The sequence below is a fragment of the Thalassophryne amazonica genome, unplaced genomic scaffold (genome assembly GCF_902500255.1).
Source record: "Thalassophryne amazonica unplaced genomic scaffold, fThaAma1.1, whole genome shotgun sequence".
NCBI classification, from domain to species: Eukaryota; Metazoa; Chordata; class Actinopteri; order Batrachoidiformes; family Batrachoididae; genus Thalassophryne; species Thalassophryne amazonica.
This window is the reverse complement of record NW_022986244.1, coordinates 629,497-701,585: the sequence shown is the minus strand read 5'-3', so window position 1 is coordinate 701,585 and position 72,089 is coordinate 629,497. Positions and strand designations below refer to the sequence as shown.

The 72,089-nt window shown below is 41.4% G+C and overlaps 1 protein-coding gene across 1 annotated transcript; it reads right to left on the bottom strand.

The window, feature by feature from the left end:
* Positions 1-28,916: 28,916 nt before the first annotated feature.
* On the bottom strand, positions 28,917-38,341 carry rpl35a (ribosomal protein L35a). The gene is made up of 5 exons (XM_034165313.1): positions 38,249-38,341; positions 37,743-37,781; positions 30,236-30,388; positions 29,776-29,920; positions 28,917-29,003 (listed from the first exon to the last, which is right to left on the bottom strand). The coding sequence occupies exons 2-5, from the start codon at positions 37,751-37,753 to the stop codon at positions 28,980-28,982; spliced, it is 333 nt and encodes a 110-aa protein (XP_034021204.1). The 5' UTR covers positions 37,754-37,781; positions 38,249-38,341; the 3' UTR covers positions 28,917-28,979.
* Between the last annotated feature and the right edge of the window lie 33,748 nt (positions 38,342-72,089).

Genomic DNA, 72,089 nt, shown 5'->3' with positions numbered 1-72,089 from the left:
CTTGGCCACCCCTGCTCTAAAATATCAAAATAAGGGTAAGGGTCCCCTCTGTAGTCAGAATCCATCATGGATCCAGAAGATGTGCTTTCAGGCTTTCTGCGAGAGTTTTGGTTACTTGGAGTGAAGCAGAACCTGTTCACATCTGGTAGTGTGGTCTCCATCAAGACTTCAGGGAACACCACGGTGTGGTCTCCATCAAGACTTCTGATTCTGTGATTCTGACTTCAGGGAACACCAACATGCAGACTGAACATCAGCTAGTGCCCACAGCTTCACAAAGTAGGTGACCAGAACCCCTGAGGACCTGGTGATGGTGACTAGAACCTGTGAGGACCTAGTGAAGGTGACCAGAACCCGTGAGAACCTGGTGATGGTGAACAGAAGCCCTGAGGACCTGGTGAAGTTGAACAGAAGCCCTGAGGACCTGGTGGAGTTGAACATAATCTGAGAGGACCTGGAGAAGGTGAAGAGAACCCGTGAGGACCTGGTGAAGTTGAACAGAACCCGTGAGGACCTGGTGATGGTGAACAGAAGCCCTGAGGACCTGGTGGAGTTGAACATAATCTGTGAGGATCTGGAGAAGGTGAAGAGAACCCGTGAGGACCTGGTGAAGTTGAACAGAACACGAGGACCTCCAGGGATGAGCAGGACTGACAGAATCCTCCTTCAGTCCACTGCAGCTGACCTCAGATCACACAGACCAGGATCCCCTCAGATTTTTATTTTTTATTTTTTTAAACCACATCCTGCTCGAACCCTAACCCAGAACACAGCCAGGTTCTTAATCTTCAGTGAAACAATTTTCATATTTGTTTGTTTCTATCGTGATATTTTTTCCTTCTTCTTTATAAAATGACTCATTTGATCGTTTCTAACATTTTAAAACATTTCGTTCTTTCTGCTTAACGTTCAGAATTAAACCGTTTAAACATTTTCACACATAAACTGGTCAAAAGTCGTTTGTCTAACCCGGATCCCGTCAGACCAGAACCAGAACCGGATCTTCTGAGTGACAATAATAACAATAAATAATAATAATAATAATAATAATAATAATGAGATGAATAAAGCAAACGGAGCGTGTGCGAGTTTGAAAACGGTTCACTCACCTCATGACGGAGAAAAACAAAAACCACCAGAACCGCCGATCCGCTGACACCGGACCCGAGTCCGAGGCTGATCCCGCAGGGCGCCCCCTGCTGCCCACAGGCGCAAAATACACAAATGAACGATCAAAGAAATAAATACACAAATAAATAAACAAACTAATGAACACTCAACCAAATAAATACACAAATAAATAAACAAGCCAATGAACACTCAACCAAATAAATACACAAATAAATAAACAAGCCAATGAACACTCAACCAAATAAATACACAAATAAATAAACAAGCCAATGAACACTCAACCAAATAAATACACAAATAAATAAACAAACTAATGAAAACTCAACCAAATAAATACACAAATAAATAAACAAGCCAATGAACACTCAACCAAATAAATACACAAATAAATAAACAAACTAATGAAAACTCAACCAAATAAATACACAAATAAATAAACAAACTAATGAAAACTCAACCAAATAAATACACAAATAAATAAACAAACTAATGAAAACTCAACCAAATAAATACACAAATAAATAAACAAGCCAATGAACACTCAACCAAATAAATACACAAATAAATAAACAAGCCAATGAACACTCAACCAAATAAATACACAAATAAATAAACAAGCCAATGAACACTCAACCAAATAAATACACAAATAAATAAACAAGCCAATGAACACTCAACCAAATAAATACACAAATAAATAAACAAACTAATGAAAACTCAACCAAATAAATACACAAATAAATAAACAAGCCAATGAACACTCAACCAAATAAATACACAAATAAATAAACAAGCCAATGAACACTCAACCAAATAAATACACAAATAAATAAACAAACTAATGAAAACTCAACCAAATAAATACACAAATAAATAAACAAACTAATGAAAACTCAACCAAATAAATACACAAATAAATAAACAAACTAATGAAAACTCAACCAAATAAATACACAAATAAATAAACAAGCCAATGAACACTCAACCAAATAAATACACAAATAAATAAACAAACTAATGAAAACTCAACCAAATAAATACACAAATAAATAAACTAATGAACACTCAACCAAATAAATACACAAATAAATAAACAAACTAATGAAAACTCAACCAAATAAATACACAAATAAATAAACAAGCCAATGAACACTCAACCAAATAAATACACAAATAAATAAACAAGCCAATGAACACTCAACCAAATACATACACAAATAAATAAACTAATGAAAACTCAACCAAATAAATACACAAATAAAAACAAACTAATGAACACTCAACCAAATAAATACACAAATAAATAAACAAGCCAATGAACACTCAACCAAATAAATACACAAATAAATCAACAAGCCAATGAACACTCAACCAAATAAATACACAAATAAATCAACAAGCCAATGAACACTCAACCAAATAAATACACAAATAATAAACAAGCCAATGAACACTCAACCAAATAAATACACAAATAAATAAACAAGCCAATGAACACTCAACCAAATAAATACACAAATAAATAAACAAACTAATGAAAACTCAACCAAATAAATACACAAATAAATAAACAAGCCAATGAACACTCAACCAAATAAATACACAAATAAATAAACAAGCCAATGAACACTCAACCAAATAAATACACAAATAAATAAACAAGCCAATGAACACTCAACCAAATAAATACACAAATAAATAAACAAGCCAATGAACACTCAACCAAATAAATACACAAATAAATAAACAAACTAATGAAAACTCAACCAAATAAATACACAAATAAATAAACAAGCCAATGAACACTCAACCAAATAAATACACAAATAAATAAACAAGCCAATGAACACTCAACCAAATAAATACACAAATAAATAAACAAACTAATGAAAACTCAACCAAATAAATACACAAATAAATAAACAAACTAATGAAAACTCAACCAAATAAATACACAAATAAATAAACAAACTAATGAAAACTCAACCAAATAAATACACAAATAAATAAACAAGCCAATGAACACTCAACCAAATAAATACACAAATAAATAAACAAACTAATGAAAACTCAACCAAATAAATACACAAATAAATAAACTAATGAACACTCAACCAAATAAATACACAAATAAATAAACAAACTAATGAAAACTCAACCAAATAAATACACAAATAAATAAACAAGCCAATGAACACTCAACCAAATAAATACACAAATAAATAAACAAGCCAATGAACACTCAACCAAATACATACACAAATAAATAAACTAATGAAAACTCAACCAAATAAATACACAAATAAAAACAAACTAATGAACACTCAACCAAATAAATACACAAATAAATAAACAAGCCAATGAACACTCAACCAAATAAATACACAAATAAATCAACAAGCCAATGAACACTCAACCAAATAAATACACAAATAAATCAACAAGCCAATGAACACTCAACCAAATAAATACACAAATAAATAAACAAGCCAATGAACACTCAACCAAATAAATACACAAATAAATAAACAAACTAATGAACACTCAACCAAATAAATACACAAATAAACAAGCCAATGAACACTCAACCAAATAAATACCCAAATAAATAAACAAACTAATGAACACTCAACCAAATAAATACACAAATAAATAAACAAGCCAATGAACACTCAACCAAATAAATACACAAATAAATCAACAAACTAATGAACACTCAACCAAATAAATACACAAATAAATAAACAAACCAATGAAAACTCAACCAAATAAATACACAAATAAATAAACAAGCCAATGAACACTCAACCAAATAAATACACAAATAAATAAACAAGCCAATGAACACTCAACCAAATAAATACACAAATAAATAAACAAACTAATGAAAACTCAACCAAATAAATACACAAATAAATAAACAAGCCAATGAACACTCAACCAAATAAATACACAAATAAATAAACAAGCAAATGAACACTCAACCAAATAAATACACAAATAAATAAACAAACCAATGAACAATCAACCAAATAAATAAACAAATCAATAAACAAGCCAATGAACACTCAACCAAATAAATACACAAATAAATAAACAAACTAATGAACACTCAACCAAATAAATACACAAATAAACAAACAAACTAATGAACACTCAACCAAATAAATACACAAATAAATAAACAAGCTAATGAACACTCAACCAAATAAATACACAAATAAACAAGCCAATGAACACTCAACCAAATAAATACACAAATAAATAAACAAAATAATGAACACTCAACCAAATAAATACACAAATAAATAAACAAGCTAATGCACAATCAACCAAATAAATACACAAATAAATAAACAAGCTAATGAACACTCAACCAAATAAATACACAAATAAATAAACAAACTAATGAACACTCAACCAAATAAATACACAAATAAATAAACAAACTAATGAAAACTCAACCAAATAAATACACAAATAAATAAACAAACTAATGAACACTCAACCAAATAAATACGCAAATAAATAAACAAGCTAATGAACAACCAAAGAAATAAATACACAAATAAATAAACAAACTAATGAACAATCAAAGAAATAAATACAAAAATAAACAAACTAATGAACAATCAAATAAATAATACAAAAATAAATAAACAAGCTAATGAACAATAAAACAAATAAATACACAAATAAATAAACAAGCTAATGAACAATCAAATAAATAAATACACAAATCAAAAAACAAGCTAATGAACAATCAAAGAAATAAATACACAAATCAATAAACAAGCTAATGAACAATCAAACAAATAAATAAACAAGCTAATGAACAATCAAACAAATAAATACACAAATAAATAAACAAGCTAATGAACAATCAAACAAATAAATACACAAATTAAAAAAACAAGCTAATGAACAATCAAACAAATAAATACACAAATAAATAAACAAGCTAATGAACAATCAAACAAATAAATACACAAATAAATAAACAAGCTAATGAACAATCAAATAAATACACAAATAAATAAACAAGCTAATGAACAATCAAATAAATAAATACACAAATAAATAAACAAGCTAAATAATCAAATAAATACACAAATAAATAAACAAGCTAAATAACAATCAAATAAATACACAAATAAATAAACAAGCTAATGAACAATCAAACAAATAAATACACAAATAAACAAGCTAATGAACAATCAAATAAATAAATACACAAATACATAAACAAGCTAATGAACAATCAAATAAATAAATACACAAATAAATAAACAAGCTAATGAACAATCAAACAAATACACAAATAAATAAACAAACTAATGAACAAACAAATAAATACACAAATAAATAAACAAGCTAATGAACAATCAAACAAATAAATACACAAATGAATAAACAAGCAAATGATCAAAGAAATAAATACAAAAATAAATAAACAAACTAATACAAAATAAACAAATATACAAACAATCAAATAAATACACAAATAAATAAACAAGCTAATGAACAACCAAAGAAGTAAATACACAAATAAATAAACAAACTAATACATAAATAAACAAATATACGAACAATCAAACAAATAAATACTCAAATAAACAAGCTAATGAATGACCAAACAAATTACACAAATAAATAAACAAGCTAATGAACAATCAAACAAATACACAAATAAATAAACAAGTTAATGAACAACCAAAGACATAAATAGACACATAAATAAACTAATACATAAATAAACAAATATACGAACAATCAAACAAATAAATACACAAAAAAATAAACAATCAATCAATTTTTTTTTTTATATAGCGCCAAATCACAACAAACAGTTGCCCCAAGGCACTTTATATTGTAAGGCAAGGCCATACAATAATTATGTAAAACCCCAACGGTCAAAACGACCCCCTGTGAGCAAGCACTTGGCGACAGTGGGAAGGAAAAACTCCCTTTTAACAGGAAGAAACCTCCAGCAGAACCAGGCTGAGGGAGGGGGAGTCTTCTGCTGGGACTGGTTGGGGCTGAGGGAGAGAACCAGGAAAAAGACATGCTGTGGAGGGGAGCAGAGATCAATCACTAATGATTAAATGCAGAGTGGTGCATACAGAGCAAAAAGAGAAAGAAACACTCAGTGCATCATGGGAACCCCCCAGCAGTCTACGTCTATAGCAGCATAACTAAGGGATGGTTCAGGGTCACCTGATCCAGCCCTAACTATAAGCTTTAGCAAAAAGGAAAGTTTTAAGCCTAATCTTAAAAGTAGAGAGGGTGTCTGTCTCCCTGATCTGAATTGGGAGCTGGTTCCACAGGAGAGGAGCCTGAAAGCTGAAGGCTCTGCCTCCCATTCTACTCTTACAAACCCTAGGAACTACAAGTAAGCCTGCAGTCTGAGAGCGAAGTGCTCTATTGGGGTGATATGGTACTATGAGGTCCCTAAGATAAGATGGGACCTGATTATTCAAAACCTTATAAGTAAGAAGAAGAATTTTAAATTCTATTCTAGAATTAACAGGAAGCCAATGAAGAGAGGCCAATATGGGTGAAATATGCTCTCTCCTTCTAGTCCCCGTCAGTACTCTAGCTGCAGCATTTTGAATTAACTGAAGGCTTTTCAGGGAACTTTTAGGACAACCTGATAATAATGAATTACAATAGTCCAGCCTAGAGGAAATAAATGCATGAATTAGTTTTTCAGCATCACTCTGAGACAAGACCTTTCTAATTTTAGAGATATTGCGCAAATGCAAAAAAGCAGTCCTACATATTTGTTTAATATGCACTTTGAATGACATATCCTGATCAAAAATGACTCCAAGATTTCTCACAGTATTACTAGAGGTCAGGGTAATGCCATCCAGAGTAAGGATCTGGTTAGACACCATGTTTCTAAGATTTGTGGGGCCAAGTACAATAACTTCAGTTTTATCTGAGTTTAAAAGCAGGAAATTAGACAAGCTAATGAACGACCAAAGAAATAAATACACAAATAAATAAACAAGCTAATGAATGATCAAAGAAATAATACACAAATAAATAAACAATCTAATACATAAATAAACAAATATACGAACAATCAAACAAATAAATACACAAATAAATAAACAAGCTAATGAACGACCAAAGAAATAAATACACAAATAAATAAACAAACTAATGTACGATCAAAGAAATAAATACACAAATAAAGAAACAAACAATACATAAATAAACAAATAAACACATAAACAAATACATTTATAAATAAACTAAACTAGAATCAGAACTGAATTTATTGCCAAGTAAGTTCTCACATACAAGAAAACAACAATAAAAGAAAAGGAAAAATTACTTCTGTAATACTTCTGTAATAACTAAACAAAAAAATAAATACACAAATAAATAAACAAGCTAATGAACAAACAAAAATACACACCTAAACAATTTAACTAATAAACAAACAAATGAATAAACACACAAATAAACAAACTAATAATACATAAACAAATATCTAAATAAATAAAAATTATACAAATAAATACATAAATAAATACAGTAATAAAAATAATACACAAACTAATAAATAACTAAACAAACAAATACGAGTACACAAATAAATAAACAAGCAAATAAATAAATAATGGATGTACTGCAAAATAAATGTCTGAAAAACAGAATAAGGTTGAAGGTGCTTTTGTATCATAACTCACAAAAGGTACTCTGGAGGTATATTTGGATTTTAAAATACTGCACAAAATTAAGGAGGGGGGAGGGGCACATCATTATGCTGAAATAAAAAAATAAATGACTCTGGGACAGGTAACCATGTGCTGCTGTCCCAAACACACATTAGTGAAAACACCAATAAACTGTGCAAGTCTGCTGGGGCCCAAAAAAACCACGCAAAGACCCCACAGTCACACCCCCATGGTCACAGTCACGTAACCATGGTCACACCCCACAGTCAGTCTACGGTCACAACCCACAGTCAGTCTACGGTCACAGTCCACAGTCACACCCCACGGTCACAGACCATGGTCACAGTCCACAGTCAGTCTACGGTCACAGTCCACAGTCACACCCCACGGTCACAGACCATGGTCACAGTCCACAGTGTCAGATCCCGCCTCATATAAGACCAGCTCTCCGTCTCTGGGGTCCGACCTTCGTGTCTCCGCGGGTATTACCCGGCAGGACTGCACAAAGGCTGTTTAAGCTGGTGGCGAGGAGATTCGTCTAGCCGCTCACTGCCTCCTTTTCGACATTCCATGTCCCAGGACAGCCTTGGCACAGCCAACGTTGGGTGGAAAAGCTCTTATCCATTCGCCCGCACGGTTCTTCTCCCAAACTGTTTGATGGCCATAAGTGTCGTACTCGCCGTCATAGTAAGCATCACAATATCCCTCCCAGCCAGGAACATTTCTACAATTCTGACGGGCAAGACTTATTGTGCATGTAGTGTTAAGCTCATTACAAATCATTTTCCATGGCCGTGGCGTAACATAAGGATCTGGTCTCCAGAGTAAACCAGACCAAGTATCTCTATCTCTGGAGTAGACCGTGGCGATGTATTGATATCTAACCCAATAATTATCACTTTGATCTAAACAGGGGAACACCCAATCTTCAATCTCAGATTTCTCCATTCCCCACCACTCACTACGCTTAAGTCCTTCCTTCCAGGCTTGAAGGGTCCCCTTAATGGTTGGAATCTGTAATAACTTCGTACAGTTATATACCCATCTTAGCCAATTGTCTATCTTAATTTGGTCTATGGGACATCGGGGGGATTTACCAGAACTTGCAGCCAAACTACTATGGTATTCTGTCTCATGTAAGCTTACATAAATTTTATGCGCCACGCATTGATCAATTTTGTCAAAATCATCCTGAGGTACTGACCTTAGCTCATCAGGTTTTGGTAGTTTTTGCACATAAAAATTTGCTTTATATGGACCTTTCAAACTATGCCCAGTCCACATGTATCCTTTTGGAAAATTCCCCTCGAAGTGTCTCAGCGAAACGCTCCAGACCCACGGAAAGGTGTCGTTAAGCCATTCATCATGTTTTGCTTCTTGTATTTGTCTCCAAACAATCCTGTCTATCAAATCAGTAACTGGTGTAAGCACCATGTAATTTTGAGATTTACATCCAATAGGTCGATTCCAATAACATCTATCTAATTTTGCTATTTTTTCTTTTACACAATAATCATTAAGCTCCTTAGCTCTCTTTCTAATCTCATTATCAACACTTTTAACTTTTGGTTCTAATACTCGCTGTGTATCTTGTGTTGGAGATGCAGGGAGTAATTTAGTTCCTCTCTGGGTTGGTGATATCTTTGTGGATCCCACCGATCCTTCTGGTGAGATGACGGTAGGTTTGGAGTATGATATTCCTGCTTCTATGTCGGTAAACTTGTTCAACGGAGGGATTATTGTAGATGTAGTATCCACTTTCGGCACTCTGCTGCGGGTGTTGTCACAGGTGAGGTTATAATTTCTCCAATGTTTCCAGGTAGGCATTATCATTCTGCAAACATCATGTCTTGGTAATGCTGGAAAAACAGCTTCTTTTTCCCAATATCCTGCTCGATAGCCCAGTAGTACTCTACATCCCCATGAGCAATACCAGGCTGGCTCACCAGGTTCAGGTCTTATCCAAGTGCAGCCTACTTCTCTTCGCTCTTTTTGTTTTAACCGTAAGATGGTTGCCACGATGATCTCTTTATCCCTCACTTGTAGATCTTGAAGGATTTCTGCTCCGGTGGTCAGGTTGTGATTGGTAGTGACGGTTGGAAATTCTCCACTGTTGTTCAAGTATTGCAGCCACTTGTTCTTCTGCATGTGCTGAGTTAGGTTCTTCATCTTTGCCCATTTTTCTGTAGAATTCTGGTCCCATATCATGTAGGTGTTTCTTGATTCAACTCCCCAACATGTCTGTTGAAAAGTTTTAGTTGTTGCGTACTGGACCCTGATATGGGTTAAGGTCCAGGGCGTACTACCATAATGGTACAGGATAGCCAGAAGTACAGCAATGCCGACTAATAATGCTGTAAGTCGGGCCATCCAACTCCAACATTGGAGGCACTTTTTCTTCCACGGCCAGCTTTGTTGCTGCTGTTGCTGCTGCCTTATTCCAAAATTTTCATAGTAGAATTCACTTGGTACTGGTGGCAGCGGCTCCTGCCCTCGAGGTTGTTGCAGTAGTGGCATTTCTATGCCAGATTCTCTTTCTCTTGGTCTGTCGTTAATCCTTCGGGGTTGCGTGGTGATCACGTTGTCTTCCTGTGGTTCTCCCATCTCGGAGATAGATGATCTTAGGTGTTGTTGTTTGTCTCGTGCTCTCACCAGGGACACTTGATGCTCGTTGCAGAAGAAGAGTGTTTAACAAGGGAGATGGCCACGGGAGTCTAATATCCAGTCCTCGCCATGCCCATTGCCAAGTGACAACTGTCACTTCCTTCATTTCAGGCGGTGGTCCCTGGGGTGTGAAGAAACATTGTGAAGATGCAGGATTCAATTCTCTGCGTAGGTGCAAGATGTCCTCAGAGGCATTCCAATATGCCGCTCCATTGTAGAGATACTGTGCTATCACAGAGTACAGAGGAGTTGATCTTCGAAATAATCCTCTTCCCGACTTTATGCCAAGTCGTATCAGTACAGCCTTTGGGGGTTGCCAAAGCCCCACTAGTGCTCTGGTTCGCCATCCACTTCTAATAGGCGGAATACTTCCACCTTTTTCGATGTCAACGTACTGTACTGTCGTACATATTGGCAAAGTTTGGTTCTCAATCAAATAAAAAGCTGATTGTGCTTCTTTTTTCTGAAGTCTTTTAAACATGTAGGGACTACTGGTCCAAATCTGGAAAGATCCGAGCCAAATATCCACAAACATTCCTTGTAATGGATCGACATAATTAGGTCCCCATCTTATTTTAAATCTGTAGCCCCTTTTCTGTATATATACCACGTTCAAGATACAGGGGTACATGTTTGGACACCGGGGAATTGGGTAAAACTTCCATCCGACCCCGGGGCAATTCCAGTGTTGTCCAACTTTTTCCACGATAGGTTCTAGAGGAGTATATATTCCAGGCGCTTTAAGATCAGCAGTTCTTGTATATGAGTCATTATCTACAAAGTATCCTCCTGTTCCCAGCAACCATCCTTTTTCTTTGTAATCCTTTTGCGGCCAGTTTAAACATATTTTCTTGTAGGGTAATTCCAAATATGGTGTAAGTCCTTTCGGCCCGGAGCGTAGACTATTTACATTATTTTCATCCAATTTGAAAGTCCGCAGCATGATTCAGAGTGAATCGTTACTCTGCCATCGGTCTCCTTCTTTTCTTGCCAAGATACACCACCATAGGAGCCAGTCGTTGTCTCTTAATAATATGAGTGTAGATGGGAGATGGGTGTTCAAGTTCTGAATCCATTCCTCTCCACACCCATTTCCACATCGTAACAATCACTCTGTCAGGTTTAGGGAGGGGTCCCTCAGGGACTCTCTGTGTTCGAGGGGCACATAGCTCCATAAATCTTGCCAAGACTGCCAAACCTTATATCCAGAATATCTGGATTGGGTTAGGGCCACATAAAGGGGAACTGTAGGCTTGTCCTCTTGATCCGTAGGCTCAATTTGAAGCTGAATCTTCATTGCCTGATTACAGTTCCAGATCCCTCTTTTGTAGAGGAAGATGAAGTGTTGGTTTTCAAAAATTGGTGGTACGGTTGGGGGCATGAAGCCCTCACAGTCCAGAGTTTTTTCAACAATTCTCAAATTTAATGTCTGGTTATCTAATACGGGATATCTGGGGTCTTGCTGTCGTCTGTCCAATTGACGTTTCATGCTGGGGCTTGTCGTCCAGATCAAGTACTGGTTAAGGTATATTTCAACGTAGACTCCTTGGAGTGGCTCCACGTAATTAATCCCCCATCTCACTGTGACTCTTAGGCCCTTGATTTGTAGGTAAACCACATTAAATATCCATGGGTATGTATCTGGACAACTTGGAATCGGGTGGGACATCTTTCGGCATCCGTATATATACCAATATCGCAGACTTTGATCGCTCAGCACTCGGTCAGAAAGTATTTTCTGTCCTGTTGTGTCTGTGAATACGGCATCTCTTTTATATTCATAGTGTGAGACAAAATATCCTTTAGATGCTAGTTTCCAGTTTTCTTCTTCAAAATCTTTTTCTGGCCAATGTAGGTATAATTTTTCAGCACCGAGGACATGTTGTATGTAGGGTCCAAATCTTCCTCGATTATTAATAACGGGTGCTCTATTTACACTTGGTCCTTGCGACATTTTGCAACCAGCCGCTTCTTCTTACTTCTTCCTTGTCCCGCGGAAGATGGAGGGAAACATCCAGCGATTCCGAGACTTTCTTGATTTTTCCTCACCTTGAGTCATTTGGTCTGACTGCTGCTGTTCCTCCAGGAGTTCAACGTGTGCTCCGACAGAATAAACCCCCACGTAGGGAACCAACACCATCAGCACTGTGAGCCGCACCTTAATAGTTTGGTCCGGCCTACTAGGAGTGTCCGCTCTGCTAGCCACTCCCCCTCTAGATTGTATCCTCCTCTTCCTCACCCATTCCTCGGGTGTCACGTGGTACACTGCTGACTTCTTCTTTGGTTTTGCTGCTTTATTTCCCCAGGCGTCTAATCCAGTGGTAAAATAAAACATGAGGGTTTCTCTCTCCCCTTTTTCTTGTGGCACCTCTTCTGCATCTTCCAGTAGAATTTCTGGGTTTTTTAGAACTTCCTCTATCAATTTCTGCTTTTACCACATGCAGTAGTCTTCCCATATGAGTTCTTGCTTTACACATCAGGCAATACTCGATCTCACGTCCATTCCAATAGCATGAACACACCTGCATATCCACAGTGTCTCCACGTAAGTCCCACTGGGTGTAAAAGACCATTCTTGGCAAGTGGGTTAGTCGGCTTAACCCACATACCAGTGCATCCAAAACCTTCACCGGCTTGTGAAGTAATTGCTTGAATTCATATTTTGCCCCATTTGGAATTGGGGGTTTTCTAAGTCCAGGTCCCGACCATTGGACCGTCAGCTGTACGTCTCCACGACAAATCACACAGTGATTCTCAACTCTTTTCCATTGTAATAACTCCTTTTCATCAGATAAAAATCCTTTCTTTGCATGAGATAGAATCCTCAGGGCTCTGCCTGCCCAGAGGCCTTCTCTTGTTCTTCTTAAGGCAACCACCCCATTGACAGTGGCCATTCTGACAAAGGGTGGAAGTTCTTGGGTGTTTGTGGCCATATTTAGCTCCTGGTTTCGTCTAGTTAGGAATTGGCTTCAGCTGCTCCACTCCTTAGATTCCTTTCCTCTTCAATTCTACTGTGTTACTATCCAGTATCTTCACTACCGTATCTGTGGTCTCATACTTTGGTTTAACAGCAGTGTTGGTTGGGTGATCTCGTGCTCTCACCCACACCTTCTGTCCAACCTTGAATGGGATCTTTGGTTCTGGTTCTCTGTCCCTTTCAATCTGACTCCTCCCCACTTCCGGTGTCGAAAATGGGCGTTGGTTCAGTTCTTGCGAAGGGGTGGGCCTGCCGGCACGTTGGCGGTCATTCAGGGCCTGTCCAATTTCCAGGGCCTTAGTACTCCACTCCTTCGTGTTAGCATTTTTTCCGATCCAGTTTTTCACCAGTCCAATAGCCCTTTCTACAACTTAATTTGCTTGTGGGGTGTATGGGGGCGAGTAAATTCTCATTACTCCATTTTTCTGGCACCACTGGTCGACCTGAGCATTACGGAAATGTGTTCCATTATCCGTTCTCAGCTCCTTAGGTATCCCCAGATTTGAACACACTTGATCCAACATGCTGATCACACTGCTGCCGTTGGCTTTTCTCACAGGCTTAACAGTCACATAGCCTGACATAGAGTCCACAAGCACCAACAGATACTTTTCTCCTTTCTTACCGGTCACCCCCATGGGCCCGGCAACATCCATGCATACTGATCCCCATGGAACAGTACTCTTTATGGTGAAACCATCCACCCTTTGTCCTCGTCGTCCTGCATTGTATCGACCACATACTTCACAGTCTTTGAGAACTCGGTAGACTTGGTTTCTCGGAATCCAAAGTTGCAGCTTCTCCAGCTCCTTCCGTGTGGGAATGGTGCCTGCATGGCCAAGCGCTTCATGTACGGCCAGCACCACTTCTTTCACGGACTCTTTTGGAACTACCCTTCCCTTGGGTGTCTGTTCCCACTTCTCGATCCCGACAACAACGACTTTTCTCAGCTGCACATAGCGGTCCACTTCTTCGTTCCCGCTCCAATGTGCTCCTTCCTTTACATGGGCTTTCTGATGTACCACATCTAAGTCCATTGTTAGCCTCAACTCGGCTATTTTCTTCCATAAATCCATATGAGCTACAGGCTTCCCCTTAGCCCCCTCGAATCCATTTTCTTCCCAAATGGATAAGTCCTCTTTCAGGGCTTGTGCGCAGTAATGACTGTCTGTAACCACTTTAGCCTTTTTTACTTTCCTCTTGTTTAACTCCAAGAGTCCTTCCAGTATTGCTGTAACTTCTCCAGCTTGGGCACTCCCTGGCATTTGACCTTTCCGACAATATTTCTCCTTATCTTGATACTTCAGAATATAGCCCCAATGAGCTACATTGTCTGTACCTTTCTTTGATCCATCAGTGTACATAGTCCAGTCGTATGGCTCCACAGGGAGTTGCGTCTCCTTCGGTAACTTTTTTGTCGCCGACTGGTTTGGCCCGATTTCCAGCTCAGGGTCTAGCAGGATGTCCTCCCACCTTCCCCATCTGGCATTTGTGGCTTTAGTGCTCTCAATTGTTCCTTTTCTTAGGAACCGGTGGACTTGGCTTTGAGTGATGACTTTTATCCCCTGTCCTTGTGCAAGTTCTTTTAATGCACTCCAATATCTAGCCAGGACTGCTAGTTCTTTTTCTTCCGGTGGATATTTTCTCTCAATCGAAGACAGAGTATAGCTCCACAATGTTACCATACCCCCTCCTTCATTGCTTACTTTTACCACCGAATCCTCTTCTTCACAGCTTATTTCGGCTAGCAGACGAGTAGTCAGACTACGCGGCTCCAGCCTAACTGCGTCTTGAATGGCTTTCTTTAGCTTTTCCAAGCAATCCTGATCTGTAGCTGTCCAAATCCATTGCTTTTGCTCTTGTCCATCAGGTTTCTTCTTGAGACGAGCATAAAGGGGCTTTGCGTATTTCTGATAATGTGGAACGTGATCTCTCACATAGTTACACAGTCCCAATATTTTCTGTAGGTCATTCTCAGATTGAGGTGGTTTAATCTGACTCAATTTTTCTCGGTATCCTTCTGAGAGTCCCAAGTCTGATGATACCTGGAATCCCAAATAGTTAACCTTGAATTGTCCAAACTGACATTTCTTCAGGTTGAGTTTTAATCCAGCTTCTGTGAGCTTCTGTATCACCTTTTGCAGCCGCATTAGGTGTTCATTTTCATCATCATCTGCGATAAACACATCATCGATGTAGACTGTTACTCCCAGATCTTTCAATATTTCCATTACTGCTGCTTGGAACACATTTGGTGAATTTCTGTATCCCTGCGGGAGTCGTTGCCACACATAGCTTTTCCCCTTATGTGTGAATGCGGTTTTCCCTTGTGACTGTTTTGCTAATCGCAGGGAAAAGAATCCATTTGCCAGATCAATGCATGATTTATATTTCTTAATTTGGAGCATTTTCAGTGCTCCTTGGGGATTTATCAAACTCGCTCTATTGGCTATTGTTCGTCGATTGAGAGCCTTGAAGTTGATTACAGGTCTCCAGCCTCCTCCTGCCGACTCTGGCTTCTTAACTGCTTGGATGGGGCTGTTAGTGATCGGATTTAATTCCACTCGAATGATCCCCAAAGCTTCCAATTCTTTTACTATTTTATCCATTTCCTCAACTGCTCCAGGGTTCAAGGGATATTGTCGCACCGGTGGATGTACTCCTCCTTCGATGACATGAATGTGTTTAGTCCCCAAATCTCCACAATCATTTTTAAATCGTGCTACTTCAGCTTCGGAGATAATTTCCCTCAATTTTTCTTTCCCTGCTTCAGAGAAATCACTTTCTTCAATTTTTTCTTCTGTGACAGCCGGTACATCCACTTCTTTGTACCAGCTTACTGGACTTTTTCCAGTTGGAGTTATTCCCATTCGTACAACTCTTGCTTGTAATTTTTTCACTCATCTTCTTATTAGAGTTCGAAGTCTTTTGGGCCGATGCAATTCTTTCAAATCTCTGACTGATATCAAATTAAAGGGGCCTTTTAACCAAACTATCCCCTTCATATTTCAAATGGTGTTCTCTCCGTTGCCCCATTTGCATACTGGATCAATAGGTATCCTATGGTAACGAGGTTTCTGCGGGTCATAGACACCTCTGCTCCCGTGTCCACCAGGTACGGTTCTCCATCCACATCAGTGTAGATATCGTCCCCTTCCCAGTAGGCATGGTCTAGCATGACCCGCTCCTCCGAAGCCATTACTTCTGTTGCCCTCCAGCCGCCGCTGTAGCTTGGCGGACTTCCTGGAGGGCTTTCCTTTGCTCCGAAGTTAATTTGTCGTACTCCTCTTTAGGGAGATAGCCACCACCACGAGGTGCAGGTGTAGGTCGCGATTATGGTGGTGGAGGTGGTGGACCTCTCGGCCGAGAGCTCCATTGTCCGGCTGGAGGTCTTTGATTATTCCTCTGTGGTGTTTGATGTGACTGAGGAGGTGGTGGTTTAGACACTGAATTTCTTTTCTCCACTCCCCCCGGTTTTTGTCCTGATTTCGGGGTGCTCTCCTTCTTCCTCTTTTCTTCATAGAACTGCTGCTCCAAATCCCAGCTCTTTACCACCGCATCCATTTGTGGGACTATAGTGCCGTATATGGGCATTTATACAAAAGTTATCTCCCCTCTTCTTCCTTTAGTGACCTCTCTCAGAGCCCTAACATAGCGTTGTGGCAAAATCGTCTCTTTCAGCCCATGCCAAACTTGAAACAATGTTTGACCTTTGTCTAATCCAGCTTTAGCTCGAGCAATATGGGAATCTTCATCGTTAGGATCTTCCAACACTAACCTGGCATAATGGTTTCGTGCTGGTTCACCCCGACTGATGGGTTGACTGGTAACTTGGGCTAGCCACATAGATTTACCCTCTTCACTGTTCAAAGCTCTGTCAATAAGGGGCCACACTTCTTTCAAATAGTCCTTTAGGTCTTCATTTGGTTCTTTCTCTCTCACCAGCATCTTTAATTTCTTGAATTCACAGAATTCCCTGCCGTCTGCTTGAATTTCAGCTTGAATTGCTGGCAGTCTTTGCCCTCTAGATCCAGCAGGAAAGTTCTGATTTGGGAGGCTCGGTTGTAATCCTGACGATGGTGGAATTGTTTCTTCCTCATCATCCAGATTTTCTTCATTGATTTCTCTCAACACTTGCCGTGACCAGCGTAAAGCTGCTGTTTTTAGTTTTCTCAACATCACATCATGGGCAACGCCTAAATAGGCGACTCTGAAGTTATTTGTTAACTCTTTACAGGCAGTTAGTGTAGGATAGAAAGGCCACATTAGTATATTAGCCCACTCTCCAACAGTAGCTGTTACCTCGAGAGTTTTCTTTTCATCTTGTCGCTCTATCCACTCTTCTGGGATGTCATAACCAGTTTGTCCAACTTCTGGAGCATAGGTTTGTCGCTTATCTCGGGTCTCCACTGGGTTGACTCTGACATCTCTTGCAATTCTCTCAGAGGCTACGTGCACATTATACACCCCAACTTCTTTCTTTCGTCCTCTGTAGCGTCCAGTTCGTAGTTCTGGGTGTGAGACTTCTCTTTCTCCTACCACATATAGCGGTTCATCCTCTTCTGAGTCTTGTGGATTGAACTCCTCTTCAGACTCTCTTTCCTGGTCCTCATCCATATCAGATTCATGGGGAGGACATGGGTCTTGTTGTTGTGGGTCCCCGTTTTGTTCTGACTTTCGGGGTGTCCCAGTTGCTTCAGTAATTCCGACTGGTAAAGGAATGAATATAGGATCCTCTTCTCCATTATCTGGTGGAGGAGCCTGGAAAGGCTCTTTCATCCGAGATTGGGAGCCTGTCGGGTGTATGATGGTCTGGAGCCCACTTGCAACTTGTTTGAATGTTGGTCATGGGGTTTTAATCCTTAATTGCTGCACTCCCACAGCATGGGTTGATCTTTTCTCACTTGTCGCCATGGGAATGGGCTGCATCACTAACGGGGGACTAGTTGACACTCCACTTACTCCAACTGCACCCTTTTTTGGACCTGCTCTATTTGGTCCTAAATTCACCGCTTCAAGTGCCCTTCTCACTCGATCTTGCTCATGCTCATTGCTAGTGACCACCACAATCTCTCTCATTGATCCCCATACTCCTGGGGTACGCATGTGTAGGTTCACGGCTGCCATGGCAACCTTTTCTGCCTCTTCCCATGTCATTTGTCCAGATCGTAATCCATCCACACATATCACCACTCGCCGATGCTGGCGTTCTTTGGCCATGTCAATAGCTATTCCCAGAGTTTTCAACATTTTCTCTGTGTATTCGATTGAATTTTCTTTCCCTGGGTAGCTTTCAAAAGGCACATGTATGAGTGCATGATAATTCATTCGTGGTGCACTTGTTATCACCATCGATTTTCCCTCCAGATTTCTCCTCTTTATGTCTTTAAGCTCCTCTTGGTACTCTTTGCCTGCCTTCTCCTTGAGGCTTGCTCTGAATTTTCGGTTAGCAATTTTCAGTTTGGGATTTGTGAAGACAATGAGACTATCTCCATCTATATCCCAAGGACTGCCAAAATAATGATATGCTCGTCCTCCATCTTGGGTCACCATCTTTTTGGTTCCTTCGGGCATAGGGTTCAAGTCCTCCATGTAATCAGATTCAACATATACATGGTGGGTTTTTGCTTTAGATTTTCTAAAGATTTCCTGTGAGCGCCCTTCCTCTTTACTATGGTAACTCGGTCCGGGAGCACATTCTTCAGATTTAAGCTGCCCCAAGCTTCTGGGCCCACATTCCGGCGACCGACGGAATATCTGTCCAGATACTCCCTGAAGGCTTCTTCGTCTTTTCTCCTGCTCAATCAGGCGTTCTGTATGTTTTTTAACTGTTGAGGTCGTTCCTCTCACACTTCCTAAGGGCAATTTTTGCCACACCGGGTCAAAGCTTGTGTGGAGCTGGTCCGGGCTTTATTCTTGACCATTTACTCCAGAATTAGGACCTCCCTGGGATGTTAATTCATCTTCACTTTCCTCTGGCTTGTTTTCCTCATCACTTTGTTCGGGTTCGGTCTGGGAATCTATCTTGCTCTCATCTCCAGTGTTGAGGATCTGACTTCCATTCTCACCTTCTATTGTAGGATATCGTTCCTTAAGCATTCTTCCTACCCCTTTTAGTCGTTCTGCCACGGACTTAAATTCGGCATACACGGACGCTGATTTTGCCTTAACATCAACCAGGACCGTCTCTACTCCCAACAACCCAGCTGTCATTTTTACTACGGGGTCATAACTTTTCTCAGGACTTATTAAGGTGGTGATTTGTCCTCTTGTCCACCTTTCTTTGAGAAGTTTGCACCACCACTCAAGCCACTCTCTGGTCCCCATCTTGTCCTTCGGGACTGGTGGGCTCTCCAAAACGGCCAGGATCTGCCCCTCTTTATGCTGACCTGGATAATATATCCCTAATGTGCGTATTGTTTCTGCCATAGCTTCTTTGAAACTTTCTTCATCAGTTTCTACACTTTGATCTCTGACATATTTTTGAACTGTTTCTGCCCAAAAATCATATCCTCGTCCATACAATACCACTCTGTGTGGCTGAATATTCACTCCTTTTTCCTCGTCTGGTTCGGATTCAGGCGTTGCTACAGGTCCTGACTCTTCTTCAGCCATATTTTTAATGCTTGTTTTTAACACTAACCTTACTGTTTTGTAATGATTATCCTCTCTTTATTCTCTCGGTTGCTGAGATTGTCGATTCCACCACTGTCGTCTTCTTGACTTCAGCTATGGTCCTTGTCATCTCGAGTCATCCGCCTCTCAAAGCCTCTCTTGGCGCCTTGAGTCAGGGATGAGTGACAGACTACTTGGCTATTCAGCGCTAATTCCAGAGGTTAACTCCGAATCAGCTGCTCCTTTTCCCACTTCTCCCCTCAGGAACCTCACGGGTTGATGATCCTATTCTCTCTTGTAGATCACCATTTTGCACGGTATACTCTCATACCTGCTCTTCTTTTTGACGATCCGATCCAGCAGGCTCCCTCGTCTGCTTCCCTTCCTCGTCGTTTCGTGACGATCCAGCAGGCTATCTCCGTCTGCTTCTCGTCCCAGTCCAGACGATCCAGCAGTGACACATCTGCTTCTCGTCCTTGATCCCAGCTCCCTGGGATGCTTACCCCTGTTGTCTTTACCTCGTCCTCCTGGTAGTCGCCTCCAAATTTTCCACCCCTCTGGAAAACATATGTGTTTCAAGCCGTTACTGGACCTATACAGGCCATCAGCTGACACTCTCCACAACACTGTCTCCCTTGGTAATCCACTCAGGGGTTTTCCACCTATCCAATGGCAAAAGATTCTCCTTTGGCCAGGATTCTTCCTCGGACCCGACTACACTTCGTCAGGTCCCTGTTCGGGCGCCACGAACAGGGAGATGGGTGTTCAGAACTTGAACACCCATCTCCCATCTACACTCATATTATTAAGAGACAACGACTGGCTCCTATGCTGGTGTATCTTGGCAAGAAAAGAAGGAGACCGATGGCAGAGTAACGATTCACTCTGAATCATGCTGCGGACTTTCAAATTGGATGAAAATAATGTAAATAGTCTACGCTCCGGGCCGAAAGGACTTACACCATATTTGGAATTACCCTACAAGAAAATATGTTTAAACTGGCCGCAAAAGGATTACAAAGAAAAAGGATGGTTGCTGGGAACAGGAGGATACTTTGTAGATAATGACTCATATACAAGAACTGCTGATCTTAAAGCGCCTGGAATATATACTCCTCTAGAACCTATCGTGGAAAAAGTTGGACAACACTGGAATTGCCCCGGGGTCGGATGGAAGTTTTACCCAATTCCCCGGTGTCCAAACATATACCCCTGTATCTTGAATGTGGTATATATACAGAAAAGGGGCTACAGATTTAAAATAAGATGGGGACCTAATTATGTCGATCCATTACAAGGAATGTATGTGGATATTTGGCTCGGATCTTTCCAGATTTGGACCAGTAGTCCCTACATGCTTAAAAGACTTCAGAAAAAAGAAGCACAATCAGCTTTTTATTTGATTGAGAACCAAACTTTGCCAATATGTACGACAGTACAGTACGTTGACATCGAAAAAGGTGGAAGTATTCCGCCTATTAGAAGTGGATGGCGAACCAGAGCACTAGTGGGGCTTTGGCAACCCCCAAAGGCTGTACTGATACGACTTGGCATAAAGTCGGGAAGAGGATTATTTCGAAGATCAACTCCTCTGTACTCTGTGATAGCACAGTATCTCTACAATGGAGCGGCATATTGGAATGCCTATGAGGACATCTTGCACCTACGTAGAGAATTGAATCCTGCATCTTCACAATGTTTCTTCACACCCCAGGGACCACCGCCTGAAATGAAGGAAGTGACAGTTGTCACTTGGCAATGGGCGTGGCGAGGACTGGATATTAGACTCCCGTGGCCATCTCCCTTGTTAAACACTCTTCTTCAGCAATGAGCATCAAGTGTCTCTGGTGAGAGCACGAGACAAACAACAACACCTAAGATCATCTATCTCCGAGATGGGAGAACCACAGGAAGACAACGTGATCACCACGCAACCCCGAAGGATCAACGACAGACCAAGAGAAAGAGAATCTGGCATAGAAATGCCACTACTGCAACAACCTCGAGGGCAGGAGCCGCTGCCACCAGTACCAAGTGAATTCTACTACGAAAATGTTGCAACAAAGCTGGCCGTGGAAGAAAAAGTGCCTCCAATGTTGGAGTTGGATGGCCCGACTTACAGCATTATTAGTTGGCATTGCTGTACTTCTGGCTATCCTGTACCATTATGGTAGTACGCCCTGGACCGTAACCCATATCAGGGTCCAGTACGCAACAACTAAAACTTTTCAACAGACATGCTGGGGAGTTGAATCAAGAAACACCTACATGATATGGGACCAGAATTCTACAGAAAAATGGGCAAAGATGAAGAACCTAACTCAGCACATGCAGAAGAACAAGTGGCTGCAATACTTGAACAACAGTGGAGAATTTCCAACCGTCACTACCAATCACAACCTGACCACCGGAGCAGAAATCCTTCAAGATCTACAAGTGAGGGATAAAGAGATCATCGTGGCAACCATCTTACGGTTAAAACAAAAAGAGCGAAGAGAAGTAGGCTGCACTTGGATAAGACCTGAACCTGGTGAGCCAGCCTGGTATTGCTCATGGGGATGTAGAGTACTACTGGGCTATCGAGCAGGATATTGGGAAAAAGAAGCTGTTTTTCCAGCATTACCAAGACATGATGTTTGCAGAATGATAATGCCTACCTGGAAACATTGGAGAAATTATAACCTCACCTGTGACAACACCCGCAGCAGAGTGCCGAAAGTGGATACTACATCTACAATAATCCCTCCGTTGAACAAGTTTACCGACATAGAAGCAGGAATATCATACTCCAAACCTACCGTCATCTCACCAGAAGGATCGGTGGGATCCACAAAGATATCACCAACCCAGAGAGGAACTAAATTACTCCCTGCATCGCCAACACAAGATACACAGCGAGTATTAGAACCAAAAGTTAAAAGTATTGATAATGAGATTAGAAAGAGAGCTAAGGAGCTTAATGATTATTGTGTAAAAGAAAAAATAGCAAAATTAGATAGATGTTATTGGAATCGACCTATTGGATGTAAATCTCAAAATTACATGGTGCTTACACCAGTTACTGATTTGATAGACAGGATTGTTTGGAGACAAATACAAGAAGCAAAACATGATGAATGGCTTAACGACACCTTTCCGTGGGTCTGGAGCGTTTCACTGAGACACTTCGAGGGGAATTTTCCAAAAGGATACATGTGGACTGGGCATAGTTTGAAAGGTCCATATAAAGCAAATTTTTATGTGCAAAAACTACCAAAACCTGATGAGCTAAGGTCAGTACCTCAGGATGATTTTGACAAAATTGATCAATGCGTGGCGCATAAAATTTATGTAAGCTTACATGAGACAGAATACCATAGTAGTTTGGCTGCAAGTTCTGGTAAATCCCCCCGATGTCCCATAGACCAAATTAAGATAGACAATTGGCTAAGATGGGTATATAACTGTACGAAGTTATTACAGATTCCAACCATTAAGGGGACCCTTCAAGCCTGGAAGGAAGGACTTAAGCGTAGTGAGGACCTTACCTGGTGGGGAATGGAGAAATCTGAGATTGAAGATTGGGTGTTCCCCTGTTTAGATCAAAGTGATAATTATTGGGTTAGATATCAATACATCGCCACGGTCTACTCCAGAGATAGAGATACATGGTCTGGTTTACTCTGGAGACCAGATCCTTATGTTACGCCACGGCCATGGAAAATGATTTGTAATGAGCTTAACACTACATGCACAATAAGTCTTGCCCGTCAAAATTGTAGAAATGTTCCTGGCTGGGAGGGATATTGTGATGCTTACTATGACGGCGAGTACGACACTTATGGCCATCAAACAGTTTGGGAGAAGAACCGTGCGAACGAATGGATAAGAGCATTTCCACCCAACGTTGGCTGTGCCAAGGCTGTCCTGGGACATGGAATGTCGAAAAGGAGGCAGTGAGCGGCTAGACGAATCTCCTCGCCACCAGCTTAAACAGCCTTTGTGCAGCCCCGCCGGGAAATACCCGCGGAGACACGAAGGTCGGACCCCAGAGACGGAGAGCTGGTCTTATATGAAGCAGGATCTGACAACAGTCAGTCTACGGTCACAGTCCACAGTCACACCCCACGGTCACAGACCACGGTCACAGTCACGTAACCATGGTCACAGTCCACAGTCCATGGTCACAGCCCACAGTCAGTCTACGGTCACAGTCCATGGTCACAGCCCACAGTCACACCCCACGGTCACAGTCCATGGTCACACCACACGGTCACAGTCCACAGTCACACCCTCATGGTTACAGTCCACGGTCATGCCCCATGGTCACAGTCCACAGTCACACCCCCATCGTCACAGTCACGTACCATGGTCACAGTCTACAGTGAAACCCCACGGTCACACCGTCATGGTTACAGTCCACGGTCACACCCCAGGGTCACAGTCCATAGTCACACCCCACGGTCACACCCTCATGGTTACAATCCATGGTCACAGTCCACAGTCACAGTCCACGGTCATGCCCCATGGTCACAGTCCATGGTCACACCCTCATGATTACAGTCCACGGTCACGCCCCATGGTCACACCCCACGGTCATGCCCCATGGTCACACCCCACGGCTACAGTCCATGGTCACAGTCCACAGTCACACCCCACGGTCACACCCTCATGGTTACAATCCATGGTCACAGTCCACGGTCATGCCCCATGGTCACAGTCCACGGTCATGCCCCATGGTCACAGTCCACAGTCACACCGTCATGGTTACAGTCACGTACCATGGTCACAGTCCACAGTCAGTCTATGGTCACCGTCCACAGTCAAACCCCACGGTCACAGCGTCATGGTTACAGTCCATGGTCACAGTCCACAGTCACCCCCATGGTCACAGTCACGTACCATGGTCACAGTCCACAGTCACACCCCCATGGTCACAGTCACGTACCATGGTCACAGTCCACAGTCAAACCCCATGGTCACAGCATCATGGTCACAGTCCACGGTCAGTCCAGTCACACCCCACGGTCACAGTCCACGTTCACACCCTCATGGTCACAGTCCACGGTCACACCCTCGTGGTCACAGTCCACAGTCACCCCCATGGTCACAGTCACGTACCATGGTCACAGTCCACAGTCACACCCCCATGCTCACAGTCACGTACCATGGTCACAGTCCACAGTCAAACCCCATGGTCACAGCATCATGGTCACAGTCCACGTTCACACCCTCATGGTCACAGTCCACGGTCACACCCTCGTGGTCACAGTCCGCAGTCATGTCCCACTGTCACAGTCCACGGTCACACCCTCGTGGTCACAGTCCGCAGTCATGTCCCACTGTCACAGTCCACGGTCATACCCTCGTGGACACAGTCCACGGTCATAATCCACAGTCACAACCTCGTGGTCACAATCCACAGTGACGTACCACGGTTACAGAAGAAGGGCTTTGTGGGGCCATGCGACGGTTTGTCTTCATCTTACGAACACAAAGTGTCTCCTGTAAATCACAAGAACTATATGCAAAAGACTTATGCTTCTTAAAAAGTTTCCTGTCTCATGGTCTCGTTTGTATGTTGGCTGTATGTGGTCTCAACACAAAGTGTTCTCTGAACACACACACAGATTTTTCTCCACAGACCTGTATAAATGGTCTGTACATCTGTAAATAAAGTTCTCCCACACTTCCACTCATCACTCTGGTGTGTTGACTCGTTTCTTCCTCTCCTCTGCACGAACGCACAGCCGAAGGTATGTAGAGGCCACGTGCTTCAGCGTCTCCAGGCAACGCCAGATTTCCACATCGCAGCTCCCAACATCAGCCTCCACAAGGGTAATGTTTGTTTTTGACCTCATCCCTTTTACCGCCCAGCTTAATAATGCTGAGATGAAGGTCATCACAACACTGTGATACTTGGCTACAGGAAGAAGGTACATTCCATGTTAACTCTATAACATTCATAGTTATTCACAGAGGTGGAAAACTCCGGCTTCAGAAAGTAAAAGTCCATCCAAATATTTGTTCCATCTTCCTAATAAACCAACTGATGGTACAACCCCAATTCCAATGAAGTTGGGACGTTGTGTAAAATGTAAATAAAAACAGAATACAATGATTTTCAAATCCTCTTCAACCTATATTCAATTGAATACACCACAAAGACAAGATATTTAATGTTCAAACTGATAAACTTTATTGTTTTTGTGTAAATATTTGCTCATTTTAAAATGGATGCCTGTAACAGGTTTCTAAAAAGCTGGGACAGTGGTATGTTTCCCACTGTGTTACATCACCTTTCCTTCTAACAACACTCAATAAGCGTTTGGGAACTGAGGACATTCATGATTAGATAGAAACAACAAAAGAGTGGGAAAGTTGATAAATTCTCAAAAAACACCTGATTGGAAACAGGCAAGGTTACGTTATTACATGTATGTATGTACATACATTTGGATTACTTGTAATCTGATTACTTTTGGATTACATTTCAAAGTAATCCTACCCAACCTTGTAAACAGGTGAGTGTCATGATTGGGTATAAAAGGAGCATCCCCAAAAGTCTCAGCCGTTCACAAAATACGACAATGGAGACCCCGGAACAACTGAAGTCGGACCTCAAGCAAGAATGGGAAGGAATTCCACCTACAGTCTGTCTGCAGACAAACTGTGCACTCTGATATCTCTGTGCAGAGAACCTGCAGGCCGCGTCTTCACCTCCTCGCTGCGCGCACCCGACGCAGACATTCCTGCATCATCATGACGCCACAGAAAGCAACTCAAAGCAGGTTCGGTGTGAAAGTGGCTTCAGAGATTGTGCTCATGAAGTATTTTGGACCTGTTGGTGCAGTATGACAGTAATAATAAAGAGCTGAAACTTGATTGATTTTTCAGTTTTAGTGTGTTTGACAAACTGCCAGTTTTCTTGTTTACCATATAATAAAACAGTTATAGTCTTTTGATTTTGGATGGGGTTCATCTCGGCCAAGACCTTGGTGAACCCCATCCTGACCAGGTCCACATAAACACGGGTACACCCAAATCAAAAGACTATTATTACCTCCACCAAGGTTATGTTTTCGGTCACGTTTGTTTGTTTGTCAGCAGGATAACTCAAAAAGTTTTGAACAGATTTTGATGAAATTTTGTGGAGTGGTTGGAAATGACAAGAGGAGTGATTAAATGTTAGTGGTGATCCGGATCACGATCCGGATCCAGGAATTTTTAAAAGGATTCTTCACCATTGCGGGATAGGGGGAATTTTGACATTCTAGTTTCTAACTCCACAAAAACAAGGCAGAAAGGCTTGAAAAAAATTAGGGTGTAACATAGTCAAAATGATGATCTGATCCAGAATATGCAAAAATATAGGGAAAATAGAAAATGTGTCAGTGTGAGGTGACAAATGAAGCTAGAGATGCACAACTAACACCAAATTGTAGCTGAATCTTTACTGATTCAGTAAGGTGTCATCAGATTTGATGTAGCTTCAAATGTTATGGAGCTCGATCCAGAAGAAAACCGCCATTACCGAAAAATCATTTTATACAATAACTTTTGAACTAATAAAGACATAAAAGTGATTCCAAGTTCTAGTGGTATGTTTTCATGGTCAAGGATGTCAAATATACAGGAAAGAAAAGTGTATGTATTATAGTTTTGGTTGTAACACTAAATTGTTGACTAGATCACTGAGCCAAGGAGGGAATCTCTTTAGGGTCAGTGACCCTATGGCCTTGTTTGGAGAAGTGTTTCATAAATGTTAAAAAATTTCTATATTTGCAGTTTAGTTGAATAAAAAATTGATTTTTTTTTTCTCGTTTTTGTCTATAAGCGCATGCAATATCAATATCAGTGCTCAGATGACAGTAGCTTCTGGCAAAGGTGCAAGTTGCAATAAACTGTGATGCCAAGCACTAAGGATATATATATGCTATCCAGTCACAGCAGATGAAACTTTTTTTTTTTTTTACTACTGAGCAAACATCGTTAAGACTTTTTTAGCTTCAATGATTCCACAGCGTGTAGATGTTATGTCTCTGGGTTACCACTGATTGTCTGTGGACACAGACCTCCTGTGGTGTTGTAGACCTGGATGGACGTTATGAAGGTTCACCTTCCATCTACCATCACTGTGGTTGTCCTCTGTCCGCTGGATTCAACAGAGACCGATGGCTGGAACACAGCAGGCTGTGGATACATTTCTCTAAAAATCACATCGATTAGCTTTTTTGTAGAAAAGATGAAGCTCCTTGGTCCACTCCTACACATGTACCAGATGCTTTGAATTATGAACTAGAACTAACTCTTAAAATGAAAACCTTTTATACGTTTGCTCAAGTACCACCCCAAAGTGACAGGGCAAACCACTAGGTGGCACTACATCCCAGGTTGAAACCAAGTTACAAAGAAAGGCCTTTGACAAGTTTGTTTTAGTCCTGGTAAAATGATCCAAGTTATGTCAGTCTGCAGTGGTAACTTCACTCTGTCACCAACCAAACATTCTGACTGATGGTTTCAAACCTTCAACCGTCTGGGTGACTCTGTGGAAGGATCATCCGTTACTCTTCAAATGCCGTTTCTGTCAGAAACTCTGAACCAGTTGTGTCCAAAATATTCCAGAAAGGGCCAAGGGGGGAAGGACACCACTGGCTTAAGACAGCTCCTAGTTTGGTCCAACGACGCCCGCGTTTACAGGACCAACATCACAGACATGTGACATTTAATGTCTTAGACCTCAACAGTCTTAAAATCACTCAAACCTTTGAGTTCTTTAATGACAGCACAACGATTAGAGTCGCCACCCAACCAGTAAGCCGCTGTGGTGTGCAGTGAGGGACAAAAAGCAGCAGACAGACAGTTTGCAGCTGATTTATTGTTTCTGTACATGTGATGATGGGGCGGAGCTACATTCCTCCTCACACTCGAGAGGGATACAGCATCTGCAGGGAAAAACAAAAACAGCTCAGTGAACACCTCACCGCTTCAAGCAACATTAAGCAAAATTTATTTAATCAGCGCAGTTCGTTATTGACAGCACAAACACCACATTAGCAAGCAGAAGCTAATGGTTAAATACTGTTCTTGCATCAGGCACAAAGAACTCCAGGAGTAAACTGCTCCTTGTTACCACATCATCACAAGTTCCCAGACGAACAGAGCGCATCACTGCAGCGCTAAATGCCTGCACGTTTGCCTTGCTAAATTCAAATAACCCAACTACAGGGCGAGGCTTACTCTAGCCTGGCTGTCCTCCTCCACCGAGGTTGCAGCTGTCCTATAAAGTGCATCCAGATCTTCTTGCTTTACAGCAGTTAGCATCCAGCCTAACAGCGCATTACTGACTGTGACAGTGCCTCATTCAGATCAGCGCACAGCAGCTCTCAGGTGACATGGTGTCAATGCTGCCATCTTGTATCCACAGGTGGTAATGCAGTATATTTAGATGTAAGTCATGGGGCCAAACAAATAAAAATGTGACGTAATAGTCTTGAAAATCCACTAACCCTAACACCTGAACGTGTCACAAAGAGAACTTCAGTGTACTCAGTCGAGTGCATGAAGCTAAATTCATCCTGATCTGGTTCATCTGAGAATGCTTCTGTGCAGGTTCACAAAAGCTTGTGTCTGACCTCAGGATGAGCCCCGCCCCCTTCTCCTCCTCATGCCTCACCACTACGATGCTCATCCTTAACGTGACCTGGAGCGTCTCACCACTCTGATTCGGTGTCCAATGGCCTTGGCTGGCAGGTTGCTGCTAAACTTGGCTCGGACCATGCCACTGTTGCCATGGGCGCGGGTCACCTTCCCCCAGATGACGCGGGTCTTGTTGGGTTTACCACCTGGTGTCACCGTTTTCCTACAGGAGGAAAAAAAAAAGAAAAAAAAAAAAAGGTGACCGACTGGAAATCTGACTCCATCTGGAGGTAATGCACTCTGTCGGAACTTCAGGATGAATCTGGACAAATTAATTTATCTCGTCACATCTCTATTAACAGATCAGTGACTGAACGGCAGAGCCTTCAAACAAACACACCCTGAAACTATAAATTCTCATCTGTAAGATGGATCCCTCCTCTAGATGACTTGGGAAGCGTCGACTGCGCAGCTCTACCTGGCTAATGTCGACACACCGCAGTTTCTTAAACCCCTGACCGGCCCCAGGCAGTCTTACTTCTTGGCCTTGTAGACGTAAGCGCAACGTTTGCCCAGGTAGAAGTCAACCTCGTCCCGAGTGTAGCATCCCTCCACCTTGAGGAGGGCGGTGTGTTCACGCTGGTTCCTCAGGCCACGCTTGTAGCCGGTGAAGATGGCTTTGCTCCAAAGTCTGAAAAACAGAGACCAAGGAACCATGATCCAACAAAGCCACACAGACACATGAGCCCACCCAGACCCGTGGAGCAAAGACAGCCTCATTCACATCCCCTGAGCTCAGAGACTCCCCCCACACGAGCTGCAGCCCAGTAAGCAGAGAAAAAAGAAAACCTACCCGTGGATGTCTGTGGCTGGAACATTCAAAGTACTTATGGCTGCAAATAAAGGGGAGGGTTGGGATTTGTTAACCTAGGCTGTTTTTACACTCAGGTCAGCCTGTGATCGTGTTTGTGTTCTGTGTTGCACTGATAAGTGAAAAGTTTAATCTCAAAAGATGAAAGAGCCTCGACTGAACTCAGCTTTAACAGTCTCTTCAGAATTCAAAGTTTTCTTCTTCTGTACTAGACAGATTAACAAACTGAAGAAGGCGACCAGCAAAATTAACCAGAATGTAAGCAGACACGTTTTGCCCCAACTACAGTCAAACACGTGAGGCTGACAGATAATTGATCATTTTCACACTGATCAATCTCATAACTGATCTGCTCCAACGACTGATCAGATAAATCAGTGTAGCATGACCATCTATTGATTATTTCATGCCTCAGCCCTCAAATAAAAAGATTAACACTCACGTAACCAATAAGGTGAAAATTTGCCTGGTCTGGAAAAACAAAGATTTTGACCCACAAGGTTTGAAATAGTGACAAGATGCCACAACACACTGACTCACAACTCCAAACACACTATTCAAGGCCCAAACAGCACTGCTGCGTCTACTTGGCAGCGTTTCTCCTAGAATCTTTCAGGCTGCACATACACAAGACACACAGAGCAGGAAATACCCAAAAACTCAAAAGCAGCAAGCACAAAGTAAATACAGAACGTCCACGAAGTATTCACAGCGCTTTATTTTTTACAGATTTTATGTAACAGCCTTATCCAAAATGGAGTAAACTCATTTATTCCTCAAAATTCTGCACACAATACCCCATAATGACAATGTAAAAAAAGTTTGTTTTTTGTTGCAAATTTATTACAAAATAAGTAATTAAATAATAATAATAAAAAAAAATCACGTGTGCATAAAGTATTCACAGTCTTTGCCATGAAGCTCAAAATTGAGCTCAGGTGTCTCCTGTTTCCACTGTTCTTCCCTGAGATGTTTCTCCAGTTTAATTGGAGTGCATCTGGGGTAAATTCAGTTGATTGGGCTTGATCTGGAAAGACAAACACTTGTCTACATATAAGGTCCCACAATTGACTCTTCCTAGAGCTGGCCACCCATCTAACCTGAGCGATCGGGGGAGAAGGACCTTAAGCCCCTTTCACAATGGTGCAAACGTAGAGCTGCGTATTGCGGCGTTGTTTCATTTAAGTACGCCCAAAATGTACGTGTACTCAGCCCTTTTCTGTGTTTGCTGCGTTTGTAGATTTGCTTGCAGCTGCGTGCATTTGCTTTTTAATGCGTGTGCACAATCGCGTGTAGCTCTTGCCGCTATTTAAAACCAATTCAACTCTCAGTTCCCTCCTGCCGGCTGTGCAGAACATCACTGCTCTTGTAAAACAGTGGACTGTATCATGAGGGTTTTACAGTTTCATTACTGCCACATATGTAGCCAAAGCTGCTATTTTGTACCTCTGAGGAAGTGCGCTCAGTTCTCTACTGCACGGTGTGGTGCACGTCACAAACACAGTCATTTAACATTATTTTTTGTCTTGGTAGATCATTTTCATTTTGTTCAGATGCTGCTGAGTCTGGCTGTGGTAAGTAAAGGCTGCTGTGCCTTTTTAAACTTCACACTGACATACAGTGACTGAGCTTTTATTTTATCAAGTCAGTTTATTCAGGTTTGATTAAACACAGCGAGAGCGAGAGATCGACCTGCTGTTTCTGGATTTCTGAGTTGAGGTTCGATTCCCTGTTCTGAGCACGCACATGTCCATCAGTAGATCAGCTGTTCTGATCACAGAGGCGCTGCGGGCTGCGTGATCCTGTTCTCCAGCTGATTCATACACGCAGTTTTTGGATGTGTACATGAGCGCCAAAAAAAAATTAAACATGTTTAACTTCTTCTGTCCTACGCACGTAGCCCTCAACATACTGCTGCGCAGGGGAGCAAAAACTCAACGTAGAGCTGTTAAAAGTGGGCGTAGAGCGGCTCAACTCGGCGTAGACAGTATGGCACAATACGCATCTCTACGCTTGTGCCAGTGTGAAAGGGGCTTTAGTCAGGGAGGTGACCAAGAACCTGATGGTCACTATCAGAGCTCCAGCATTCCTCTGTGGAGAGAGGAGAACCTTCCAGAAGGACAACAATCTCTGCAGCAATCCACCAATCAGGCATGTATGGTGGAGTGGCCAGACGGAAGCCACTCTTTAGTAAAAGGCATATGGCAGCCCACCTGGAGTTTGACAAAAGGCACCTGAAGGACTCTCAGACCCCAGACTGGGGCAGCAGGATAATGACCCTAAGCCAAGATATCAAAGGACTGGTTTCAGGACAACTCTGTGAATGTCCTTGAGTAGCCCAGCCAGAGCCCAGACCTGAATCTGATTGAACATCTCTGGAGAGATCTGAAAATGTCTGTGCACCAACACTCCCCATCCAACCTGATGGAGCTTGAGAGGTGCTGCAAAGAGGAATGGACCAAACTGTCCAAAGACAGGTGCACCAAGCTTGTGACATCATATTGAGACTTGAGGCTGAAATTGCTGCCAAAGGTGCACCAACAAAGTACTGAATAAAAGCTGTGAATACTCACGGACATGTGATTTCTTATTTATTTTTAATAAAGTAAGTCCCTTCGGCTGCTCCCTTGTTTGCACTTGGGGTTTGCCACAGCAAATCCAAGGTGGATCTGCATGTTGAATTGGCACAGGTTTTACGCCAGATGCCCTTCCTGACGCACCTCCACATTACATGGAGAAATGCGGCAGGGGTGGGATTTGAACCCGGAGCCTTCTGAACTGAAACCAAGCGCATTAATCACCACCTCTGCTACTTTTTATTTATTTTTAATAAATTTGCAAAAGTTAAAAAAAAATAAATAAACTTTTCATGTTGTCATTATGGGGTGTTGTGAGTAGACAAATTGAAGCGCTGTGAATAATTTTTGGATGCACTGTGTGTATGTGCGCGTGTAAATAATTCAATTACATTTGTTTCACAAATCTGATTGGTTAATCGTGTGAGATTTCCCACCGTAAAATCTTCGATTGTTTCACATATGATGTTATTACGCCACGCCCCGACCGCCCCATTATTGACGTCTGCGTAACAATGCGCACGGTCAGGCCGCGGAGCAATACATCAAATGTGAAAGCTGAGAGCAGAGCAACGACGATGCCGAAATGGATTAATTTAAGCTACCATACGAAAGTACTGATGTGGATTCTACTTGTGCTTATTCTTTTCCACCATGCACATTTACTTCAATGATGCATTATTATTGTTAACACTTGCCAGAAAACTGTTTTATTATATTGGTGCACATTATATTGCAGTTATGCTGTGGCGTTCCATATGGCTTGGTAGACCTCAATACACTGTCAACTTTAAAACTAGATCTCGGTTCAAAAAAGGTCGGGCACCCCTGTGTCAAGTTGAGCTCAACCACACCGAAGAAAACAGGGCTGTGAAATGAAAATTGTGAAATCCTAGGAAAATTTGCAGGGAGTCTGGGGGGGGGGGGTTCAGCACCCCAGGAGCCAGGGTCTAGGGCCCTGTGGGGCCCCAGAATTAAATGATACTTTTTCAGCATCTCCTGGAAGAACAAATCTCAAAATTGGTGGATATTTAAATGAGCCTACATTCAACCTTTCATTTGACCTGTCAATGATGATGTTGAAATAACAGAATATGACATGGAAGTAGGACCTGGAATGATTTTCCTTTTAATTGTAAAACAAATTATGCATTAATTCAGAACAATTAAACTACAAGAAATTTATGAAGACTGAAAAGACTGTTAGCATTTCAAAAACCACAGCCAAAGCTTGTAGAATATTTGGAAAATCATGGTAAAATATCAATAACATACCTTATAGTAAAAAGTCACTTATATTCTTGTGTAAATTCATGCAGCCTAAATCCATTCAAAGCCACGTCTTTTTTTTTTACAATGAAATAAAGTCAAGATTAGTGAAAAGTCACATAATCTCGTCTAAAATCCTGTTTGAACAGCAAAATGTTTATTTTCCAGGGAGAGAAAAATTCTTACCGTGTTTTCCTGAGGGCACAGTTCACTTTTCCCGTTTCTTTTATCTTTCAGGTGTGTTGATGAAGCCTGTGACGATTCCACGGATTCTTGATCTTATGAGACTTTTTCCAAACAGTCTTTCTCGCCATCTTCTCTCTGTCTGATGTCGCTCCATGACACAGACATGCTGCACAATTCTTCTTTTAAAAACTTGAAAGCTCTAAAAGTTTGGGATGTCCACATGCTAAGTTTAGCTGTGGCGTCGCACAGGAGCCACACAGCGTCACCGCAGCAACCAACCAGTCCTGCTTTACGACAACTGTCGTAACAGCTACGGTTTGAGTGGCATTTTTCCTCCACGAAACTCCGCGGGTCCGAGGAAACTGATTCGTATCTGTGACACACAGATCAGTGTTCGCGGACTTATAAAACTTACACGATGTTGGAAAAAAGACAACGCATTGCGATAAGCATTTTAAAAACTCAGTGATGTTCACGATTATTGATGAGTTTGTGTGCCAAATAAATTCATTCATTCATTAAAGAGTACATCATTAATCCCGCAGATCCGCAGAGTTTTCACAGCCCTGAGAAAAGTAGAAAACCCACATACGTTTTGTCTTTACATGAAAATAAAAATGTGTCTTTTCAGTTTTTATAAAGTAAAGACTTGGCATGTACACACGCTGTCTTTAAAGCAGATTATTGTTGTTAGATGATGGGGAGCTCATCGTGACAAGGAAATGTGCATATGCAGTTGTGCGGTAAAGACAGGCTGATAAACACGATGGGGGATGGCATTAAAGTCCGGGGTAGAGAGAGCAGTTGCATGGTGGAGATCCTCTCGACAGGTAGATCATCAGGACACCAGCGGCAGCAGACCGAGTGTGGACTGGACACAGACACTCCTGACCACTGAACACTTTCTGCCGCGATTTGAAGCTCCAATATGCTGCGTTTGTACGTGCAGCTCTCTTATTGTAACCCGTCAGAAAGTCCCCCTCTAAACTTCACTGAGTAGGCACTTGGACATCAGCCGCGTCAGCCGGCAACGTAGCCTCGCGAGATGACGTCATCAAATTTTCAAGCTCGCGGTTCATATTGTTCCTAAAATGTGGATTGGAGAGGCTGGTTCTGCATGAATTCTACCGGAAATGCCGCTATTTTGATGTAGGAGACCTGCGAATTCTTACGCACTTTGTCTGGTATCAATCCATTCAGATTTTTGAAGTGTGCCTGATTTTCAAATTTAACGTGGATTTCCCATGTTAAATTCACCACCTGCATGACTTCGTAGGTGAGTAAATACCTTTGCTTGGTCTAGTTTATGTAATAAACATCATTTTAGCGAAGTATCATATGAATCTGTGCCTCTGCACTAATATTTTGGATCCCCGCCGGGAGCCATGGTAGCGACGTCCTGCTCTGAAAATAGTTGTCGTCTACTCGCCATGCCCGGAAAATAATTGTTCTATACATGAACATCTGCACATTTTTCAGCCGATAAATGCTTCAGATAAGTTTATCGATATCTTAAAATGTTATTTTCGCGAGGATTTTATTTCAGTTTTGCTTCATTATGAAGGATTGATTGGGGATTTATTTTGTCGAGCATATTTATTTTGGGCAGGCTGGCGCACTGGTATGGTTACTGCTTTCTGATTGGTCGAGCGGAACTATGACGTATTAAAGTGATACCCTCTGATTCTTCCTCTTCTTCTTGGTTGTTGGCAAGCTAGGCATTGTCAGTGCATTGCTGCCCCCTTCAGGTCATAAGACACAGAACACCTATTAAAAGTCAATGAGATAGACACAGCACCCCTAAAGAGTCCTTGCCATGGTTGACAGCCAACATCACGGTGCCCCAAATGCTACTATGGGGTACATTGACCGAAGGTGCGTGCAAAGCAGAACAAGACCCTTGAATGGTTAAAGAAGAAAGACTTTATTGAGCAGAACCGTATTGTCATGTTTGCTGTGAGGAGAGCAAAGCAAGTGAGGAGAATAAGAAGGGAAAGACTACGTGAAAAGGAATACCATGCCAGACAAGAGAAGAAGAAGCAAAAGAAGGAAACCAAACAGAGGAATGCAGTGGAGAAGAAATTGAAAGCAGCTGTAGAACGTGGTGAACTTAGGGATGAGCTGGCATTAGAACTGAGTTTGAGTGAAGAGCAGAGAAAGGTTCTTTGTGACATTTTGAAAAATCCCAAGGGTCTGGTTGATTGCTGTGTTGACCATTTCTGGTTTTCTGAGGAGGACGCATGCAATGTGCTTTATTGTGGAAGGGTGTTGAGAGTGTGGGAAAAGAGAGGCGTGACAACAGTTTGTTTGTCATACTGGAGAGACCATGATGAGGCTGAGGAGGAGTCTGAGGACCATCACATGCCCCTCTTCAAATTCCTGACAGACTACAGCCTGGGTGATCTCGTTTGAATTAGATACAGTATGACTGAAAAATAACCTAGCAGAAGCTTCAAATCAGGTTAGATTGTGAAGTTTTAGTTTCCTCTCATTCTAAGCACCATTTTGATACCCTACATGATATACTTTGGTCCAAGCTAAAATTTGCCGTTCTTTCCTCCAATATGGCCGCCATATGGTGCATAATTAATACTTGAAATGATGTCTTAGTGAATTCCTACATCCATAGTTGTAGAGAATGGTGCTTTGAATGTAAACTCAGAATGTGTTTCTGTTCAATTTTAGTTCAGGTAACCATTTCCGTTAGTGTCAACATTCCACTAATTTGACCTTGACCTTGGGGTCATCAGGGTCACTTGTTGACCCAAAGATCAAAGCAAAATAATTTCCAGATATCCAGTGACCCCCCCCCCCCCTTAAAATTTGATTGGAATATCTTTTAGCACTTAGAAATGGTGTCCATACTAATCTACCTTTCCTTTCAGCCAGCAATTCCTATTATTTGACACAATTTTTTCCTCTATTGTAATGTAAATAAACTTAGAAAATAGGGCACGAAAATGACCCCTTCAAATCTCAATATCTCTGGTGTTATTTATCCGATTTTGACAAATTAGGTGTCATTTTGTTGCATTTTTGGTGCCCTTTCGTCTGATTGCAGGCAGAAGGCCATTTAAACAACTTTGAAAAAATGTCCAAGTGCCTACACTGAGCGGTAAGTTCCGCGTTCTCTGCATGCTTACCTTCCAGGCATCTCGAGTCTGTAGGCTGGTTCAGGCCACCTGCACATCAAAACACACAGAATCAAATACAGATTCTCAGAGTTTAGTTAATATATGCCGCAAAACTTCTGTGGGAGGAGTCAAACGGTGGGGATGATAAATAACCTGGGCATTTAACATCATCACAAACGCTGACGTCACGTTAGCTTGCAGCACGACACAAACTGGAACTAGACGGAGAACAAGCTCTGGATGAAAAACCGGAATAAAAGCACCAAAAGGCAGCGGTACTCGGTGAGCTGGTTGAACCGTACTCACCGAGCCCGAGCCCGAGCCCGAGCCCGAGCCCGGTTCAAGGCAGCCGCACACTGTACCCGCAGCTCCGCTCCATCCGAACTAAATCAGCGCCATCCGCGCCTCTCCACACACACACAGACAATCATCCACAGCACGCCATACCAATCAATCCAGCCTCGCGGCCATGATCAGAAAAAAATGATGTTTTATTGACCATCTTTAACTCTTACCTCCTCTGTGACTGTAACAATGGCGGAAAAAGAAAGCGCAACGGAATGCTGGGAAATTACTGTAAACATGGCTGTCCTGACATGTGCCTGATCAAAAATAAATAAATAAATGAAATAAAATAAAATAAACGTTCTAAACGTCTTTATTCAGAAAATAATACAATTAAAAATAAAATAAAAATAAATTTTTTTTCCTTCAGTGTTTATTATTTTAGTGTCCAAAATAACATTTTATTGAATGATTTCGGACTGACGGTTTCAACACATTACTTTATACATTTTTTGGGGGGGGTATTTTTGGAAGTTGTTTCATTTTTAACTTCTACTTCAACATTTTAATAATTTAGATTTTTTTTTATTTCAATTATCCTTTAATTTGTAAATCGTTTTATTACTTAATAAAATTTGATATACTTTGTTCCTTTTTTCGCTTGACTTAAATATGCATTTTTAATTTAGGTACATTTCATAATTTGTAACTGTTTTTTATTACTCTGTTGTTACAGGTGTAAAATATTTGAACCACTTTGAATCATTCTGCTCGTCAGAAACTGCTTCATTTGGCAAAGCTTCATTTGATAGCGTTTTATTTCTTTATTTTGATCGATTTATTTGTAATTCAGAGTGCCCTTGCTAGAGAAGGCGGTGTTTTTATTGTTGTTGATTCATTTTATTTTATTTGTTATTCATTTTCATGGCTCTGGTTATACGGGTTCAGTCGTCATTATGAATCATGGTTCGGCGTAATGCTCATCCACAGCCAACAAACGTGAGGCTTATTTCATTATTTTGCCTCTTTGCGTTTGCTTTAAAGGATAAATTGAGGCTGGTGGTGACCTAAATTTTAGCTGCTGGACTGGTGTTATCTGGCGTGCAGCAGAAGAAGGTTAGCGACGTGCTAACAGAGTGAGAAAAGCTTCATTTGGATGGGGTAAGTCTTTTATTTGTGTCTTTTCTGGTGAACAGGCTTCTTTCTCTGTGAGTCGCAGAAGGTTAAACTGAATTACTGCTCTGCTGCAGCCTGTCTGTTCGGGCACAAACAGACTTTTGGAGCAGATCGGTCACTTTTTCAGAATCAGAATAGCTTTTTATTCGCCGAGTATTTCTGTTTGAGCTGCACTCTCTCTGTACGACACGAAACACTGATTAATTCACAGTTTTTAAAAAAATGTGCAAATGAAATGTGGCAGCTGTGCCGTGGACTCGGTGGTGAATCCTGCTGGGCTGAAAACAATCAGCAATGGACAGCATTATAAGTTGATCTTGATGTGAGTTTTTTCATTTTCTCCAGTTTATTGTTTGTTTGTTTCAAGGCCGTGGCTGACGGCGAGACTCTGGTGGTAAAACTTGGAACTACTTGTATAAACAAACATACTGCATTCAAGATGTCCATAACTCCTTTAATATTTTTTGATTTTGATTTTTTTTTTATTCGGCCGTGTCCATAACTCTCATTGAATGCAGTATATTTGTTTATACAAGTAGTTCCAAGTTTTACCACAAGTCTTGCAGTGCGAATATAGCCACTTTTTTTAATGCCTCGCCAATGCAAGGCAGTGGGTTTTACCAACAAAGTGAGAAAGAAAATTAAAATCCATCACGACACAACAGGATTTTTGCATCACATCGATCAATATCCATTTATTTCCATAAAATCACAACAAAGTTGCCTCAAGGTGCTTCACACAAAGATCTAAAGGTGCCCTGACACTTGACCACCTGCTTTGTTGTACCACCTGCATGCGCTCTGCTCTGGACACTGCATATGTAAAATAATTGTTTCATAGCAGATTAATCATTTTCTCTGCAACTTGGCTGCTGAAAACAGCTCTAATCGCTTCCTGAATCACAGAGGACTGCTCCAGCAGCAGCCGTATGCACACGCACCCGTGCGCTGAATGAGCTGGAGAAAGCATTTAGAGCCGTCTAAAAAGGTAATTTTGTCATGTTTACATTGTCATGGCTTGGTGAAACAGTTGTATGTTCTTTCCTTCTTGTGTGCAGCTGCAGAAGTATGTTTATGACAGATTTAACATCTCGTTATAATCCTTCAGACAAGCTGTGCTCTGATGCGGCTCGCTGACGCAATCACTCACACTGTTCACTTCTTTACTCCACTTGATAAGCTACATGTAGTGTTGGCGAGCAGATTGCACCACATTGCACGACATTTATGCGTGAGAGATTTTTTTTGAACATTTCAAAATTCTCTTTGCACAATTGCATGTGCCGGTGCCTCTCTCACGTTCAGTCTACACCCGTTAAAGATGAATTTACTCTCCTGCACGACACAGGGCATGCAAGTGTCAGCGCACCTTAACCTTACCAACCCCTAGAGCAAGAACACAGACGATAGTGGTAAGGAACAGTGATGGTGGGAACACGTTACTTAGTAACGTTAATCTAATCTGACTGCTTTTTCAGTAATGAGTAATTTAATGTGTTAATCTTTCCAAATCAGTAATCAGATTAAAGTTACTTCTCCAAGTCACTGCTCATTAGTATTATTTTTGCATTGTGGGTTGATCGCAGCATTAAACTTGGTCTATGGGCAGGGGGTCAGGGTTTGACTGAACTCCACACTTTAAGCGAGCTGCGAGCTTTTCCTCCGCAGTTTTCTGCACCAGCTACGACTCGTCCTCATCTCTCAAAGCGTGGTGACAACAGCACACCTGCACTTAGCTTTTCAAAGACATTAAAGGTCCAGTTTTGAAGCCGTTTTTTACTACAACTACTAATACTACTTATAATAATTTCAACAGCTAAAATGTTTAGAGAGAATTTAAATGTTAGAAAAATGTTAAAAGAATTTAATAGTTACATTTATAAACAATGTAGGTTAGAAACAGATAGTTTTACTGTTACAGTGCTGTCAACAGTTAAATATCATGAAAGATGTCTTTAATTTTTTATAAAACAAGTATTTATTTTATTAAAGTCAAGAAAGGGTGACTATAAAGTCAGTATTGGCAAAACAGGTTATCATTTTCATGTTGAGGTGACGGGGGGGGGGGGGTTGTTGTCGGCAGCTGCTGAAAGTAACTAAAAAAGTAACTAGTAATCTAACTTAGTTACTTTTACAGTTGAGTAACCAGTAACGTAACGAAGTTACATTTTCAAGGAGTAATTAGTAAATGGATTACTTTTTCAAAGTAACTGTGGCACCACTGGTAAAGAGGAACTCAGGGTTTTTTGTAACCCTAATTAAAAAAAATCCGTCCTCGTTTAATAATAATAGAAGGGAAAGTGTGTTTGATTCTTCCCCTCTCCATGTCCATGATCCTTCCTTTTTCCAAAATATTTCAGCAAGTTCCTCTACAGGCGTGTGAGAGGCAATAAATAAATAAATAAATACATAATGATTAAAATGGCTGGGGGTGAAGAGGGCGCAGGTTGGGGGGTCTGGGAGCAAAGCTGAAGGGTTTTAGCCATGCTAATGCTCCCCCGAACCATTTTCAGTGAATTTGTAAGAAGAGTTTGGGAGGATGGAGGCGGCAGTTTATCCAACTCTTTACGAGCTGGACAAAATCTATCTTCATCTGCCAGCAGCTTCTGTTCCCGTGTGAGTCCAAAACTGGAGAGAAGAGGAACAGACACCGCTTTAAAATAAAAACCTTTGAAGCCCCCAAATCCCCTTCATTTTGTACAACTATGGTCATAACAGGCCCAAGTTACACAAACATTTCACAATTTATATCTCTGTTACAGACCGTATGTTATGACGGTACAATCGCATTATAACACAGATATATTATTAATGTCTTTAAACACCTGACTGTGTCATGCTCGGGAATGACACATTAAATGTAACATGTGCTGGTAGAAAAAAAAATTATGAATTGCTCTTGACTTAGATCAGACCTTATCTGGATATCTTATAGCTGACAAAGTGATCAGCAAGTCAAGTTAAAGTTCTTATACAGACGGGCCAAAGACTTGGATTTGCATGTGAGAAAACGTCTTCCATCAGTCTTGATCCAGTGTCACATGGACGGTGCCAGTGCAGCCTGGTATTCTGGCCTGACCAGGCAGACTCAGGGGAGGTTTCAGATTATGCAGAACAAGATCATTGGCTTTCTCCTCTCTGCGCAACCCCAGACCCACAGAGGCCTGGCTGAGTTCAGAATGGTCAATATGCTACCCGGTGAGCTCAGAGTTCTACAATCAAAGTTAAATCATATGTTTAATATAGTCAATAAACAAGCCCCGAACTGCTTGGTCACTTCTTATTAATTTGCCGCTGCACCGTACAATATTAATACTCATGGAGTAGCTTGTCCCTGGTCATTCCTCATGTGAAGATCTGTGGGGCTTCATCCGTCAAGTCCACTGGAGATAAACTATTTAATGGTCCGCCTCATCAAATTAGTGTTTGTGAATCAAAGCCTCTTTTTAAAAACACGGTCAGACAGTTTTTATTCCAAGAGCTGACTCAACAAGAGAATAGTCAATTTATTTATTATTGAGAAAAAATAAAAAATACTATATACTTTTATTTTATTAACTGTTATGGGTTTTATGTATGTATGTATGAATGTATTGGGCCACAATGGAAACAAGCATTTTTTATTTTTTATTTTTTGCTTTTTTGTGTTACGCTGTATTTGATGTATTTATGTATTTACACTCAACAAAAATATAAATGCAACACTTTTGGTTTTGCTCCCATTTTGTATGAGATGAACTCAAAGATCTAAAACTTTTTCCACATACACAATATCACCATTTCCCTCAAATATTGTTCACAAACCAGTCTAAATCTGTGATAGTGAGCACTTCTCCTTTGCTGAGATAATCCATCCCACCTCACAGGTGTGTCATATCAAGATGCTGATTAGACACCATGATTAGTGCACAGGTGTGCCTTAGACTGCCCACAATAAAAGGCCACTCTGAAAGGTGCAGTTTTATCACACAGCACAATGCCACAGATGTCGCAAGATTTGAGGGAGCGTGCAATTGGCATGCTGACAGCAGGAATGTCAACCAGAGCTGTTGCTTGTGTATTGAATGTTCATTTCTCTACCATAAGCCGTCTCCAAAGGTGTTTCAGAGAATTTGGCAGTACATCCAACCAGCCTCACAACCGCAGACCACGTGTAACCACACCAGCCCAGGACCTCCACATCCAGCATGTTCACCCCCAAGATCGTCTGAGACCAGCCACTCGGACAGCTGCTGAAACAATCGGTTTGCATAACCAAAGAATTTCTGCACAAACTGTCAGAAACCGTCTCAGGGAAGCTCATCTGCATGCTCGTTGTCCTCATCGGGGTCTCGACCTGACTCCAGTTCGTCGTCGTAACCTGTGCACTAATCATGGTGTCTAATCAGCATCTTGATATGGCACACCTGTGAGGTGGGATGGATTATCTCAGCAAAGGAGAAGTGCTCACTATCACAGATTTAGACTGGTTTGTGAACAATATTTGAGGGAAATGGTGATATTGTGTATGTGGAAAAAGTTTTAGATCTTTGAGTTCATCTCATACAAAATGGGAGCAAAACCAAAAGTGTTGCGTTTATATTTTTGTTGAGTATATAACATTCATATTATTGGTATGTTTCTGTTCTTTCGGATTTGTGTGTGTGCCGAATAAATCCATTCATTCATTCATTCAGTTTTAAACCACACACGTGGAACCAGCAGCAACCTTTGACCTGACGATCTAAGAGCTTGGGATGAAGAATAAGGTTTCAGCAGGTCAGAGATATACTGAGGAGCTTGACCATGTAAGGCCTTAAAAGTTAAAACTAAAATTTTAAAATGAAACCTAAAATTTTTGTTGAGTGTAGTTAAATAAATAAATAAATAAATATATATATATATATATATATGTATGTATGTATATATATATATATATATATATATATATGTATGTATATATATATATATATATATATATATATATATGTATGTATGTATGTATATATATATATATATATATATATATATATATATATATATATATATATATATATATATATATATATGTATGTATATATATGTATATATATATATATATATATGTATGTATGTATATGTGTATATATATATATATATATATATATATATATATATATATGTATATATATATATATATATATATATATATATATATATATACGAGGTCTATTAGAAAAGAAACTGACCTTTTTATTTTTTTCAAAAAACTATATGGATTTGAATCACGTGTGATTGCGTCAGACAAGCTTGAACCCTCGTGCGCATGAGTGAGTTTTTTCACGCCTGTCGGTTGCGTCATTCGCCTGTGGGCAGGCTTTAGTGAGCACTGGTCCACCCTCCTCGTCGGAATTCCTTTGTCTGACTTCTTCCTGAGAGACTGGCGCTTTGCTTGATCAAAATTTTTTCAGAAACTATAAGGCACATCCAAGTGGACACCATTTGAGAAATTCAGACGGTTTTCGGTGAAAATTTTAAGGGCTGATGAGAGATTATGGAGTGTTACTGTCACTTTAAGGACTGCCCACGGAGCGCCCCGTCAGCCTGTTTCGAGCTGAAAACTTCCAAATTTAAGCCTCTGTTGACCCAGGACTTCGTGAGAGAACAGAGAAGTTTCAGAAGAGGTTGGGATCAGCAGTTTATCCGGTTTATCTTTCGAAGTGTTCACAAAAACTACGACACTGACTTCCCTCCGAAAAGCGAGCTGAGAAAGAGAAAGGTGAGAGAACTAAAATCACAGTTAAGCGGACAGCAGCCGTTTTTCACACAGCTTAATTCAAAAGCAAAGTGTTATGTTTCGGACGCGGTCGGAACACCGACCCAGCGTTTGAAAGGACCCAGCATAAAATAAGCAGAGCAAGGTTCAAAGGATAACAGAATTTAATAAACATAACAGTGAGTGACGTGCTAAACAACTAAAAAGTCCGCGGTCTGGTGAGGTGGAAACACGGTGCGCTCTCAACAGCGCAAATGGTCCGGAGCCACAGCAGTTCGGACCCAGGGACCCCGCCGACACCCCCCAGGTGGCCGCGACAAACCGAGTCTGTGAAGAAAGAAAACATGAGGTGAGTCCAACTCCACACAGAGAGACACAACTCAAAGGTGCACGCAATCAGCAAACACTTCCTGGCTTAAATCTATACATCATCATCTCACTCTGCAGGCATGGAACAACTCAGTTCAAATCTCCACTGCAGCAGAAGCTGATTAGACAATTAGCATAACGTGACAGCTCAATAACACAAGGTGTGAGGGACACCAAATCCACTGTCATTACTTCATAAAAGTCACCAAAACCAAATTACCTCAGGAAGTGTGCTGAAGAGCGTGAGACCTCACCCAATCCTCCTTCACAGACTGTGGCGTCAAACCTGGAGCAGTCTCTGCGTCCGTGATGGTGAGATTGTTCTCCTGACGTCGATCTCACACGTCTGCTCACAAGGTCGAGTCTCTGGCAATCACACACTGTGCATTCAAGGTTTAAATGCAACAATCTCTGATCAAGACAAAATACACCACAGCTGTGAGTCCTGATGACCTGCATGTGAAAACAAGCCTCAGGTGTTCAGGGTGAGGTCCTAATGCTCAGCCACTCAGTCCTGAATGCATACCACCTGGTGGGAGAAACAGAAAACAAAAACCAAGCCAGCCAAACACCCCAACCCACAACACAAAGCATCGGTTCGGGTGTGTCACTCCATCATGAAGCACAAGAAGTCCTTTCAAGATGGAGAGATGATAAAAGACACTTTCGTTGAGGCACCTGACTCCTTGTTTCGGGATTTTAAAAACAAACCAGGTCTGGAGGAGTTTTTGCAAGGAACTGGGTGCCACCGTGAGTCTCTCGTCCGGGTATCACCCCCAGACGAACGGACAGGCAGAGCGGGCCAACCAGGAGTTGGAGCAGGCCATCCGTTGCGTTACCTCCGCTCACCCGACGGCCTGGAGTACCCATCTGGCCTGGATCGAGTACGCCCACAACAGCCAAGTGTCATCTGCCACCGGCCTCTCCCCGTTCGAGGTGTGTTTGGGGTATCAGCCCCCATTGTTCCCGCTTGTGGAGGGTGAGGTCGGTGTGCCCTCGGTCCAGGCCCACCTCAGGAGGTGCCGCCGGGTGTGGCGGACCGCCCGTTCTGCCCTGTTGAAGGCCCGGATGAGGGCCAAGGCCCATGCAGACCGCCGGCGTTCCCCGGCCCCTGCATACCAGCCTGGGCAGGAGGTATGGTTATCAACGAAGGACATCCCCCTTCAAGTGGAGTCACACAAGCTGAAGTTCCGGCTTCTCTCTCACCGGACGTCTCCTATCTTCGAGCCTGCCACACGTCACCTTTTGTTAGATTGATATAACACATTTGTATCTGTCTGTATCACATTGTGCACCTTCACAACATTAAATTGTTACTTTTTGGCTATTCCGTTGTCCCTTCATTAACGCCCCCTGTTGTGGGTCCGTGTCACGACACCTTCCCAACACTCCACAGTGTATCTGTTTGAACAAAGATTTATATTCCCCCATTTTGTACATATTGTTGCCTGTTGTTTACATAAGATTGGAGCCAATTTAGTGCAGTATCTCTTATGCCAATTTTTTTCCAATTTACGAAATAATATGTTGTGGTTAATAGTATCAAACGCCTTTTTTAAGTCAATGAAGCTCGCCATTGTATGTTTCTTTTTATCAATATTATTTGTTATTTCTTCCACTAAATCAATTAAAGCTAAAGTTGTTGATCTATTTTTTCTGAAGCCATACTGGTTATCGTTTAATATCTTGAACTTTTCAATGTATTGAAATAACCGTACTGTATATAGTTTTTCTAAAATTTTTGAGAATTGAGATAACACAGATATAGGTCTATAATTTGAGAATAGATACTTATCTCCACTTTTATATATGGGTGTAATTTTGGCAATCTTCATTTGACTTGGAAACTCTCCATTAATAAATTATAAGTTATAGATATGACTTAGAGGTTTTGCAATTTCATTAATGACTTGCTTAATTATTGTAGTGTCCAACTTATTGCAATCTAATGATTCTTTTTGCCTTCAATTCATTAACAGTGTTTATTATTTCCATTTCATCTGTTGCTGATAGAAAGAATGAATTTGAGTTTGCTTGTTCAGCACCTGTTTCTGAGGCTGAATATGGCATTTTTATTTCAGCTGCCAATTCTGGCCCTGTATTGACAAAATAATGATTAAATGCATTTACTAGCTCTTCGTTGTTATAGATTTTTTTATCACTGTCAATGAAATAGTCCGGCAAATTACTACGGTTCTCCTTTTTCCCGATGACACTATTTATTACATTCCAGAGGCCTTTAATATTTCCCTTGTTTTGTTCTAGTTGTGTTTTATAATACATTTTTTTTTTTTTACAATTTCTTAATACACATTTCAACTTATTTTTATATATTTTATATTTATTTTCTGTTTCAGTTCTTTCTTTAATAAATACCCTGTAAAGCCAGTTTTTCTTTTTACAGGCATTAATTAAACTACTTGTCATCCATGGGTTGGTTTTAGCTTGTTGTTTGATTTGAATTGATTTCACAGGGCAACATTGATCATAGAGAGTCAAAACTTTATTCAGAAAAGTGTTATAAGCCGAGTTAACCTCAGTTTCATCTAATATTACTTTCCATTCTTGTTTTAATAGACTTTGTTTGAATATCATTATTGATTCATTTGTTTTTACTCTTATAAAATTAGTAATCTTAATATTTTTCTTAACTTTCCTATAGTTATAACTTATTTTCATAGTTACAAATACTGGTAAGTGGTCACTTATATCGTTTATTAATATGCCACTGGAAATGTCATTGTTTAATATGTTAGTGAAAATATTATCAATTAGTGATGAACTCTGTGCAGTGATTCTGGTTGGTTTAGTTATTTTTGGATGGAATGACAAGCTATACATAGTATTTGTAAAATTTTCCGTAAGCTTATGTGTACTCATTTTTAATAAATCTATGTTAAAATCCCCACATATAAAAACATCTTTATGTTCCATTTTCGTATAAAAATTATGCATTAGTTCCGTAAACATTTCAATACTTGATCCAGGAGATCTATAAACACACACAAACTTTGTACCAAGTCAAAATAGTTTGTAAGTTTTATAAAAGAATTATAAGATGTCATGTGGCGGCCTAGTTTGGGACCTCTGCAACAAATGCAGCGTTTTTGCTTGAAAGGGAGCTAAATTGACCTCATACGTCTGCTCAGTTTGCCTTGCTTCCCCCTGGAGGGAAGAATACTTTTCACGGGCAGACCAAAAATGCCTACGCAACAGAAACTCGCACTACGTCGCCAAGATGGAGCTACTGCTAACAAGGAAAACTCAGCTAAGGCTAGCAACATGGTGCTAATAGACTCTGACTTTTCTCCATTACCTATGACAAATACTCGCAACAGCACAACAGACCAAATGGCTAAGGACATTGCTAAGATCTATACATTGCTTAAAGAAACCTCTGAAACGCAGGAGAGTAAGCTCAACCGTATACAGACCGCGATGTGTGCTGTGGAAACTAAGCTAATGGACTTAGCCACTCGCTTGGAAGATGCTGAGTCTCATATAGACTTTCTCAAGGATGCTAACAGGGTGCTTCAAACTAACCCCCCAGCTGCACAGGCAGAAGTGGAGACCCTGCACCTGAAAGTGGACGATTTGGAGAACAGATGCTGACAGAATAGTCTGCGCTTTGACGGATTCCCGGAGGGCTCTGAGGGTTCTGATATTCTCGCATTTATGTGCTCAACTATTCTGGAGCTCCTGATGACAGACCTCCCTGGAGGCCTGAAGATTGATCATGCACATCGGAACCTGGGTAAGTGCAAACTGGATGGCCAGCCACTTATTATCGTTCACTTGCTACGGTTTGAGGACCAGGAATGGATTGTGGATACTGCGCATAAAGTGGGAAAGCTACACTGGAATGGGCACCACATGATCTTCCTGGATTATTCAAAGCTGGTTACGGACAAGCGGGCGGCATTTAGCCAGTACAGACAACTACTGCGCGAGAAGAAACTTGCATTCTCGCTAATGTTTCCAGCGGTGTTCTCAGGATGACGGAAGGTAAACGTGAATTCACTGATCCCAAAAAGCACTGAGCTACATTCAGTCTCTGCCTGATCAGAGCCGTGAGTGATCACAGATACAGTGCCAAGTCGGACTTTGACTTTATTTCTCTCTGCACTATTTCAGTTAGTACAGCGGCTTTGTGTCTCACCTACTACTCACGATGTCCGTTGATAGTCGGGGCTCTCTAAATTTGATGCCCTGGAATATTAAAGGTGTTAATCACCCAGTTAAGTGAGAGAAGATTATGACTTTTATAAAATCTAAAAAAGTTGATATAGCTCTACTTGAGGAATCTCACCTTGAAATGAGGGAATCAAAGAAACTGCAGGGATGGGGTAGGCCGTGCCTTTGCTTGTTGCGGAAATAGCCAGAGCAGAGGCGTGTCAAATTTTTTTTTACTTAGTTTTTATTTGATTTTATCATCATAATACAGTGCATTCATTTCAACATCTCAGCAAGTTTTTTTTTTTCATAGCTATTTACAGGACCGACTCAACCCAGGGAAGAAAAAAAACGAAAAGGCCACTTCATTATACTTGTTTATAGGGCCACACCCCGGTCAGAGACAGGGCGCTGGCATCTTGTCACAGAGTAGAATTAACTAGTCACACAGTTATTGTATCAGTAAAGGCAGCACTGGTTCCCATCTTTTCGTAAAGGTGGTTTTCTGAAGTCTTAGTGAGAATGTGATCTGCTCCATCTGATAAATGTCCCAAACTTTTTGAATCCATGTGTTGTATGAGAGGGGCTCTGGTTTCAGCCATCTAATAGTTATGGACTTCAGGGCAGCAGTGGTTAAAATATTCAGGAGATATTTATGTGCCCTTGTGTCCAGGCCCTCAGGTATTACTCCGAGGACTGCCACTGCGAATTTTTGTGGAATATTCATTTTAAAAACCTCCTTCAAAGCATTGAACACCTCCCTCCAAAAAAATCCTTATATTTTCTCCACAGTTCCTCCAGCATGTACTGGGATGCCGTGGACCCATCTTGGACATTACTGCTGGGGTTTTAAAATATCTACTAGTAACTATCTTCCATTTGAATTCCCTCCATGTGTTGGAGTTAGTAACTAAGTGTGCCTCAGTGCACACAGTCTGCCATTCATCCTGAGATATGTCCACATTCACCTTCGTCTCCCATCTCTCTTTGATATGTGATAAATTGTTTTGATTGATAGATGACATTATATTGTATCATTTTGAAATTACTTTCTTTTTTCACCTCCAGTTTGAAACTTTATCAAATACTGTTCTAAGAGTGTGGGATGTAAGATTTTGGTCCCTGTGAGCTGTCAAAAACGTTCTGACCTGCATCTAAAAAAATTTGCATTAGGGAGATCAGATTAATTTTTCAGCTGTTCGAATGTTTTAAGTATGCCACAGTCAAACAGTTGGTGAAGGTAAATCAATCCCTTCTCTGACCATTTTTTAAAACTACTGTTAAGATTGTTCGGTGTAAAAGTCTTCATATATCCAGTACTTGTTAGAGACAAGATTGACTTTGGCAGCTTAAAGGCACATTTTATTTTACCCCATATTTTAAGAGTTACTTTCGTCCAGTCTGACATCCTTCCAGAGGGGGTGTCTATGAAAGGTATGAATTCTAGAGGGGCGTCACATAATTGTTTTTCAATATTGACCCATCTTGTGCTTGTTTTATCTTGAATCCAGTCTGTGAGGGGTTTCATTTGTGCAGCCCAGAAGTATCATTTTAAATTTGGTAACTTAAGGCCCCCATTGGACTTAGGTTGATGTAAGCTTTTAAGTCTAATTCTTGGTCGCTTATTTTGCCAGATAAACTTTGAAAGCATTTTGTCCCAGTTTTCAAAAGAGAGCTTGGGAATATCTACAGGAAGCATTTGGAATAGATGAAGAAGTCAGGGCAGAACATTCACACGGATACTTTCAATGTGGCCGAACAGAGAAAGAGGGAGCCCTGCCCATTGGTCCAAGTCACCTTTTGTGCACTGAATTATTTTAGCATAATTTGAGTCATACAGGTCTTGTAGGGATAACGGGATGAATATACCAAGGTATTTAAGACCTTCCCTGGGCCACTTAAATCCAGTGAGATGTTTTACACTTTGAGATATTTTACCATTGACGTCCATAGCCTCCGTTTTATCCATAATTTACCTTGTATCCAGAATAATATCCAAATTCACTGATAAGTGTCTTAAGATGTGGTATAGTTGATGTCAATTCTGTGAAGTATAACAGTACATCATCTGCATAGAGTGATATTTTATGTTCCTCATTAAATATCGTAATTCCTTTTATGTTATCATTATCTGTAATGAGTAGGGCAAGAGGTTCAATGCTGATGGCGAATAAAAGTGGTGAGAGAGAACAGCCCTGCCTGTAGCCGCGTTCCAGTTTGAATCTCTGTGATGTATAGCCGTTGACTTTAACAGAGGCCTGTGGGTTTGAATAGAGAGTTTGTATCTAATTTATAAAGTTAGGACCGAATCCAAAGCGTTTTAAGGTTTGAAATAAAAATGGCCAAGACACACGATCGAATGCTTTTTGAGCAAATTATCCCCATAGTATCTTCCTGTGATGAACCCAGTTTGGTCTGGATCATGGGTGGGCAATCATGTGCCATGAAGGGCCAAAGCACTGCAGGTTTTCCTTGCTACCAGTCACCTCAGCAGGTGATTTCATTAATGGTCAGGTGTTTCAGCAGGTAATTTCAAGAAGACCAGGTGTTTATATTCAAGAGAAGCTCATCAGCAACCCACCTGCTGAGGTGATTGGTTGCAAGGAAAACCTGCAGTGTCTCGGCCCTCGTTGCCCACCCCTGGTCTGGATGAATGATTTGAGTTATCTGATTTACCCGTTTAGCTCGAATTGCAGTCAGAATCCGCACATCTCCATTTAACAAGGATATTGGCCTGTAAGTGTTGGGAAAGTGTAGTGACACGGACCCACAACAGGGGGCGCAAATGAACGGTCAATAGATGAGCCAAAAAGTAACAATTTAATGTTGTGAATGTGCACAACGAACATACAGACAATCACAGAATATCATAACAGTCAATACACAGAGGTGACGTGTGGGCAGGCTCGAGGATAGAAGACGTCTGTCCTGAGAAGAGCCGGAACCACACGATTTCCGCCGCCCCAGAACCTGGTGAATACTGGAGCCGCCAAGTCCCGAATTCCCAGGTGATCACCGTCCCCGACTGTCGGATCTGGTACTGCTGGCGAAGAACAAAGACAGTCAAGTGTGGGTGTGTGTACACCCAGTAACAACAACGGTGGGAATGCCACCTCCACCTCTCATTCAATATGTTGCAGCGGTCTCAGCTGAAAAGGAGCGCCGTCTTGCACAGCCTCCTCACAAACGACCGGTTCTCCTGCAAATTCTCACAATAACAGAGTTACAAATCTCACAAAAAGGCTGAGAGTATTACCTCCTATGAAGTATGATATCTCGGCAACGAGGTGGAGATGACGTCTGGTCTTTTATGGAGTGAGATGATGTTGAGTAGATGGGTGACAGCTGTCAAGAGGTAATGAGCGACAGCTGTCACCCCCGGCTGTGTCCATGGCGGCAGCGCCCTCTCGTGCCTGAAGCCCGCACTTCAGGCAGGGCGCCCTCTGGTGGTGGGCCAGCAGTACCTCCTCTTCTGGCGGCCCACACAACAGTAAGACTGGCATTCAGTCATAGCTTTGCCTTCTTTGTGTATTACCACTATGGTTGCATCTGTCCAGGACGGTGCCCCTGTTTTAGAATACAGTGCATAGTGATAAGCTTTTAACAAAAGGGGAGACAATAAATCACAAAACGTTTTATAAAATTCATTCACATAGCCATCTAGCCCCGGACTTTTATTATTTTTTTAATGGGGATATCACCTGCTTAACCTACCACTCTTGAATTGGTTCATCTAATTTCTTAGCTGTTTCTTCTGTCGGTTCTGTCAATTTTATATTTTTAAGAAAATCTGCCAATTTATCATCAGTGCAGGTGTCTGTATTCTCATAAAGCGATTTAAAAAACTTGCGAAAGATTCTGCTATTTTCTTGGGATTTGTAACAACAGTGCTTTGTAATTTTATTTTTTGGACTATGTTAGATGACTTTTGTTTACTTAATTGGAAGGCTAATCTACTTGCTCTATTACCATGCTCATAGTATTTTTGGTTGGTAAATCTCAAATTTCCCTCAATCTTGTCTGATAGTAAACCATCTAGTTCTCTACGAGTTGCATTTAATTGTTTTAATAAAATGTTTGATGGAGATTGTTTATGACTGTACTCTAATTCTTTTATTTTCCAATTCACGCTGTTTGGCCTCCTTCTGCCTTTTCCGAGCACATGTAAATGAAATAATACAGCCCCTAAGAAAAGCTTTAGCACAATCCCATAAAATAAGGGGAGATGTTTTAGGTGAATTATTAGTATCTATACAATTTTTTAGTTCTGTTTTAATGTTCATTCGGCTACTCCCAGTTTTGTTCAGGGTCGCCACAGTGGATAAAGCCCAATACGCATTGGTAATTGGCACAAGTTTTACGCCGGATTCCCTTCCTGACGCAACTCCAGTTTTACCCGGAGAAACACACACAGCTGCTGGTGTTCCAGAGAGGTCTCCCATCCAAGTACTAACCAGATGCTGCTCTGCTTAGCCTCTGAGATCTGACGGGATCAGGCTGACACAGAGCAGACCGGCTGCCTAAAAAGACTAAATTCTCTGTCATTTAAGAAGGAGACATTTAGTCTCCATTGTTTGGAGGATGGACTGTGACCTGTATCCCACTTTAACTCCAGTGGTGGGCACAGATAACCAAAAAATTAACTTCAATAACAGATAATCAGATAACTGAAAAGTTATCTTAGATAAAGATAAAACAATAAACCACCCAAAAATTTATCGGAAGTTACAGATAACCGATAAAAGATAAATTCTAATATTATCTCTGGCACATTTACAACTGCTAGTAAAACAAATTTAATAGCTTCTAATAATATTAAAAATAACAACAGACCCAAACAATAAGACCATACTTTTTTCTTTCAACCGTCTGCCCCTGCTGGAAGCTCTACAGTGCTCCGAGCACAGACAGAGGCACCCCGAGACCCAAACAATGAGACCACACTTTTTTCTTTCAACATTCGGTCCCTGCTGGAAGCTCTTGTTTATTACAGCCCTCCCAGCACAGAGGCACTCTAAGACCAGCCGTAAAGCCAGCCCTGTATCAATTATAAAGGTCCGGTCATGCGGAGGTCTTGAAAAATAAAGTCATATTGACTTATGGTTTTGATTTATAAATAACATTAATACCGATAGAATAACTCCATTAATGTCAATTCTGTCATTTGTACAAAGTTAAAATATAACATATATCTTTTAATGTTGAATAATGCACTAATTCTGGGGTTTTGTAACAAAGAGACAGATCGCAAAGGATTCTGGGTAAAGGTGCCTGCTAAACACTGATTGGTTCAGTCATTCATTATGTAAACCAACACGTTAATGTGACGTCTGTTGTGTGTTGGTGTTTAAATGTGCGTTTGTAAAATATTCCATTTTTTTATTTGTAAAAACAGGCATTTTTACGGAGCTCTGGAAGTGTCATCGCAAATTTTTTTGCATGTTTTTTTTTTTGCATTATTTTTTTCATTTTTTTGCATTCTCTCTTTACAACATTCATTTGATGTTGTAAAACATACTTTACACTGTGCGAGATGATTTTTCATGCAGGAATTTTTTGGACCAAGTTTCAGGTTAATCGTGCGTCCTGCATCGTGTAGTGTTCATGGAGTATCAAGCTGCGGTCAACATCTGTCAACATAAGTGTAGCTTATTCGTAGCTTTGGAGGCCAGGCTGGGCGAATTGGAGACTCGGCTCCGCACCGTGGAAAATTCTACAGCTAGCCAGGCCCCTGTAGTTGGTGCGGACCAAGGTAGCTTAGCCGCCGTTAGTTTCCCTCTGGCAGATCCCGAGCAGCCGGGAAAGCAGGCCGACTGGGTGACTGTGAGGAGGAAGCGTAGTCCTAAACAGAAGCCCCGTGTACACCGTCAACCCGTTCACATCTCTAACCGTTTTTCCCCACTCGGCGACACACCCGCCAAGGAACAAACTCTGGTTATTGGCGACTCTGTTTTGAGAAATGTGAAGTTAGCAACACCAGCAACCATAGTCAATTGTCTTCCGGGGGCCAGAGCAGGCGACATTGAAGGAAATTTGAAACTGCTGGCTAAGGCTAAGCGTAAATTTGGTAAGATTGTAATTCACGTCGGCAGTAATGACACCCGGTTACGCCAATCGGAGGTCACTAAAATTAACATTGAATCGGTGTGTAACTTTGCAAAAACAATGTCGGACTCTGTAGTTTTCTCTGGGCCCCTCCCCAATCGGACCGGGAGTGACATGTTTAGCTGCATGTTCTCCTTGAATTGCTGGCTGTCTGAGTGGTGTCCAAAAAATGAGGTGGGCTTCATAGATAATTGGCAAAGCTTCTGGGGAAAACCTGGTCTTGTTAGGATGGAGCAGCTCTCATTTCTAGAAATCTGGCCAATTTTCTTAAATCCTCCAAACCATGACTATCCAGGGTTGGGACCAGGAAGCAGAGTTGTAGTCTTACACACCTCTCTGCAGCTTCTCTCCCCCTGCCATCCCCTCATTACCCCATCCCCGTAGAGACGGTGCCTGCTCCCAGACCACCAATAACCAGCAAAAAATCTATTTAAGCATAAAAATTCAAAAAGAAAAAATAATATAGCACCTTCAACTGCACCACAGACTAAAACACTTAAATGTGGTCTATTAAACATTAGGTCTCTCTCTTCTAAGTCCCTGTTAGTAAATGATATAATAATTGATCAACATATTGATTTATTCTGCCTTACAGAAACCTGGTTACAGCAGGATGAATATGGTAGTTTAAATGAGTCAACACCCCCGAGTCACACTAACTGCCAGAACGCTCGTAGCACGGGCCGAGGCGGAGGATTAGTAGCAATCTTCCATTCCAGCTTATTAATTAATCAAAAACCCAGACAGAGCTTTAATTCATTTGAAAGCTTGACTCTTAGTCTTGTCCATCCAAATTGGAAGTCCCAAAAACCAGTTTTATTTGTTATTATCTATCGTCCTCCTGGTCGTTACTGTGAGTTTCTCTGTGAATTTTCAGACCTTTTGTCTGACTTAGTGCTTAGCTCAGATAAGATAATTATAGTGGGCGATTTTAACATCCACACAGATGCTGAGAATGACAGCCTCAACACTGCATTTAATCTATTATTAGACTCAATTGGCTTTGCTCAAAATGTAAATGAGTCCACCCACCACTTTAATCATATCTTAGATCTTGTTCTGACTTATGGTATGGAAATTGAAAACTTAACAGTATTCCCTGAAAACTCCCTTCTGTCTGATCATTTCTTAATAACATTTACATTTACTCTGATGGACTACCCAGCAGTGGGGAATAAGTTTCATTACACTAGAAGTCTTTCAGAAAGCGCTGTAACTAGGTTTAAGGATATGATTCCTTCTTTATGTTCTCTAATGCCATATACCAACACAGTGCAGAGTAGCTACCTAAACTCTGTAAGTGAGATAGAGTATCTCGTCAATAGTTTTACATCCTCATTGAAGACAACTTTGGATGCTGTAGCTCCTCTGAAAAAGAGAGCTTTAAATCAGAAGTGCCTGACTCCGTGGTATAACTCACAAACTCGCAGCTTAAAGCAGATAACCCGTAAGTTGGAGAGGAAATGGCATCTCACTAATTTAGAAGATCTTCACTTAGCCTGGAAAAAGAGTCTGTTGCTCTATAAAAAAAGCCCTCCATAAAGCTAGGACATCTTACTACTCATCACTAATTGAAGAAAATAAGAACAACCCCAGGTTTCTTTTCAGCACTGTAGCCAGGCTGACAAAGAGTCAGAGCTCTATTGAGCCGAGTATTCCTTTAACTTTAGCTAGTAATGACTTCATGACTTTCTTTGCTAATAAAATTTTAACTATTAGAGAAAAAAATCACTCATAACCATCCCAAAGACGTACAGTTATCTTTGGCTGCTTTCAGTGATGCTGGTATTTGGTTAGACTCTTTCTCTCAGATTGTTCTGAGTTATTTTCATTAGTTACTTCATCCAAACCATCAACATGTCTATTAGACCCCATTCCTACCAGGCTGCTCAAGGAAGCCCTACCATTATTTAATGCTTCGATCTTAAATATGATCAATCTATCTTTATTAGTTGGCTATGTACCACAGGCTTTTAAGGTGGCAGTAATTAAACCATTACTTAAAAAGCCATCACTTGACCCAGCTATCTTAGCTAATTATAGGCCAATCTCCAACCTTCCTTTTCTCTCAAAAATTCTTGAAAGGGTAGTTGTAAAACAGCTAACTGATCATCTGCAGAGGAATGGTCTATTTGAAGAGTTTCAGTCAGGTTTTAGAATTCATCATAGTACAGAAACAGCATTAGTGAAGGTTACAAATGATCTTCTTATGGCCTCAGACAGTGGACTCATCTCTGTGCTTGTTCTGTTAGACCTCAGTGCTGCTTTTGATACTGTTGACCATAAAATTTTATTACAGAGATTAGAGCATGCCATAGGTATTAAAGGCACTGTGCTGCGGTGGTTTGAATCATATTTATCTAATAGATTACAATTTGTTCATGTAAATGGGGAATCTTCTTCACAGACTAAGGTTAATTATGGAGTTCCACAAGGTTCTGTGCTAGGACCAATTTTATTCACTTTATACATGCTTCCCTTAGGCAGTATTATTAGACGGCATTGCTTAAATTTTCATTGTTACGCAGATGATACCCAGCTTTATCTATCCATGAAGCCAGAGGACACACACCAATTGGTTAAACTGCAGGATTGTCTTACAGACATAAAGACATGGATGACCTCTAATTTCCTGCTTTTAAACTCAGATAAAACTGAAGTTATTGTACTTGGTCCCACAAATCTTAGAAACGTGGTGTCTAACCAGATCCTTACTCTGGATGGCATTACCCTGACCTCTAGTAATACTGTGAGAAATCTTGGAGTCATTTTTGATCAGGATATGTCATTCAAAGCGCATATTAAACAAATATGTAGGACTGCTTTTTTGCATTTACGCAATATCTCTAAAATGAGAAAGGTCTTGTCTCAGAGTGATGCTGAAAAACTAATTCATGCATTTATTTCCTCTAGGCTGGACTATTGTAATTCATTATTATCAGGTTGTCCTAAAAGTTCCCTGAAAAGCCTTCAGTTAATTCAAAATGCTGCAGCTAGAGTACTGACGGGGACTAGAAGGAGAGAGCATATTTCACCCATATTGGCCTCTCTTCATTGGCTTCCTGTTAATTCTAGAATAGAATTTAAAATTCTTCTTCTTACTTATAAGGTTTTGAATAATCAGGTCCCATCTTATCTTAGGGACCTCATAGTACCATATCACCCCAATAGAGCGCTTCGCTCTCAGACTGCAGGCTTACTTGTAGTTCCTAGGGTTTGTAAGAGTAGAATGGGAGGCAGAGCCTTCAGCTTTCAGGCTCCTCTCCTGTGGAACCAGCTCCCAATTCGGATCAGGGAGACAGACACCCTCTCTACTTTTAAGATTAGGCTTAAAACTTTCCTTTTTGCTAAAGCTTATAGTTAGGGCTGGATCAGGTGACCCTGAACCATCCCTTAGTTATGCTGCTATAGACTTAGACTGCTGGGGGGTTCCCATGATGCACTGAGTGTTTCTTTCTCTTTTTGCTCTGTATGCACCATTCTGCATTTAATCATTAGTGATTGATCTCTGCTCCCCTCCACAGCATGTCGTTTTCCTGGTTCTCTCCCTCAGCCCCAACCAGTCCCAGCAGAAGACTGCCCTTCCCTGAGCCTGGTTCTGCTGGAGGTTTCTTCCTGTTAAAAGGGAGTTTTTCCTTCCCACTGTCGCCAAGTGCTTGCTCACAGGGGGTCGTTTTGACCGTTGGGGTTTTTACGTAATTATTGTATGGCCTTGCCTTACAATATAAAGCGCCTTGGGGCAACTGTTTGTTGTGATTTGGCGCTATATAAATAAAATTGATTGATTGATCTGACGACCACCTCCTGATCGCCGATCGTATGGTCGAATGAGAATCAAACCGTCGTGAGGTTATCCTGCTGCTGAAAGCTACAAGCAGCATCTAACCATTTGCACTGTGCCTGTGCAAACACTGCAGAGCTGTCTTGTAATAATGTTGTTATTATTATTATTATTATTATTATGCAGTTTTGTTTTTAAACTTCATTTGTAAAAAAAAAAAAAAAAAGCCATTTGCAAAGCAAAAATTTTATTTGACAATCATCTTTCTTTCTTTCTTTAATATTTATTTCAGTCATTTAAAAGAAAAAAAAAACAGAAAAAACAGAAATAAAGCATCACAATCACCAGAATGAAAAGGAGCAGAGAGAACAAGAAGTCTTATATCCGACATAACCGGGGTCAAAATAAATAGAACACTGCCATCTACTGGTTCCCAGACACTGCCATGAACACTACTGGCCAGTAGATGCTAGATGGCAGTAGAGGCTTTCAAAACAAATTCTAGATAATCCCTGTCTGTTCACATTTAAAATGCGTGGAATTTAACAAACGCAATTAAAAAATCAACGTCTATAAACGCAGAGAATATATACAAGAGAGTTTTAGGCACTAGAGTTTAATGCTGTTGTCCTTGGAGCCTGAACAGAGTGTCTGAAATGCATTTGTCCTGTCGTGACGTACTGAGATTACATCATCCTACCCATAATGCACTACGGAGCAGAGCATGTGCTCACAAAACCTTAAAAATTAACACATTACTTTAAAACTAAAACATATATCTGATATTTTTACTTTATACAACTTCAGACATGACAGTAATTTTAAATAACTTGTCCAAAATTAGTTTGGTTAAAATTTGAACCATAAGTTAAAGATGTATGCCTCTGGATGACTTGGGTCATATTGCCAGCATATCAGTATGGTGTTAAAGGAAATGTTTTTTTTTCTTTTTGGGGCTGTTTTTCCTTTGTCTGCAGAGGATTGAGATGCTTTTTATACAAGCAGTTCTCTTCTGTTTGCAAAGGTTATAACTGTGCGTCTGGTACAAAACTTTTAATAGGTGGGTGCTGAACTAATTTTAAAAATGCTTGTCGCTGTTCAGCTTTGTTTATTTTGTTTATCGGTTTAAAAGATAATTAGTCCGATGATGGTCTTTAAAGTTATCTTAAAAGATATTCCGATAATGAAAACGTTATCTTCGATAATTGTCTGTTATCGGATTATCGGAACTGTGCCCACCACTGTTTAACTCCAAGGGAGCATGATCAGATAGTGTAATAGGATGTATTTTAATGTCTGATATTCTATGCTGGTCTTTTTTAGGGGTGAAAAAATAATCAATTCTTGAATATGATGCATGACTGCTTGAGTAGAAAGTGAAGTTCCTGCTTCCAGGATATCTGCACCTCCATAAATCTACAAGACCAGACTCTGTGCATTGGTATTTAAGCATTTTACTCATTTGGGAAAGGGCAGTTTTGCAGGGGGGTTGTCGGTCTACCCTATTTGACATCACACAGTTAAAGTTGCCCCCATTAAAATAAGTCCGGTACTGTACTGTAACAGCTTGTTTAAAAGCATTTTCATAAAGCTTGGGTCATCTTCATTTGGTACATATACGTTAATGAGGGATACTTCTATGCCATCAATCAATCCATTAAGTATTATACGAGGTCTGTTAGAAAAGTATCCGACCTTTTTATTTTTTTCAAAAACCATATGGATTTGAATCATGTGTGATTGCATCAGTGTGATTGCATGAGTTTTTTCACGCCTGTCAGTTGCGTCATTCGCCTGTGAGCAGGCTTTGTGTGAGCAGTGGTCCACCCCTCTCGTCGGATTTTTATTGCGAATAAATGTCTGAACGATTTGGATTCCGCTCCTGTTTCCATGACAAAAACTCCTGTAACAGTGGAATTGTTGGGAAAGTGTAGTGACACAGACCCACAACAGGGGGCGTAAATGAACGGACAATGGATAAGCCAAAATTGTTATGTGTCGGATGCAGCCCGGAAAACCGACCAGCGTTTGAAGGACCCAGTATAAAATAAGCAGAGCACGTTACAAAGGATAACAGAGTTTAATGAACATAACAGTGCTGTGAAAAAAGTGCGCGGTCTGGCGTGGTGGTTTTGCGGTGCGCTCCCAGCAGCGCTAACGGTCCGGAGCCAGAACCAATTCGGACCCAAGGACCCCGCCGACACCTCCCAGGTGGCCGCGACAAATCGAGTCTGTGAAAGAAGGAATCATTATGTGAGTCCACACTCAACACACAGAGAGAACGCTCAAAGGTGCACAAACAGCAAACACTTCCTGGCTTAATTACTAATCAGCTTCCCACCCTGCAGGCATGGAACACCCAGTTCACAAAGCTGATTACACGACCAACATACAGCTCAATATAATAAGGTGTGAGGGACACCACATTTACTGACTGTATAAATGTTAGTCACAAAATCTAACGTACCTCAGGAAGTGTGCTGACGAGCGTGAGACCTCACCCCCTCCTCTTTCACAGACCATGCATCAAACCTGGACGTTCTCTGCATCCACTGATGATGAGATGGCTCCCGAGACGACGATCTCACCCGTCTGGTCACAAGGTCGAGTCTCTGGCAAATACACACTGTGTACTCCAGACTTAAATGCTACCATGTTCCAATCCATGTAGATGCACCACAGCTGTGAGTCCTGACGAGCTGCACGTGATCAGCCTCAGGTGATCAAGGTGAGGTCCTGATAAACTCAGCTACACAGCCACTCAGTCCCAAATGCGCACCACCTGGGAGGAAAACCAAAAGACAGAAACAAAAGACACACAAAAGCCAGCCAGGCACGCCAGCCACAACAAAAATATAACAATTTAATGTTGCAAACTGTGTACAACGGAATACAGACAAATGCAGTTTGAGAATGATAATCAATTATACGAAAAGTGACGTGTGGGCAGGCTCGAGGATAGAAGACGTCCGTCCAGAGAAGAGCCGGGTCCCACACGGCTTCCACCGCCAACGGATCTGAAGAACACTGGAGCCGACAAGTCCTGAATCTCCAGGTGTCCACCGTCTCCAGCTGTCAGACCTGGTACTGCTGGCAGGAAGCAGAGACAGTTAATGGTGGGTGTGTGGATACACACCCAGTAAATCCTCAAACACAGAAAACAGTTCCTCCGGGAGGGAGCACCTCCACCTCCGAAATAGGAACACGACAGCAGCTCCTGTTACCACTTATCTGGTTGGAGTGAGAGGCACTCTCACTGACTGCCAACCCAGCTGACAGGGCACCACAGAACAACGGCTGCAAACAGATCACACGTAAGTCAACGTTTAGACACAGCAGAGAATATTACCTAGTTTAGTAGATGATATCTCGGCAGCGAGGTGGAGTTGCTGCCCGGCTTTTATGGTGATGATGAGTGACAGCTGGTGCTGTTGATGAGTGACAGCTGTCACTCCCTGTTGCTCCGACGCCCTCTCGTGCCTGAAGCCCGCACTTCAGGCAGGGTGCCCTCTGTTGGTGGGCCAGCAGTACCTCCTCTTCAGCGGCCCACATAACAGGAATTTCCAAACTGGACGCTGTGTTTTATCCGGGACGTCGTCTGACTAGCACAGGAATTGCGGAAGACGTGGACATCAGCACTTTTTCGGCACATTGAGACAGACATGCGGAGGAATTCCGCGCATCGCGGCGGTGCCGCATGGCACAAAGCAACGCCGTGATGAAGCCTCTACAGGACATGTTGGGGCATGTCCAGCTCATGCACAATTTCTCGGATAGTCACACGACTGAAAAGCCACCGAAAGCCATCTGAAAGCCGTCCTGTGAGACCAACACGGAGGTGGTTTTGTGCCGCGCCATGAACGGCTCCGTGGCGCATCCCTCCGCTTTTCTTTCCATGAAAAAAACTCCTGTAACAGTGGAATGTGCTGAAAAAGTGGTGATGTCCACGTCTCCTGCCATTTTTGTGTAAGTCAAACGATGTCCCGGATCAACAAAGCCTTCACGTTGGAAATGATCTGGTTGTTTCAGCCTGTCGATTGGCGCTCGGAGTGCGGCACGCTCTCAGCAGCTGTGGGCGGTCTTTAAACCAGCTGGAGCACTCCTTAATCTGTGTAATCTCCATAAAATCGTCCCTGAAAGCCATCTGAATTTTCTGAATGGTGTCCACCTCGAGGTCTCTCACAGTTTCTGGAAATATTTGATGCAGCAAAGCTCCAAATCGTTCAGACATGTATTCGCAATAAAAATCCGACGAGAGGGCTGGACCAGTGCTCACACAAATCCTGCTCACAGGCGAATGACACAACCGACAGGCGTGAAAAAACTCACGCATGCACATGAAGGTTCAAGCTTGGCTGATGCAATCACACGTAATTCAAATCCATATGGTTTTTGAAAAAATAAAAAGGTCAGATACTTTTCTAACAGACCTCGTATATCTGCCCTCTGTATCCTTATGCATAGATGTTTTTATAAAATTGATATGCCTGTGAATGAGTATAGAGACCCCCCTCTTTCCTCCCAGGCTGCTGAGAGGAATAGTATATTTTGTCTGCCCACGACTTCTTCAACTTTTCATGTTCCACGTCTGATAAATGGGTTTCCTGAAGATAAGCTATCTGACAGCTGATTTGTTTCAATTGAAGCATGATTTTCTTCCATTTAACAGGACTATGGAGACCTTTAACATTGTAAGTTATAATTTTTAGAGCACCCATTAATTACCGGAGGAGATTCATACATTAATTTTCCACATTTGAATACCATCGGATGAAAATAGAGCAGAGGCATGCTGTCCATAGATGTAGCATGTGTAATACAATGATGTAGCCGTGTATATGATGTGGACGTGGACGTGGATAATTGAAGTGGATCCTCATTGTTAATAAGGCTGCAGTATAACATTTCTCTCACAATACACTCGGCATTCAACCATGTAAAAAGAAAAACAAAGAAGAAAAACAAAAACAAAGAAACACAGTTCCTGTATCAGTGTTTGAGGCAAAGTCCCCGGAGAACAGGGGAACCAGAACAAGCACAGCAAAAAACAGACCAGTAACATTAAATCAAATCAAATCAATTTTATTTATATAGCGCCAAATCATAACAAACAGTTGCCCCAAGGCGCTTTATATTGTAAGGCAAAGCCATACAATAATTACAGAAAAACCCCAACGGTCAAAACGACCCCCTGTGAGCAAGCACTTGGCGACAGTGGGAAGGAAAAACTCCCTTTTAACAGGAAGAAACCTCCAGGAGAACCAGGCTCAGGGAGGGGCAGTCTTCTGCTGGGACTGGTTGGGGCTGAGGGAGAGAACCAGGAAAAAGACATGCTGTGGAGGGGAGCAGAGATCAATCACTAATGATTAAATGCAGAGTGGTGCATACAGAGCAAAAAGAGAAAGAAACACTCAGTGCATCATGGGAACCCCCCAGCAGTCTGAGTCTATAGCAGCATAACTAAGGGATGGTTCAGGGTCACCTGATCCAGCCCTAACTATAAGCTTTAGCAAAAAGGAAAGTTTTAAGCCTAATCTTAAAAGTAGAGAGGGTGTCTGTCTCCCTGATCTGAATTGGGAGCTGGTTCCACAGGAGAGGAGCCTGAAAGCTGAAGGCTCTGCCTCCCATTCTACTCATACAAACCCTAGGAACTACAAGTAAGCCTGCAGTCTGAGAGTGAAGTGCTCTATTTGGGTGATATGGTACTATGAGGTCCCTAAGATAAGATGGGACCTGATTATTCAAAACCTTATAAGTAAGAAGAAGAATTTTAAATTCTATTCTAGAATTAACAGGAAGCCAATGAAGAGAGGCCAATATGGGTGAGATATGCTCTCTCCTTCTAGTCCCCGTTAGTACTCTAGCTGCAGCATTTTGAATTAACTGAAGGCTTTTCAGGGAACTTTTAGGACAACCTGATAATAATGAATTACAATAGTCCAGCCTAGAGGAAATAAATGCATGAATTAGTTTTTCAGCATCACTCTGAGACAAGACCTTTCTAATTTTAGAGATATTGCATAAATGCAAAAAAGCAGTCCTACATATTTGTTTAATATGCGCATTGAATGACATATCCTGATCAAAAATGACTCCAAGATTTCTCACAGTATTACTAGAGGTCAGGGTAATGCCATCCAGAGTAAGGATCTGGTTAGACACCATGTTTCTAAGATTTGTGGGGCCAAGTACAATAACTTCAGTTTTATCTGAGTTTAAAAGCAGGAAATTAGAGGTCATCCATGTCTTTATGTCTGTAAGACAATCCTGCAGTTTAGCTAATTGGTGTGTGTCCTCTGGCTTCATGGATAGATAAAGCTGGGTATCATCTGCGTAACAATGACAATTTAAGCAATGCTGTCTAATAATACTGCCTAAGGGAAGCATGTGTAAAGTGAATAAAGTTGGTCCTAGTACAGAACCTTGTGGAACTCCATAATTAACCTTAGTCTGTGAAGAAGACTCCCCATTTACATGAACAAATTGTAATCTAATAGATAAATATGATTCAAACCACCGCAGCACAGTGCCTTTAATACCTATGGCATCCTCTAATCTCTGTAATAAAATTTTATGGTCAACAGTATCAAACGCTGCACTGAGGTCTAACAGAACAAGCACAGAGATGAGTCCACTGTCTGAGGCCATAAGAAGATCATTTGTAACCTTCACTAATGCTGTTTCTGTACTATGATGAATTCTAAACCCTGACTGAAACTCTTCAAATAGACCATTCCTCTGCAGATGATCAGTTAGCTGTTTTACAACTACCCTTTCAAGAATTTTTGAGAGAAAAGGAAGGTTGGAGATTGGCCTATAATTAGCTAAGATAGCTGGGTCAAGTGATGGCTTTTTAAGTAATGGTTTAATTACTGCCACCTTAAAAGCCTGTGGTACATAGCCAACTAATAAATACAGATTGATCATATTTAAGATCGAAGCATTAATTAATGGTAGGGCTTCCTTGAGCAGCCTGGTAGGAATGGGGTCTAATAGACATGTTGGTTTTGGAGGAAGTAAGTAATGAAAAATAACTCAGACAGAACAATCTTAGAGAAAGAGTCTAACCAAATACCAGCATCACTGAAAGCAGCCAAAGAGAACGATATGTTTTTGGGATGGTTATGAGTAATTTTTTCTCTAATAGTTAAAATTTTATTAGCAAAGAAACTCATGAAGTCATTACTAGTTAAAGTTAAAGGAATACTCGGCTCAATAGAGCTCTGACTCTTTGTCAGCCTGGCTACAGTGCTGAAAAGAAACCTGGGGTTGTTCTTATTTTCTTCAATTAGTGATGAGTAGTAAGATATCCTAGCTTTATGGAGGGCTTTTTTATAGAGCAACAGACTCTTTTTCCAGGCTAAGTGAAGATCTTCTAAATTAGTGAGACGCCATTTCCTTTCCAACTTACGGGTTATCTGCTTTAAGCTGCGAGTTTGTGAGTTATACCACGGAGTCAGAGGAGCTACAGCATCCAAAGTTGTCCTCAATGAGGATGTAAAACTATTGACGAGATACTCTATCTCACTCACAGAGTTTAGGTAGCTATTCTGCCCTGTGTTCGTATATGGCATTGGAGAACATAAAGAAGGAATCATATCCTTAAACCTAGTTACAGCGCTTTCTGAAAGACTTCTAGTGTAATGAAACTTATTCCCCACTGCTGGGTAGTCCATTAGAGTAAACAGACAGAAGGGGGTTTTCAGGGAATACTGTTAAGTCTTCAATTTCCATACCATAAGTCAGAACAAGATCTAAGGTATGATTAAAGTGGTGGGTGGACTCATTTACATTTTGAGCAAAGCCAATCGAGTCTAACAATAGATTAAATGCAGTGTTGAGGCTGTCATTCTCAGCATCTGTGTGGATAATCACACACTATAATTATCTTATCTGAGCTAAGCACTAAGTCAGACAAAATTCACAGAGAAACTCACAGTAAATCAGTCCATCAGAGTAAATGTAAATGTTATTAAGAAATGATCAGACAGAAGGGAGTTTTCAGGGAATACTGTTAAGTCTTCAATTTCAATCAATCAATCAATATTTTTTTTTTTTATATAGCGCCAAATCACAACAAACAGTTGCCCCAAGGCGCTTTATATTGTAAGGCAAGGCCATACAATAATTATGTAAAACCCCAACGGTCAAAACGACCCCCTGTGAGCAAGCACTTGACTGCAGTGGGAATCACTTTCCATACCATAAGTCAGAACAAGATCTAAGATATGATTAAAGTGGTGGGTGGACTCATTTACATTTTGAGCAAAGCCAGTTGAGTCTAATAATAGATTAAATGCAGTGTTGAGGCTGTCATTCTCAGCATCTGTGTGGATGTTAAAATCGCCCACTATAATTATCTTATCTGAGCTAAGCACTAAGTCAGACAAAAGGTCTGAAAATTCACAGAGAAACTCACAGTAACGACCAGGTGGACGATAGATAACAACAAATAAAACTGTTTTTTTGGGACTTCCAATTTAGGACAAGACTAAGAGTCAAGCTTTCAAATGAATTAAAGCTCTGTCTGTTATGTTTCGGACGCGGTCGGAGCACCGACCCAGCGTTTGAAAGGACCCAGCATAAAATAAGCAGAGCACGGTTCAAAGGATAACAGAATTTACTAAGCATAACAGTGAGTGACGTGCTAAACAACTAAAAAGTCCGCGGTCTGGTGAGGTGGAAACACGGCGCGCTCTCAACAGCACAAACGGTCCGGAGCCACAGCAGTTCGGACCCAGGGACCCCGCCGACACCCCCCAGGTGGCCGCGACAAACCAAGTCTGTGAAGAAAGAAAACATGGTGAGTCCAACTCCACACAGAGAGACACAACTCAAAGGTGCACGCAATCAGCAAACACTTCCTGGCTTAAATCTATACATCAGCTTCTCACCCTGCAAGCACGGAACAACTCAGTTCAAATCTCCACTGCAGCAGAAGCTGATTAGACAATTAGCATAACGTGACAGCTCAATAACACAAGGTGTGAGGGACACCAAATCCACTGTCATTACTTCATAAAAGTCACCAAAACCAAATTACCTCAGGAAGTGTGCTGAAGAGCGTGAGACCTCACCCAATCCTCCTTCACAGACTGTGGCGTCAAACCTGGAGCGGTCTCTGCGTCCGTGATGGTGAGATTGTTCTCCTGACGTCGATCTCACACGTCTGCTCACAAGGTCGAGTCTCTGGCAATCACACACTGTGTATTCAAGGTTTAAATGCAGCAATCTCTGATCAAGACAAAATACACCACAGCTGTGAGTCCTGATGACCTGCATGTGCAAACAAGCCTCAGGTGTTCAGGCTGAGGTCCTAATGCTCAGCCACTCAGTCCTGAATGCATACCACCTGGTGGGAGAAACAGAAAACAAAAACCAAGCCAGCCAAACACCCCAGCCCACAACACTGTCTGGGTTTTTGATTAATTAATAAGCTGGAATGGAAGATTGCTGCTAATCCTCCGCCTCGGCCCATGCTTCGAGCATTCTGACAGTTAGTGTGACTCGGGGGTGTTGATTCATTTAAATTAACATATTCATCCTGCTGTAACCAGGTTTCTGTAAGGCAGAATAAATCAATATGTTGATCAATTATTATATCATTTAACAGGGACTTAGAAGAGAGAGATCTAATGTTTAATAGACCACATTTAACTGTTTTAGTCTGTGGTGCAGTTGAAGGTGCTATATTATTTTTTCTTTTTGAATTTTTATGCTTAAATAGATTTTTTGCTGGTTATTGGTGGTCTGGGAGCAGGCACCGTCTCAACGGGGATGGGGTAATGAGGGGATGGCAGGGGGAGAGAAGCTGCAGAGAGGTGTATAAGACTACAACTCTGCTTCCTGGTCCCAACCCTGGATAGTCACGGTTTGGAGGATTTAAGAAAATTGGCCAGATTTCTAGAAATGAGAGCTGCTCCATCCAAAGTGGGATGGATGCCGTCTCTCCTAACAAGACCAGGTTTTTCCCAGAAGCTTTGCCAATTATCTATGAAGCCCACCTCATTTTTTGGACACCACTCAGACAGCCAGCAATTCAGGGAGAACATGCGGCTAAACAAGTCACTCGCGGTCTGATTGGGGAGGGGCCCAGAAAAAACTACAGAGTCCGACATTGTTTTTGCAAAGTTACACACCGATTCAATATTAATTTTAGTGACCTCCGATTGGCGTAACCGGGTGTCATTACTGCCGACGTGAATTACAATCTTACCAAATTTACGCTTAGCCTTAGCCAGCAGTTTCAAATTTCCTTCAATGTCGCCTGCTCTGGCCCCCAGAAGACAATTGACTATGGTTACTGGTGTCGCTAACTTCATATATCTCAAAACAGAGTCGCCAATAACCAGAGTTTGTTCCTCGGTGGGTGTGTCGCCGAGTGGGGAAAAACGGTTAGAGATGTGAACGGGTTGGCGGTGTACACGGGGCTTCTGTTTAGGGCTACGCTTCCTCCTCACAGTCACCCAGTCGGCCTGCTTTCCTGGCTGCTCGGGATCTGCTGGAGGGGAACTAACGGCGGCTAAGCTACCTTGGTCCGCACCGACTACAGGGGCCTGGCTAGCTGTAGGATTTTCCAAGGTGAGGAGCCGAGTCTCCAATTCGCCCAGCCTGGCCTCCAAAGCTACGAATAAGCTACACTTATTAGAAGTACCATTACTGCTAAAGGAGGCCGAGGAATAACTAAACATTTCACACCCAGAGCAGAGAAGTGCGGGAGAGACAGGAGAAGCCGCCATGCTAAACCGGCTAATAGCTAGTAGCTGCGCTAAGCTAGCGGATTCCTAAAAACACACAAAGTGAATAATGTGTAAATAATTTAGAGGTGATTCGCAGAGGGAGTGCTTTAGTTAAGGCACGTGAAGGTAACACTGTGAAACAAATCGTTATCTAGTTAACTAGATCAATCTAACTGCGCAGATTAAACAGCTAACAGATACAGCGAAACACCGCTGTGCTCCGGAACAGGAAATGATACAATACCGCAGTGAGAGTCAACCACCAGTAGAGGCCAGTCAAGCCAGGTCTTGACTTGCCTAGTTATTGGCCAGTTGGTTGGTTGGTATTGGTTATTGGTAATGAATGGCTAGTAGTCATTAGTTACGGAGAACAGTGGTGGACCTAGTCCCAAGCCTCAAAACATATGGCAGAAAAAAAGAACAGTCTCTAAAGAAATAGACTTGAGAGTGCGCAAAAAAAGTACTCATATGGGCTCCTGCAGTGCTGGTATGAGGACAGACAGCCACATGTTATAAAGTGTAATCACACGATAGTTCTGGGGAAGTTACTCAGAGACGCACGAGTTAAATCCTGTCGTGAGACAGTGGGATCATCAGTCCTCATTCTCTGTGCGTAGCTTTTGGGCGTACTCCATTGTCTTTTTCGGATCCACAAACTCCTTTTCTTGGTCGTTAACGGTGATCCGAAGTCTGGCCAGGTAGAGCAAGCTGTACGCAATGCCTTTCAGTCCCCTAAGCTCTTTCCGTACTTCCGTAAAGGCAGCCCTGGCTCTGGCGATGCTGATCGTGTAGTTGGGGAAAATCACGATCCGTCTCCTATTGTATTTCAGCAGAGCATGGTCTCGTGCTATCCTCAGGATTTCAACCGCGTCTCCGTCAGAGTGGAATTTAGCGACTAGCACTCGTGGACGCTCCCGGTCTCCTGATCCTCCGGGCCCCCGTAGGCGATGTGATCGGTCAACTTTTATATCTCGACCCAGCTGGAGCATTTGTTTTAGCATTTTAGACACTGACTCTGGCGTGCTGGAGCGTTCATGCTCATCAACACCGACAATCCTGATGTTTCCCCATCGCATTCTTCCCTCCATATCCTCACACCTGTCTCTTAGAGTTACAAGCTGGCTTTGAAGACTGGTTACGGTGGTCTGCAGCGAGGTCACCTCGTCGGACCATGTAGACAGTCCTCCAGTCACATCTTTTATCTCTGCCTTCATTTGATTCATTTCAGATCTGATAGCTGCAGAGCTGTTAGCAGTTTCCGACCGTACGGCTCGTAACTCGTTCTTGAGAGTGTCGAAGTCGTCCGCCAAGGCACTTTTAAGTTCCTCTTTAATTATCTTCGATATTTCTCCCCTCATGGTGTCGAGGAAATCGACTTGGGTGTTTTTGGCAGTCATGATGGCACTTTCGGTGGTTGCAGTTGGTGAAGGTTGCTCCGGGCTAGCTGGAGCAGGTTGGTTCTGCCTCGTAGCTCTTTTAACTTGCTGGCAGTGTTGTATAAAGTACCGGAAAATCACACTTAAGTAAAAGTACATTAAAGTAAAAAAAATGACTGGTAGAAGTTCAAGTCACTGATTGAAATGCTCCTCAAGTAAAAGTCTTAAAGTATCTAGTATTTATTGTACTTAAGTATGACAAGTAATGTACAACTAAATGTACTCAAGTATTGAAAGTAAAAGTACAAGTAAATGTTAATAATCAAAAACGGACTGATTTTTTTTTTAAATAAAAGTTTATCTAGGCTTGTAAATGACTGGTACAGACGGTTGCCCAGTTCTGGATCACCTTTTTTAAAGTCCCGCTATACAGAGCCGTAATGCTACTGAATGTCCTTTATTGTGTATTGTTGTATTGGGTATGTGGATGTTATTTAGCTGAAAAAGTCTGGATGGAGTAGCCCTTCTACTTAAAGTGTGAAGCCACATTATGTGTGGTGCAAATATTTGCCAGAAATGGATCACTTTGCCCGGTTCTGGATCACGACACTCTGTGTC

What these genes read in the sequence shown, in the direction of transcription:
- rpl35a (XM_034165313.1), bottom strand. An exon ending in TACGTCTACAAGGCCAAGAA is followed by an intron (nt 29,921 to 30,235) that starts GTAAGACTGCCT and finishes TTCCTCCTGTAG; the next exon opens with GAAAACGGTGACACCAGGTG. An exon ending in TTGGACACCGAATCAGAGTG is followed by an intron (nt 29,004 to 29,775) that starts GTGAGACGCTCC and finishes TTTTCCCTGCAG; the next exon opens with ATGCTGTATCCCTCTCGAGT.